Here is a 72,089-nt window from a genome sequence, read left to right as displayed (position 1 = left end):
ATGGATGGTCACTGAAACTCACCCCCCACAGGCTCATCTTCAGCTCAAACTCTTTTTCTCCATCAAAGATCAGACGCATTTTCAGCTGCAGAAAAAATCATTCATCAGACAACAAAAGTACAGACCATTAATAAATAACATCACCACACTGGACAATGGCAAAAACACATATATCACTTTAAACAGTCGAACTCCCTCACCGAGATGCTGTTCGCTTCCACAGAACAAAGCTCAGGATTCGAGTTCTTTGCATAGATAGACATGGTCACATGACTTCCTGTCTGGTGCCAATCAAATCGACATGGAGCCACTTTGTTACCCTGAAGGGACAGAAAACACGTGTGTTTGAGAATCATAGTCTATCATGTGATATTGACTGATGGACGTGAAGCCATTGCTCGGCTCACCGTGTCTTTCCTCCACTGGTGTGATCCTTTATTACAGCCCTCCTGAGACAGGAATGAGTTAAAATCAGACGTCTTCCTCTTACAGCAGCTCCAGTACTTCATCCTGAAACCATGCGTGCTCATTAAATACCGTCTAAAAAGATGAAATAGTCGCTTTCAGCATCAGTTATAAATTCTCCTCACCCCTCGTGGAAGATGGGCACTCCGGGATGATATGAACACGTTTCTGCATCAGTCTTTGGTCCGTTGTATGTCTGATAATCATAATGGCATAATATTAGCACACATATTTCATTTAAAAAAAAGGTTAATATACTGTATACAGTAAGGTTCCATCTGTTAACATTAAGTATATTAGTAAACGTGAACTAACAATGAAAAACACTTCTAAACCATTTATTAATCTTTATTTACAAATATGCTAACAGATCAAATAGATAAAATCTAAAATTGTATCAGTTAATATTATGTAATGTTCCTGAGCTGACATTGAACAGTTGTATTTTTTTATTAACAAAGACAAAATAATACTGTGACAAATGAATAACTTTATGTTATAATGTATTTAATGATGTTTAATAGGCCATATGATGTCTTGATTTTGTTTTTGGGCTCTACAAGAATAGGTTTTCATGCTTTCATATTAAAAAACACTTAATTTTCCCATATTCTCCATTGTTGCAGCTCCTCTCTTCCCAGTCTGTCAGTAACGCTCTGTTTAGTTCCTGTCTCTATGAAGCCCCTCCTTCTGAAAAGCACACTGTTCTCTGATTGGTCGGATGGATCAGAGTGTTGTGATTGGTCAAGCGCTTCGAGTGTGTTTGGAAAATGTCCCGCCCCTTACCATAACCTTGAGTTTCAACACACTACTAACTAACTCAACCAGGCTCCGCCCCTTTATTGGGCATATTAATTATTTAAATGAGGAATATTATGATGTGTTCGTTCCTGGAAGAAACTCAAGACTACAATGGAGGCGTTTCAGGGAGTTCAAAAACAGTGACACTGATATAGAGAATAACTCCAGCTGGAGGAACTCAAACATGCTCAAACAGCAACATTACACACCAAAGAAAGATGAACATGGAAAAATCATAATAGGTCCTCTTTAACTAACAGGAGCTTATATCACCATAACATACAGAAAAAATGTTCTTCTAACCTTCGAGCAGCCTCCATTTTTACACGCCGTCCCAATTTTGACCTCACTCCCTTCCTCTTCTGAAGGTCAAAAAGACACACATGTCAGGTTTTGCATGAGATGGTCAAGTAACTAAATAAAACGAGAATGAATCTAGAACCTCCAGCAAGTTTATAATGATGTAACGTCACCTTTCTCTTGGAGCTGAGCGGCGTCTGCGAGTCTGAGTTTCTCGAGCGTCTGGTTCAGAGACGGGGAGACTTTCCTCTGCAGCTCCACCAGCGGCTCCTCAGCACTGATAATTAACACTTAAAATAATATTAACAAACATTATTTGCATGTTTGTGAAGCAGTGTCAGCGTGGCATGTGATCACAAATATCAGTTTAATATATTCATTATTATTATTTAATAATAATAATTCATATAAAAATATACAATCTAAAATTATTTTAAAGTTAATGCTTCAAGTAATGTTTCAGGAAAAAAATAAGGCAAATAAATTAAGTTATGTGACAATTTCCTTTACAAATTAATTTTTAATCTTTTATACATTAAATAATGTTTAGGTGATGTTTTATTAATATGTAAGAGCCCTTGATAAGGAGGATAGCACATAATTCATTGAGCTCTAGTAGTATGAAAGTGGTATTAACATATACCATGTGTCACTTTTGGGTTAATATTTGATTGATTTATGACCCCTTGTCACTCATGATTGACAGGGAATCGTGTGTCGAAAACAAGGTCTCTGATTTACAGTGCCAGGCTTGGTGAGATTTGCTTCCTGGTTGAGATGTGAATACTCACACCTCACCATGTGCCAATGAAGTTTTTATGATATGGTACTCCCTGGTATGTCTTTTCACACCTACGTCACTACCTACACCATGGATTAAATAAGGTTAGGGGCTGCAGTGTTAGACACAGAAGACATTCTGCATCTTTTCCAGTTACAATGGCTGCTCCGGGAACTCCTAAAACCCCTAGAAAGGTTATGTGTATTTCACCAGCAAGAGGACCTGTAGAAATGAGAGAGGAACTAACTTTTGCACGAAGGAAAAAGCAAAATGTTAGCTTGACAAAGTTTCTTCATGAAGACATAGCTAACGTGAAAAGTGATTTCCCATTGTCTGGTAAACGCGTACTGAGATATGCGTTTGACAAAGTGCTGCGTATTGTGAAACTCTACACTGCTGATGTTGGAGACGAATTTACATGGCATACTCCATGTCTGATTTTTCAAGACAAAGACTGGTTTCTGTTTTTCAACTACGTTTGGAGAGATTTGAACGACTGTGGTGACGATCCGTTATACGTCGCCGAGTGGGATGGATCAACTCCTAACACAAGATTTCGTGTGGTCGGGGATCACAGTAAAAAGCTACCAGACGACTGTGTTTATATTTTTTGCTGCAACGACAAGACAAAGCTCAACATACATGCGTGGCCTATTCGAGAATCTGAGCATCACACGTGCTACGACATGAAATTTCTTTTTCAGTGGAGAGATGTTCGTATGCTTGACAATATATTTACAAGCATAAACAAGATGTTTAGATGGTGTGACATGTATAATCGTTACAGTTCTGTAAAGATGCAATTGTTTCACCCTGAGAAGGGCGTTACCAACCCCGAAGACCGCCTCTTAAGCCCACCCACATATTACAGTCATTAAAAACGCGTTCGGACCGGTACAATCGCTACATTCATTCACCATGTCTCAAGGATCTACACCAGTCTACTGCTACAGCAACACCCCAGAGACTGCCCCAGCGATGCCTGATGACAATGCCACACCACTGGAACCCCACCCCCAAACCTGTGACAACAGTTGGTTGGATAAATTTTGTATGGATCTAGGATATCACAACCTGACCTTCCTTACAACTCCATACGGCAACACCGGTGCAATAGCTGGAGCTGCGGCCTTAGCAGGAATTGATGACACAGACAGTTGTATCCGTTCTGATGGGTTCAAAATCATAAAAGCAACTGTTGTGGTCCTTCTGGAACACGTCATCAACAAAAAACTGAAAGAAATCTGTCTGGGTTGTGAAGTGGATCACCCCAGTCAGATTAGACATTCCTGTTTGTTTGAACCGGACCCCTATTTCTTTGACGCCTACTTTGAGGAGTTGACACGTAATCTGGTGAGACCAGACCTTAAGCACATCGTTGCTCAAGCATTGAGTCGTTGTGGTTTAAGGGTTCACCCCCAGAGGATTCAGGGGTCAGTGGATGCTATTTTACACGAACTGCGTGACGAGGTTTTCATTGTGGAGAAGCTTCGTGAAGTCAGAGAGAAAGTTGTGGACGGCAGCAGTGAACAAATTGTCTATGACGCTGTGGACAGCTGGAAAGGTATTGTCCAAGTTGACTGTTTGTGACAACAGCATGGGGAACACTTGTTTTGTAACTGGACTGGCTAAGTGTCTACTTAAACAACGTATTAGATGCGAGATGACCACCTTGTTGTATAACTACATTAATGAATGTGCCAATGTATCGGTTACTGTAAACAGATGTGGGGTTGATGCCAAACGTTTTACAAACCTTAAGAAACAATTGTCTTTTGTAAGAAATGTGTCAAATGAATGGTCTGATATGATGCGATTATGTGTTAATGCTGGTGATCCAGTTTGTGTAACCATCAGAAAAGTTTTAGACCTGATGACTGAATGTGGTAGCTTTATTAGAATAGCTGATATATTATGTTTGTGTACATATGTATCGGATCTATGTGTGGACATGTTGACAAGAAACAATCAGACTAATGTATGTGAAATTGTTGAAACACTGGTTGATTACATTCTTGAGAAAAATATTGTGATGTGTATAAAATTTCTACACTACATTGATGCTGTATGATACCTTTTGTATCCTTTTAATGTTTAAGAAATAAAACCCGAACCACTTAAACCATCTGTGTTATTCTTATGTGGAGCCTGAAGTGTCAATATGTCAGAAGAAATGAAAAAGATTTATTACACACCTTCTAACCCTGGTTCTTTAGGGGGTAAAAAACGTTTAAAAGAAGGTGTTTTAAAAGAGACGGGGGTTCGTTTAACCGATAAAGAAGTTTCAGAATGGCTCGCTGGTGAGGATGCGTATACACTACACAGAAGTGCACCACTAAAATATAAAAGGAATCGGGTTTTTGTCTATGGTGTTGATATGCAGTTCCAAGCCGATCTAGTAGATATGTCAGCATATGCCAAGGTAAACGACAACAATCACTTTCTGTTGACATGTATCGATTTGTTTAGTAAGCACGCATGGACGCGGGCATTAAAAAACAAGAGTGGTGCAGAGGTCTCTAAAGCTTTTGAATCCATACTGAAAGAGGGTCGTGTGCCACAGAAATTACAAACTGATAAAGGAAAGGAGTTTTTTAACAAACACTTTCAAAACGTGACAAAAAAGTACAATATTAACCATTTTGCAACAGACACAGAATTAAAGGCTTGTGTTATCGAGCGGTTTAATAGAACCTTAAAAGGAAGAATGTGGAGATATTTAACAGCTATAAACTCCAAACGCTACATCGACATACTTCAAGACATTACACAAGGATACAATGTGAGCTATCACAGAAGCATCAAGATGAGACCGATTGATGTGGGAAAAGAAAACGAATCTGTGGTGCTACATAACTTGTATGGAGATACCAAACCTTACAATGTTAACCCCATATTTAAATACAAGATCGGTGACGTGGTTCGAATTTCTAAAGTCAGAGGCCCATTTGCAAAAGGGTATGAGGAAAACTACACACAGGAGTATTTTACTGTATCAGCGCGTATTCCACGAGACCCCCCTGTTTACAGATTGAGTGATTATGATGGGGATGTTATCAACGGTGTTTTTTATGCTGAAGAATTGCAAAAAATATTTGTCAGTAAAAACAAGACATTTAAAGTTGAAAAGATTTTGGATAAGAAGACGAAGGGTCGCAAAACATTAGTACTGGTACAGTGGCTCGGATGGCCTGCAAAATTTGCGTCATGGATCGATCAGAAAGAATTAGTCGACGTACAGGTGCCATAAAAACAAAGGACAAACACAGACTGTCAGCAGTTGTATAAAAACAGACATGGCAGAGGGTGGTTTTTATGTCACACTACCATGCAATGCTTCACGGTCTGTATACCCTGATAATACAATCTCTAATTATAGAACAAGGATGGCTACTCCTATAAATATAAAAGGAGAATGGGAGGTGGGCCTTGTTCAAATCGAATATCCTAGAAGTTGGTACACGTTTAACAGCAAAGATGCCATTTTTGAGATAAACATCGAACCCACTACTGCCGACGACGAAAAAAAACATTAACAACAAACACCGTGGTGTAGATGTGAAGAAGACCGAATTATCGAGACAACGGATACCGATAAAAACAGGTTATTACGATAAGGTCCCAGCCCTTGTTAGTGTGATAAATGATTTACTAGCCCCTCACGGGTCATTCGGTTATGATGTTGTAAAAAACAAAGTATTTCTGAAAGCAAAACCTAACATTTCAATAACCTTCCATGGAAAACTAGCCATTATTTTAGGGTTGAAACCAGGTGTCCCGATAGGAGATTCTATGCGACAAAAAACAAACCCTGGAAAAACTAATTTTGAAAAGGATGTTGTAACATATGCAATGCATCAGGCAGACATACACGGCGGCTTCTATACTCTTTATATATACACAGATATTATCAGATACCAGTCAGTAGGTGATGCCTTCGTACCACTCCTGGAGTGTGTACAAATAACAGGTGATAACAATAACACAGTCAGTGTTCGATACGACAAACCCCACTACGCATCTATCAACAAATCGGTCATCACAGATATTGCTATAGAGGTGAAGGACGATCAGAATCATCACGTCCCATTTTCTTACGGGAAAGTGTGCGTTAAACTACACTTTAGGCCAGTAAAAAATTTTCATTAAAATGGTATATTTCAACAATCACAATGTTGATCCCATGCGTTATGTGGCCTATTACCAGAATCAAGCGGGAAATGGACTTCCAGGGTATGCAGGAGGCGGAGTTATGTATGGCGCTGGTTTGGGCGGACTTTTTAGGGGTCTCTTTAGAATGGCTATACCACTACTAAGACGAGGATTTAACATAGCCAAGCCACATCTTAAATCAGCAGCGAAAAACATACTAAGTGACGTTGTTAGTAATACGTTATCACGATCTTTTAATAACTATCACGATACTCAAGACGGATCCGGGTTAATGGTGATGGCACGCAAAAGCGTACCTAGACCGCCGGGAGTGCGGAGGAGTGGCCAGAAGCAGAAGAAAACAAAACAGCCCCCCAAGAAAACATCAGTTGTAAAACGCAAGCGCAAGGAGACAGCTAAGCGCAGTGCTTCAAAAAGATCAAGGAGTTCTGTTAAAACAATATTTTAGATCATGGCGTTACTACACAACATGTCAGAAGAGTGTTTAAAAACCGAACTGGATCTGTTTACTGTACCACTGACACAAACCGCTATTGAAAAAAACACTTATATAGAAATACCACCATTATCAGCGATATCTGACACATCCCCTCTGGAATTTTTTATTGCGGGGAATGGAGAGGATTACGTGGATCTAAACAACAATGGACTGGACCTTAAAATTAGGATGACTAGAGGTAAAGATGAGTTCTGTCTGATGAGAAGCAATGACAGAGCCTACAAACTGAACATCCAGACAGAACTCATCTTTACCTCTAGTCATCCTAATTTTAAGGTCCAATCCATTGAGTAAAAGTTTATCTTGAAAGAAGATGTCGCTGTGAACTGGTGCAAGTAGTTCGACCACGTTACTAGCATTGGTAAAGGCTGCTCTCTTTGTCAGGCCACTATTTTCTCCGGCGGGGTCCGACACATCCATGTGCCCCGCCTTGTCTTTGTAAAAGAGCCCCGCTGAGAAGAGGGTTTCAAGGGTGTCTTTACCATAATTAGTAAGGCACTCTATCATACAGCGGTATGGATATGTGCTAGAACTCTGTGAAATGAGACGATCTCCAAGCGATACGTCCACTTGTGAAAAAATAGTGGCTCCCGGATAGTTAACAAGCCCTACGGGATCTCCGTCTGCAATATCCGTTCCATCTGCATAAGTGATTTTGAGACGCATAAACAGCAATGTGTTGTTTAGATCCACGTAATCCTCTCCATTCCCCGCAATAAAAAATTCCAGAGGGGATGTGTCAGATATCGCTGATAATGGTGGTATTTCTATATAAGTGTTTTTTTCAATAGCGGTTTGTGTCAGTGGTACAGTAAACAGATCCAGTTCGGTTTTTAAACACTCTTCTGACATGTTGTGTAGTAACGCCATGATCTAAAATATTGTTTTAACAGAACTCCTTGATCTTTTTGAAGCACTGCGCTTAGCTGTCTCCTTGCGCTTGCGTTTTACAACTGATGTTTTCTTGGGGGGCTGTTTTGTTTTCTTCTGCTTCTGGCCACTCCTCCGCACTCCCGGCGGTCTAGGTACGCTTTTGCGTGCCATCACCATTAACCCGGATCCGTCTTGAGTATCGTGATAGTTATTAAAAGATCGTGATAACGTATTACTAACAACGTCACTTAGTATGTTTTTCGCTGCTGATTTAAGATGTGGCTTGGCTATGTTAAATCCTCGTCTTAGTAGTGGTATAGCCATTCTAAAGAGACCCCTAAAAAGTCCGCCCAAACCAGCGCCATACATAACTCCGCCTCCTGCATACCCTGGAAGTCCATTTCCCGCTTGATTCTGGTAATAGGCCACATAACGCATGGGATCAACATTGTGATTGTTGAAATATACCATTTTAATGAAAATTTTTTACTGGCCTAAAGTGTAGTTTAACGCACACTTTCCCGTAAGAAAATGGGACGTGATGATTCTGATCGTCCTTCACCTCTATAGCAATATCTGTGATGACCGATTTGTTGATAGATGCGTAGTGGGGTTTGTCGTATCGAACACTGACTGTGTTATTGTTATCACCTGTTATTTGTACACACTCCAGGAGTGGTACGAAGGCATCACCTACTGACTGGTATCTGATAATATCTGTGTATATATAAAGAGTATAGAAGCCGCCGTGTATGTCTGCCTGATGCATTGCATATGTTACAACATCCTTTTCAAAATTAGTTTTTCCAGGGTTTGTTTTTTGTCGCATAGAATCTCCTATCGGGACACCTGGTTTCAACCCTAAAATAATGGCTAGTTTTCCATGGAAGGTTATTGAAATGTTAGGTTTTGCTTTCAGAAATACTTTGTTTTTTACAACATCATAACCGAATGACCCGTGAGGGGCTAGTAAATCATTTATCACACTAACAAGGGCTGGGACCTTATCGTAATAACCTGTTTTTATCGGTATCCGTTGTCTCGATAATTCGGTCTTCTTCACATCTACACCACGGTGTTTGTTGTTAATGTTTTTTTTCGTCGTCGGCAGTAGTGGGTTCGATGTTTATCTCAAAAATGGCATCTTTGCTGTTAAACGTGTACCAACTTCTAGGATATTCGATTTGAACAAGGCCCACCTCCCATTCTCCTTTTATATTTATAGGAGTAGCCATCCTTGTTCTATAATTAGAGATTGTATTATCAGGGTATACAGACCGTGAAGCATTGCATGGTAGTGTGACATAAAAACCACCCTCTGCCATGTCTGTTTTTATACAACTGCTGACAGTCTGTGTTTGTCCTTTGTTTTTATGGCACCTGTACGTCGACTAATTCTTTCTGATCGATCCATGACGCAAATTTTGCAGGCCATCCGAGCCACTGTACCAGTACTAATGTTTTGCGACCCTTCGTCTTCTTATCCAAAATCTTTTCAACTTTAAATGTCTTGTTTTTACTGACAAATATTTTTTGCAATTCTTCAGCATAAAAAACACCGTTGATAACATCCCCATCATAATCACTCAATCTGTAAACAGGGGGGTCTCGTGGAATACGCGCTGATACAGTAAAATACTCTTGTGTGTAGTTTTCCTCATACCCTTTTGCAAATGGGCCTCTGACTTTAGAAATTCGAACCACGTCACCGATCTTGTATTTAAATATGGGGTTAACATTGTAAGGTTTGGTATCTCCATACAAGTTATGTAGCACCACAGATTCGTTTTCTTTTCCCACATCAATCGGTCTCATCTTGATGCTTCTGTGATAGCTCACATTGTATCCTTGTGTAATGTCTTGAAGTATGTCGATGTAGCGTTTGGAGTTTATAGCTGTTAAATATCTCCACATTCTTCCTTTTAAGGTTCTATTAAACCGCTCGATAACACAAGCCTTTAATTCTGTGTCTTTTGCAAAATGGTTAATATTGTACTTTTTTGTCACGTTTTGAAAGTGTTTGTTAAAAAACTCCTTTCCTTTATCAGTTTGTAATTTCTGTGGCACACGACCCTCTTTCAGTATGGATTCAAAAGCTTTAGAGACCTCTGCACCACTCTTGTTTTTTAATGCCCGCGTCCATGCGTGCTTACTAAACAAATCGATACATGTCAACAGAAAGTGATTGTTGTCGTTTACCTTGGCATATGCTGACATATCTACTAGATCGGCTTGGAACTGCATATCAACACCATAGACAAAAACCCGATTCCTTTTATATTTTAGTGGTGCACTTCTGTGTAGTGTATACGCATCCTCACCAGCGAGCCATTCTGAAACTTCTTTATCGGTTAAACGAACCCCCGTCTCTTTTAAAACACCTTCTTTTAAACGTTTTTTACCCCCTAAAGAACCAGGGTTAGAAGGTGTGTAATAAATCTTTTTCATTTCTTCTGACATATTGACACTTCAGGCTCCACATAAGAATAACACAGATGGTTTAAGTGGTTCGGGTTTTATTTCTTAAACATTAAAAGGATACAAAAGGTATCATACAGCATCAATGTAGTGTAGAAATTTTATACACATCACAATATTTTTCTCAAGAATGTAATCAACCAGTGTTTCAACAATTTCACATACATTAGTCTGATTGTTTCTTGTCAACATGTCCACACATAGATCCGATACATATGTACACAAACATAATATATCAGCTATTCTAATAAAGCTACCACATTCAGTCATCAGGTCTAAAACTTTTCTGATGGTTACACAAACTGGATCACCAGCATTAACACATAATCGCATCATATCAGACCATTCATTTGACACATTTCTTACAAAAGACAATTGTTTCTTAAGGTTTGTAAAACGTTTGGCATCAACCCCACATCTGTTTACAGTAACCGATACATTGGCACATTCATTAATGTAGTTATACAACAAGGTGGTCATCTCGCATCTAATACGTTGTTTAAGTAGACACTTAGCCAGTCCAGTTACAAAACAAGTGTTCCCCATGCTGTTGTCACAAACAGTCAACTTGGACAATACCTTTCCAGCTGTCCACAGCGTCATAGACAATTTGTTCACTGCTGCCGTCCACAACTTTCTCTCTGACTTCACGAAGCTTCTCCACAATGAAAACCTCGTCACGCAGTTCGTGTAAAATAGCATCCACTGACCCCTGAATCCTCTGGGGGTGAACCCTTAAACCACAACGACTCAATGCTTGAGCAACGATGTGCTTAAGGTCTGGTCTCACCAGATTACGTGTCAACTCCTCAAAGTAGGCGTCAAAGAAATAGGGGTCCGGTTCAAACAAACAGGAATGTCTAATCTGACTGGGGTGATCCACTTCACAACCCAGACAGATTTCTTTCAGTTTTTTGTTGATGACGTGTTCCAGAAGGACCACAACAGTTGCTTTTATGATTTTGAACCCATCAGAACGGATACAACTGTCTGTGTCATCAATTCCTGCTAAGGCCGCAGCTCCAGCTATTGCACCGGTGTTGCCGTATGGAGTTGTAAGGAAGGTCAGGTTGTGATATCCTAGATCCATACAAAATTTATCCAACCAACTGTTGTCACAGGTTTGGGGGTGGGGTTCCAGTGGTGTGGCATTGTCATCAGGCATCGCTGGGGCAGTCTCTGGGGTGTTGCTGTAGCAGTAGACTGGTGTAGATCCTTGAGACATGGTGAATGAATGTAGCGATTGTACCGGTCCGAACGCGTTTTTAATGACTGTAATATGTGGGTGGGCTTAAGAGGCGGTCTTCGGGGTTGGTAACGCCCTTCTCAGGGTGAAACAATTGCATCTTTACAGAACTGTAACGATTATACATGTCACACCATCTAAACATCTTGTTTATGCTTGTAAATATATTGTCAAGCATACGAACATCTCTCCACTGAAAAAGAAATTTCATGTCGTAGCACGTGTGATGCTCAGATTCTCGAATAGGCCACGCATGTATGTTGAGCTTTGTCTTGTCGTTGCAGCAAAAAATATAAACACAGTCGTCTGGTAGCTTTTTACTGTGATCCCCGACCACACGAAATCTTGTGTTAGGAGTTGATCCATCCCACTCGGCGGCGTATAACGGATCGTCACCACAGTCGTTCAAATCTCTCCAAACGTAGTTGAAAAACAGAAACCAGTCTTTGTCTTGAAAAATCAGACATGGAGTATGCCATGTAAATTCGTCTCCAACATCAGCAGTGTAGAGTTTCACAATACGCAGCACTTTGTCAAACGCATATCTCAGTACGCGTTTACCAGACAATGGGAAATCACTTTTCACGTTAGCTATGTCTTCATGAAGAAACTTTGTCAAGCTAACATTTTGCTTTTTCCTTCGTGCAAAAGTTAGTTCCTCTCTCATTTCTACAGGTCCTCTTGCTGGTGAAATACACATAACCTTTCTAGGGGTTTTAGGAGTTCCCGGAGCAGCCATTGTAACTGGAAAAGATGCAGAATGTCTTCTGTGTCTAACACTGCAGCCCCTAACCTTATTTAATCCATGGTGTAGGTAGTGACGTAGGTGTGAAAAGACATACCAGGGAGTACCATATCATAAAAACTTCATTGGCACATGGTGAGGTGTGAGTATTCACATCTCAACCAGGAAGCAAATCTCACCAAGCCTGGCACTGTAAATCAGAGACCTTGTTTTCGACACACGATTCCCTGTCAATCATGAGTGACAAGGGGTCATAAATCAATCAAATATTAACCCAAAAGTGACACATGGTATATGTTAATACTACTTATGAAGTCCTGTCCAGTTCTCAATAACACACATATATACATTATTTTCTACAAAGCAAGCCATATATTTATATTAATAACACTGCATATTTCTGACTCCATTGTGTTTCTGTCACAGTTCATAAATTCATTGTTTCCTTCATGTCTCGTGTAACTGTTGTTCTGTGTGTGTGTGTGTGTGTGTGTGTGAGTGGGCGTGGCACTCATTCCGGAGGATCAGCGATCCAGCTGATCTCATTCATCACCCCAGCTGCAGCTCATTCAGTCTCCTATAAATCCTCACCGCATTCTTCTCTCATTGTCAGATCGTTGGTTGATGTCTCCCGTTTGTGATCCCAGTGTTGTCGGCGTTCCTGTTTCCTGTTCCAGTTCCTGTTCTCTGTTCTTCGGATATCGTCTTCACTTGGGTTTCACGGTTACGGCACTTCACCACGGACCTCGCTGACCATCCAGTCCCTGTGTCACCAGCATCTCTCTCATCATCGGACTTTCACCTGTTACATCATCGGACTTTCACTTGTTATATCTTCAATAAACCTGAGTTACTTGCATTCTGCTTCTGTCGTCTTGATTCACCATGACAGAACGATCTGACCATGCTATGGAAGCAGCAAGTAATCCTTCATCTCTGGAAACCTTTGTCAGCACCAGTATACAACGCATGGATCACCAAGAGAAAAACCTCAACGACACAGCTCGGGCAGTTCAAGCGCTGGTGACACAGGTGTCCGAGCTCACCCAGCAACTTCAGACCTTGCGTAATCCCACTGCGCCACCCACACCGCCCGTTCCCCCCACACCACCGGAGAACACTTCCCAGTCGGAGCCGCGCCTTCCTATACCTGAGGCCTATGCAGGTGAGCCAAGCTTTTGCAGAGCGTTTTTGACTCGCTGTTCGATGCATTTTTCCCTGCAGCCGAGAACCTTCGCCAATGAGTCAGCCAAGGTGGCTTTCGTTTTGACTCTCCTGACTGGGAAGGCAGCACTCTGGGGAACGGCGGTGTGGGAGAATCAAGACCCATGCTGCACCTCGTTCCAGACACTCTCCGCCGAAATGAGGAGGGTCTTCGACCGCGCCAGCACCGGGAGAGAGGCGGCTCGCATCCTAGCTGAGCTAAGACAAGGAGAGAGGTCAGTTTCTGACTATTCTATTGAGTTTCGTACATTGGCGGTAGAGTGTCATTGGAACGAGGAGGCGCAGTGGGACATGTTCCTGCATGGGCTGGCTGACCGCATCCAAAGGGAGATCTACGCCCTGGACCTGCCCACGTCTCTAGACAGACTTATAGAACTGGCACTTCGAGTTGACGCTCGTTTATCCCGTGTGGAGCGGAGAAGATTGCCTGGTCGAATGGCGGAAGGAGTAGAGCTTCCACGGTCCAGCGGCGGGGATGCGGTCAGCCCCGTCTACGATCACGAGCCCATGCAGGTTGGGCGGGCTCGGCTTACTCGGGAGGAGAAGGAAAGGCGGAGGTCCCAAGGACTTTGTCTTTACTTTGGAGCAGCTGGTCACTTTGCGTTCGGTTGTCCGGTAAAAGGGCAAGCCCGGCAGTAATTCTGAGGCTACTGTCGGGTGGGATCTCCGCCGAGAAGACCTCACCAACATCTACGCTCCTCCCAGTAAGACTGAGGTGGTCAGCTCACGAGCACGACGGACAAGCACTGGTGGATTCAGGGGCAGAAGGTAATTTTATGGACTGCACGTTTGCACACAGGTTTCAAGTCCCCTTATTACCACTCACCCGCAAGATAGAAGTCCGCGCACTCAATGGTCAAGATCTACCCAACATTTCACACACCACCGGACCCGTCACGCTCATCACATCTGGCAACCACATTGAGACCCTGTCATTCTACATTCTGGACTCCCCTCTTGCACCCATAGTTTTAGGACATCCCTGGCTCATCAAACATAATCCCAAGATAGACTGGCAGCAGCGCACGGTGTTGGAATGGAGTACTAAGTGTCATGAGTCTTGTCTTGTCTCTGCTTGTCCGTCTGTTTCTGTCTCTGTGTTTCAGGAGGAGGCAGGGGATTTATCTAACGTGCCCACGGAGTACCTGGACCTGAAGGAAGTGTTCAGTAAGTCTCGGGCTGCTTCTCTTCCTCCGCATCGTCCCTATGACTGTGCAATAGACTTACTGCCAGGTAAAACTCCGCCTAAGGGCAAGTTATATTCGCTTTCTGTTCCAGAGAGGGGGGCCATGGAGAAATATATTTCTGATTCTCTGGCATCCGGGTTCATCCAGCCTTCCTCATCTCCAGCGGGGGCGGGGTTCTTTTTTGTGGGGAAGAAGGACGGTTCTCTGCGACCTTGTATTGATTACCGAGGGCTGAACAACATCACGGTAAAGAATACTTATCCTTTGCCGTTGATGTCTTCAGCCTTCGAGAGGTTGCAGGGAGCGTCCGTCTTCACTAAATTGGACTTACGTAATGCTTATCATTTGGTCCGCATCAGGAAGGGGGATGAGTGGAAGACTGCTTTTAACACCCCCAGGGGGCACTTTGAATACTTGGTCATGCCCTTCGGGCTGTCCAACTCCCCAGCAGTCTTCCAAGCACTCGTCAACGACGTGCTGCGAGATATGGTCGACCAGTTTCTATATGTCTTCCTGGATGACATATTGATTTTTTCGTCTTCTCTCCAGGAACACGTGCAGCACGTCCGACGAGTGCTCCAGAGGTTGTTAGAGAATGGGCTTTTTGTCAAGGCGGAGAAATGCGATTTTCATGCACAGTCTGTTTCTTTTCTAGGGTACATTGTGTCGGCTGAGGGAATTCGGATGGATCCGGAGAAGGTTAGGGCTGTGGTGGAATGGCCAACTCCAGATTCCCGTAAGGCCCTACAGCGGTTTCTGGGGTTCGCCAATTTCTACCGGCGGTTCATTCGCAATTTCAGCCAACTAGCCTCACCTCTGACTGCCTTGACCTCCCCCAGAACTACGTTCAGGTGGTCAGACGCAGCTAAGGCTGCGTTTGCCAAACTCAAAAGTCGCTTTGTTTCGGCTCCCATCTTGATTACCCCTGATCCATCACGTCAGTTCGTGGTGGAGGTTGATGCGTCAGAGGTGGGGGTAGGTGCAGTGATCTCTCAGCGTTCTCCCTCAGACGATAGAATGCACCCGTGCGCGTTTTTGTCCCATCGTTTGTCTCCTGCCGAATGCAATTATGACATTGGTAACAGAGAATTGTTGGCGGTCAAGTTAGCATTGGAAGAATGGCGTCACTGGTTAGAAGGGTCGGGGGTACCTTTTATCGTCTGGACAGACCATAAGAATTTGGAATACATTAGAACTGCCAAAAGATTGAACTCCAGGCAGGCTCGGTGGGCACTTTTTTTCGGACGTTTTGACTTTACACTCTCGTACCGCCCGGGTTCCAAAAACATCAAACCCGATTCTTTATCGCGTATTTTTGATCGTTCCGAACGCCCGTCTACTCCCGAGTGCATTTTACCCGAGAATCTATTTGTCTCCACACTCGTATGGGAGGTCGAATCGAGGGTCAAGAGAGCCTTAGAAGGGGTAACGCCCCCGGTCGGTTGCCCACCGAACCGCTTATTTGTACCGGAGGGATTACGGTCCGACGTTATTCAGTGGGGGCATTGTTCCAATGTGGCTTGTCATCCAGGAGTTAATCGAACCAAGTTTTTGGTCAAGCAACGATTCTGGTGGCCTCTCATGGCTCGTGATGTTCACAGTTTTGTTTTGGCTTGCTCAGTTTGCGCCACTGGTAAGACTTCCAATCGCTCCCCAGATGGGTTACTCCAACCGCTGCCTGTCCCTTCGAGACCCTGGTCCCATATTTCGCTAGATTTTATCACCGCCCTCCCACCCTCTCGGGGTAACACGGTAGTTTTGACCGTGGTGGACCGGTTCTCGAAGGCGACCCATTTCATCCCCTTGCCCAAATTACCCACAGCCAAGGAGACAGCGTTGGTCGTCGTTAATCACGTCTTTCGCTTACATGGCCTCCCGACAGACGTGGTTTCCGACAGGGGACCCCAATTTGTGTCCAAATTTTGGCGAGAATTTTGTAGATTGTTAGGGGCGACTGTAAGTCTGTCCTCAGGGTTTCATCCCCAGAGCAATGGACAAACTGAGAGAGCCAACCAAGATTTGGAGAGAACGTTGCGATGTTTGGTTTCCAAGAATCCTTCCTCGTGGAGTCAACAATTGTCTATGGTGGAGTACGCACACAATACGTTACCAGTGTCATCTACGGGCCTATCTCCGTTTGAGTGTAGTGTAGGTTACCAGCCACCTATATTTCCTAGTCTGGAATCCGAAGTCGCGGTTCCTTCTGCCCACGCATTTGTCCAGAGGTGTCGTCGCACCTGGACTAGAGCCCGTGAGACTCTACTCCAGGCGGGAGCGCGCACCAAGGCCAAAGCCGATCGCCACCGGTCTAGGCCTCCCGTATACGTCGTCGGTCAAAAAGTGTGGCTTTCTACTAAAAATATTCCGCTCCGCTCCGTTTCTAATAAACTTGCTCCTAAATTTATCGGCCCATTTACTGTCACCAAGATCATTAGTCCGGTGGCAGTCCGCCTCAACCTCCCTCCAGTGTACAGGAGGATTCACCCCGTGTTTCATGTGTCCAAAATTAAACCCGTGTTTTTTTCCCGTATTAATCCGCCAGCCCCGGTTCCCCCACCGCCGCGTCTCATAGACGGGGAACCAACCTATTCGGTAGATCGTATTCTGGACAAGAGGCGGGGGGGACGCGGATTCCAGTACTTGGTGGACTGGGAAGGTTACGGTCTGGAGGCGAGAAGTTGGGTGCCTGCCAGAGACATTCTGGATCACTCCCTTATTGATGATTACAATCGACAGGTAAGGGAGCCTAGGGACGCCAGGAGGCGTTCTTAGGGGAGGGGGTACTGTCACGGTTCATAAATTCATTGTTTCCTTCGTGTCTCGTGTAACTGTTGTTCTGTGTGTGTGTGTGTGTGTGTGTGTGAGTGGGCGTGGCACTCATTCCGGAGGATCAGCGATCCAGCTGATCTCATTCATCACCCCAGCTGCAGCTCATTCAGTCTCCTATAAATCCTCACCGCATTCTTCTCTCATTGTCAGATCGTTGGTTGATGTCTCCCGTTTGTGATCCCAGTGTTGTCGGCGTTCCTGTTTCCTGTTCCAGTTCCTGTTCTCTGTTCTTCGGATATCGTCTTCACTTGGGTTTCACGGTTACGGCACTTCACCACGGACCTCGCTGACCATCCAGTCCCTGTGTCACCAGCATCTCTCTCATCATCGGACTTTCACCTGTTACATCATCGGACTTTCACTTGTTATATCTTCAATAAACCTGAGTTACTTGCATTCTGCTTCTGTCGTCTTGATTCACCATGACAGTTTCTTACAACACACAAGAAACCAGAGCTATGCATGCTCTCGTTTGGTCATTGAAACGTAAGAGTATTAAGGTAAATAATAGATAGCGCGGTACACAAAATAATAAGCAACACTTTCGATTATGAATAAGTAAATCTCTTTGTAACTAGATTAGTGTAACAAACACTCACCCTCTGGATTGATTTCTGGATCAAATCGCAGCCTGCACTCATATCACTGTTTTTATGTTGTTGGTTTTAGAAATACTTGATATATCAAGAGGAATATGATAGAAATTAACATTGCAATCAGTAATTAACTGTGTTCAGAGGCAGGAGGGAAAAAAACAAGAAACCAGTAAAAGAATGTGAAGATTTATTTGGAAACATTAATTGATCATCATATAAAAAATTTATTAATAATAAAAAAATTATTTGACAGAAATAAATGTTCAGTGAAATTATTTGCATAATCTTTGTCTTCCTCTGCTGGTATAATTTACAACATCTCTTCTGTAGTCAAACTCTTGATAAAACTTATAACACTTTTCCCAACACTGTCTGTATTGCACAATAAATCTATTGTCTAAGGCTTGTTTTCACTTTGCTTTAACCGTTTGCCACGTATTTTAAGTGTTTCATGATCTACATTGTAATCAATATCTAACAAATTTGAAACAATTCAAAGCTGCTATTTTCAGCACTCATTTTCATGAGCCATTACTATAAAACAAGAAACTTGTGTGAAGTCACACACACACGTCAGTGTGATCGCTGTGTGTCTCTGTGTCTTCAGTCTCTGTAGCGGCTCTTTATTCACCATCAGCTGATCCTGAGGAAACTGAACTGACGTCTAAACACTGAGAGTCCTACAATAAAACACACAGACAGACACATATGAGTATGAGACATTACTGAGTCACATCACATCTGGAGATCATTTCAGGAAAACACAGCCAGAGATATTAGTATATTCATATTACAGCCAGAGATATTAATGAAAAACTGGAATAGATTAATAACAGCAAATGATACCGCCGCCGCCGACACACACACACACACACACACACACACACACACACCACATTTCCATGCAAACAAATAATCTGTTAGTAATCAGTTTGACGGCTCGGACTGAAAAGCCTTCATGTAAACACCTTAATCAAATGAGCTCGATCTGAATTAAATTTCGATCGGATTGGGTGGTTTATTCCTTTTCTAATCCGATCGAAAGGACATGTAAACACTTGATCAGATTGAAAACCGAATCTGGAAAGTACTGTGTGTGTGCAATGACGTAATGCCGTATGATGCGTACGAGCTGTTGTAGTTGTTGAATGAAGTGTCATGAATGACCAACACAATCTCACGGCCTTCAGTCCTTCTTTCAGACTCTCATCCACAGGCTGTTTCGGGTGCAGGTACGGGTGTTTTTACTGCGGGATAAATATAACCAGCACGGCACAACGGTTCATGTGCTCATTGTCTCCTAATTAGGACCTGACCCGTCATATATAAATATTAAGTCTGCTGTTTAAAACAAAGTAGGAGAATAGTGTGTGCAAACAGCGGGAAATATTCGTGCAGTGTGTGTATGTCAAAAACTCAGTTCCCATTTGAAGCTTGTGACATATAAACACACACATCAACCTGACCATTTTATTTATCGTTAATGTAAACACTACGTTTGGATTCATCAATCAGAATGAATTAATTCCAATTGAAACAAAAGTTGTGCATGTAAACATGTAAGAGATGAAAATATTCATATAGACCTAGGCTATTCATAAATGATATTCACATCACAGAATTAAACTCTTATTAAAAACAGTTTACAGAGACTAAAGTGGAGCTGAATTATTATATTATATTCTCCAGTTGAGAATATATGAGACCTGTCACTGAAATCGGGTCAATTTAAAGGCTAATAAAGATATACTCACAGTATAAAGTCTCCAGTTTATAATGTGGATCATCCATCAGTTTAGAGAGCAACTTCATTCCTGAAAGTCCTATTTTATTCCCAGACAGATTCAGTTCTCTCAGGTGTTCAGGGTTTGATCTCAGAGCTGAAGCCAGAGCAACACAACCTTCATCTGTGAGATCACAATATCTCAACCTGAAGAGAACAAAGACACACACTTCACTCTCTCAGTTCAGATCAGATCAGTTTAGCAGTGAATCCATTATTAGAGAGAAAGTTCAAACTTAAAACACAAATTAATATGTTTGATGGACATCTAAAATGATCAGGATCTAAAGAGATCTAAAATGTCACAAAACATGATCATAAAACATCTAAAGTATCATTCAATCAGGAAAAATAATCTCTTAAATGACACTTGAGGCTAGTTTTGCTGTTACTTAGATCTGTATGTACTATGTATGTGTCACGAACTGCTCCGAGACATGAAAGTTAAGATCCAAACTCAGCTTTATTTAAGGGGTAATCCAAAGAACAGGCAAGGTCAAACACAGGCAGGCAGTCCGTACAAACAAACAAAACAGGCAGGGGTCAGAGGCAAAAGAGTAATCCAGGGAACAGGGCAAGAAATCCAAAACCAAGAGACATGAAAACCAGGAGAATGCTCGGAATTGCAGTGTGACACTAAAACAAAACTTCGCAGTGAGTGAATGAGTGAACATGGAATAAATAGGTTGAAACTAACAAGGTAATGAGATACAGGTGAATGCAATCAGTGATGATGAGTCCGGGCAGTGAGTTCAGGGAAATGTAGTTTGTGAGAGTGACAATAGTCTGGTGTGGAGTGCCCTCTGGTGGCTCTCAAGGGCACTCCAGCTGGTGACCATTACAGTATGGCCGGGCTATTCAATTGGCGGCCCCCGGGCCGGGTCCGGCCCCTGAGGGATTTTGTACCGGCCCATGGAGTGAAGTGTAGTCATAGGCGTGGTCGATATTGTCCCTACCACTTTTGAAACATCTTGCCGCACGAATGTATCAATACAAATAAATAAAAAATCTCCAGTGAACTAGCAGAGCATTAATTTCGTTCGTTGTTAAATAAGAGGCGATCTAGCGCTGAAATGTGTTGTTTTTTAAATCAAGTGATCAAAGTGCTCGTTGCCGCTGCGATCAGTGGCGCGGATACGGTGTTCTCTTGTGGCTTGCGCACAGTGACAGTCTTCACTCGGACACGCGCTTCAATCCGTTGTGGAGACTTTCTATTCGTTACGGTGAAATTACAAAACAAAATGCACACAACCGTGTCCCTGCCTGATATTCAACCACATAATCGGTTTTGATAAAAAAAATAAAATAAAAAATATTCGAATGCGGATTAGAACCCAGATCCTCTGACACGCATGGCAAAAGTTCTGCCACTGGACCATATAATTACACGCTTAACACAGTTGGATCTATGTATTTATTCACGTGAAAATTCTCGCCACTAACAATATATATTAGACCTTATTAAACGACAAATTAAACCCAGTGTACTATTTAAATCGATTGCTGGACATCGTAATGTTATTGTACATACATCAGATTTATGATTTAGCGTAATGTTAGCAATGTCCCACCCATTTTTTAAAACAAAGTTACGCTACTGAATGTAGTTATTACATATGGGAAGTCTCATACAGCGCATGACTATGATTAATTGTACATTTCTTCGTGCAGTATGAGGCAGTATGCACCCCTTTAAGCCATGGTGGCAAAACAGGTAGTATATGTAACTTACATGGCCAATCAAAATCGCCCATTCGCGACGCGCTGTAGTGCCGCGCTCTAAACGCTCTTATTTTCTTTCAAGCCAAGCACAAAGTTTGTCAAACAAAAAAAATGTCTCTCTCTACCTTAAAAAAAAAGAAAAGTTGACTCAGAGAACAGGCAGTTCAACAATGAATGGACAGAGAAATACGCGTTTATTGCCGTTGATGCGAATCCTGTGTGCTTAATCTGCAACGAGTGCCTCGCGGTATGCAAGGAGTATAATTTGAGAAGGCATTTCAAGACAACGCATGCTAACTTTGATGCTACTTTCCCACCGGGCTCTGCTGCTCGGAGGCAAAAGTTAACAGGGCTTATATCTTGTTATGAGAAAAGACGTCACATTTTGTTTCGGGCCTGTACGGATCAAGAGAGAGCAACTGCGGCATCGTTACGAGTGGCATGGATATTGGGCAAAAAGAAAAAGCTGTTCACAGACTCAGAGACAGTCAAGGAGTGTATGCTGGCATCCATTGAGGAGGTGGTAACAGATGAGAAAAAGGATCTGCTTGGACTAATTCCCATGGAGGGGCACACTACCGGTGAGATTCTCTTCACCAAAATTGCTTCATTCTTTGAGGAGAACAACTTGGATTTGGCGCGCACCAACATGTTGGTGATGGATGGTGCGCCCTCGATGGCGGGCAGGGATCAGGTGCTCGCCGGGAGGATGGCAGCTGCGGCTCCGCAGGTGAGATCTCTGCATTGCCTCATCCACCAAAGCCTCCTGTGTGCCAAGCTCAGTGGTGAGTTAAAAGAGACCATGGACTCTGTCATGGCAATTATAAACTTCATCCGTTGTACCTCCAGTTTACAGCACTGCCTTTTCCGCAAGCTGTTGACTGACATGTCTGCTGAATATAAAGATTTGCTCATTCACAATGACATTAGATGGCTTAGCAAAGGTAACGCTTTGAAACGTTTTTGTGAACTAAGAGAGGAGATTCTGGTGTTTCTCCGGTCTTCAAAATTGAAAAAAGCTGGCAAGTTTCTGTCTCTGATGGAAAATGATGAGTTTAATGCCGCTGTTTGCTTTTTGAGCGACGTTTTCCAACATTTGAACCAACTCAACATGGAGTTGCAGGGCAGAGATAAAACAGTCGCAGAACTTGTGGAGAAACTTCATGCTTTTCAAAGAAAGCTCTCACTCTTCTCTGATGATCTTTGTCCTGGCAAGATGCTCCACTTCCCAACATTGAGGAAATCTGGCCTGCACATTACAGAGGTGATGTCAGGCTTTATTGACTCATTGAAAAACAACTTTTCCACTAGGTTTGAGGATTTTAGCATCTCCAGTGAAGTGATGAGATTTGTGAAGGACCCGATCTGTGTGAATGTTGAGGCAGACTTTGCATTGAAAGGGAAGGAACTGGTATCGTCATTGGATGAGGGGTCTTTACAACTGGAACTCATTGACATTCAGTCGTCAGATGACTTGCAACAGTCATTGCTGCAGGCAGGTTTTGAGAAATTCTGGACCCATGAAGTCAGCCGAGAGAAATTTCCACATTCAAGGGGTCTTGCACTTTTTCTTCTGACAAAGTTTGGCTTAACATACACTTTTGAGTCGTCATTCTCACACATGAATGCCATTAAAACTCACAATCGCATATCCCTCACTGACCAGCATCTGCAACACTGCTTGCGCATTGCCCTGACAACATATACACCTGACTTCACTGCTCTGGCCAAGTGAAAAAAATGCCATTTCTCTCATTAGATGGCAAATGTTGGCAAACTATTTTGAACAGTATGATGCAATTAACATGTTATTCACACCATTTTATGCACTTAATGTTTTTCTTGATGTGGTATTATTGTTGAATGCAGTTTGAAATGTTTTGCCTTGATAAAGTGCCATGCACTGTTATGTTGTTATAATTCTATTCTGTACCATAAAATGCACTTTGGTTTTATTTTTGTTGGTGCACTTGGAATTTAAGATGTTTGTTAGTTAAATTAATGAAATTCTAAACAACTGATATGGCTCACCTAAACTGAGTGATGCTATTTGAAATACATTTCCTTGATAAAATACCATGCATTGTTATGTTGTTTTAATTCTATTCTGTACCACACTATGCACTTTGGTTTTATTTTTGTTGGTGGAGATACATTTGATGTTGCCTGTCACTCAATCTTAAATATATGTGATATGGCTGACCTAGACTGATTGTTAGGTGTCTGATTTATGTTCAAAATGGACAAAAGTGAGGACAGTAGTAGTCCATGTGTGGATTTATGGCACAGTCTATTTTATTTTTTTAGAAGGAAAAAAGTGTGAGTTGTATTCAGTTACCCTTTAGCTGCATTTCTGTTTTAGCCAGTGGAGAAGGGGGACAGTTTGATGTTTCTGAGAATTATTTCCCTCTTTACTTTTAACACTGAAATGTATTTCCTCATTGTCAATTGAGGATAATGAGCTGTAAAGTTGTGTTGGTACTGTTATGTGCAATTAAGTGGATGTTTTCTGTTGGTTAATTGCATTTCTTTAATTGTCTGTGTCTCAGATTTTTCAACATTGTATTGCCATTTGTATGTAACAATGCCTTGGGCCTATGTGTCTTAGTGCATCACAATGTGCTCAGAATGTTGTTCTGCATTTACAAAATAGAATATATTGATTCCTTCAGTATGTTGTTGTAATTTCTTTATTTGTTACCATAATTACTCACATTCTCCGGCCCCTTATTTTGCCTCAGTTTCATGAACTGGCCCCAATTCCAAATTAATTGAATAGCCCTGCAGTATGGAGTGTCAATTAGTGTGTGTGTGTGTGTGTGTGTGAGCTCGAGTCTGTTTAAAGTCAAGAGACTGAAATGTTGATTGTGTGTGAAAGTGTGTATTTCAGTGTGACTCTCAGTCCTGCAGTTTCATGTTATTGAGGATCAGCTCATGTGTTCAATCATTTACAGCTCAATAATCTGAACTCACAGCAGCAGAAAGAGGCTGAACACTTCAAATATACTTTACATTGTGATTCATGTGTGAGAGTCAAATATGATCTTACTCTAATTTCTCCAGTTTACAGTGAGGATTCTGTAGTACATCCGACAGCAGATCCACTGAGTTTCCTATTTTATTCCTTGACAGACTCAGTTCTCTCAGGTGTTCAGGGTTTGATCTCAGAGCGGAAGTCAGAGCAGCAAAACCTTCATTTGTGAGATCACAATCACTCAACCTGTAGAGAACAATGACACACACTTCACTCTCTCATTTCAGATCAAATCAGTTTAGCAGTGAATCCATTATTAAAGAGAAAGTTCAAACTTAAAGGATAATTACGGTATTTAGCACTTTGAGTCTCTTTTCTGGTTTGTTTTGGATGAACTAGAGTGGTGGACAGACATTTTGACGATGGGTCCTGTCTCGACTTTTTGACTCGTTTAGAATCGCCTCTGACTGCTTCAGAGTGGCTGTCTATGGACATGCACAAACATGTCCTTAAAACAACCCTTAACGTTCGTTTTCAAAACTGTGCAACTCACCGAGTGGTTAGTGATGTTCGTTGATGTTCCAAAACAAGTAGCGTAGTGAAATACAGTTTCTGTCGTGTTTTATTTGGCATTTTGTAAAAATCCCATTGATTTCTGTTGGAGGACTCATTGCTCGTTGATATTACTGCGCATAAGACTCAAATATCGAGCGGAAGTTTATACGCGGTTGTGAGGTATCTGAAAAAAATTGTTCCACTATAGCAAATAACATGGATTGAAATCATACATTGCGCCGATATATTTGTTTTTAATCATCAACGAACACCACTAACCACTCGGTGAGTTGCACAGTTATGAAAACGAACGTTAAGGGTTGTTTTAAGGACATGTTCGTGCATGCCCGTAGCCAGCCACTCTGAAGTGGTCAAAGGCGATTCTAAACTAGTCAAAAAGTCGAGAAAAGTCATAAAAATGTCTGTGTCCACCACTCTAGTTCATCCAAAACAAACCAGAAAAGAGACTCAAAGTGCTAAATACCGGAATTATCCTTTAAAGCACAAATTAATATGTTTGATGGATCATTAGATTGAGATCCAAAATGTCACAAAACATGATCATAAAACATCTAAAGTATCATTCAATCAGGAAAAATAATCTCTTATTTGCACTATATTAAAATTCAGTCTTGTGCAAAATCTGCTTTAATAAATGACACTATTCACAACATAGGTTAGTTCCCTTTCGAGGGAACTCGCGATGCGTCGATGACGCTTTGGGAACGCCTCCGCGTGATTTTTATTTATTTTATTTTTTTTTTTGCCTCCGCGTGATTACGTCTGAAGCACGTATGTCAACTAGTCCAATGGAAAGAATGAGCGTCACGGGCGGGTGACGTCATGACCAGGAAGAGATAAAAGCACATCCGGTGCAACTCGCGTTAGCTTTTGTGCCTCAGCAAAGCGCTCTGTGTCAAACTGTCTGTGAATATTTACTGTTGTCTGTCTCTCATTATATATATATCAATGGCGAAACAATTAGTCAAAGCTTGTGCTTCTCCTTGCCCTCGTTATCTCACGGGTGGGGATACACATGAGCTTTGTGTAGTTTGTTTGGGAGTGGAGCATGCTATGTCAGCCTTCGAGGGGGCTGACTGTCAGCATTGTGAGCGTCTCCCGCTACGCACGCTCCGCTCCCGCTTGTCCACATTCGAGGATGATGGACAGGCTCGCGAGCCTCAGGGCGCTGGACCCACCTGGGGTTCGCAAATGGATCTCTCAGCGGGGTTGGAGACGGGCCCGACCTTATCTCCTCCTTTACCCGAGGGATCCATTGCTCTCTTGCCGGTGTCGGAAGCCCGCGCTGCGGCTTCTTCCGCCCGGGAAGAGAGCCCGATGCTTCGGTGCTCTAGCTCTGAGGAGGTAGAAGTACTGAGTGTTGGTGAGAGTGACACAAACACAAACACAATTAGGGGAGAGGATTCGCCATCCCTTTCCCCTGCATATGAGGAGCTTGTCGAGGTGATAACTCGTGCTGTTGAAAAATTAAATATTGACTGGCCAGCAGAGAAAAAAGATGCTCATCCTAAAAGCAAATTAGACGAGCGCTTTTTATCATCAAATATATCATCTTCATCACGGGCCCTTCCATTTTTCCTGATCTACATAGTGAGCTATGTAGATCATGGGACAAACCCTATTCATCACGTCTCTTCAGTCCCCAAGTACATACATATTCAGATATAAGGGGGCTGAAGGAATATGGTTATGGGTCGATGCCCCCGGCGGAACAGACGCTCGCGAGCTATCTGTCTCCTGGGTCAGCATCGTCCCTGAAAGCGCCCGTGTTGCCTAATAAACCCCTAAAAATTACATCTAACTTAGTGGGTAAGGCTTATACGGCAGCAGGTCAAGCTGGAGCCTGTCTGCACACGATGGCAGTGCTCCAAGCTTATCAGGCAGACCTGTTGGGGGATATTGATAGGAGTGAGGGAGTTAGTCCCGATGAAATTCGAGAACTTCGTCGGGCCACTGATCTTTCTCTCAGGGCTACGAAGGAGACCGCTCGCGCTATTGGGCGGTCTATGGCAGCCCTCGTAGCTACTGAGAGACACCTTTGGCTAAACTTAGCTGAAATAAAAGAAAAAGATCGGGCTTTTCTGTATGATGCCCCTATTTCTCCCTCTGGTCTTTTCGGTGACTCGGTGAACACAGTTGTTGAGAGGTTTCAAGAAACAAAGAAACAATCAGAGGCTTTTAAAAAATTCCTCCCTCGTCGAGTCCATCCCCCTGGGGATGCTGGGCGTGAGCATCCCCAGCCAAGCTCCTCACACCGTGTGGTACAGAAAATGAGTGTTGCGTCTCGCGCTCCTCCTACTAAATCATGGGGGCCTAGCCAACATTCTCAGCCGAAGTCTTCTAAGTCAAAGCCGGATCTGAGGACCGTTCTTATGGCGAAGAAGGCTTTGGCTCAAAAAAGGTCCTGACGCTTCGGCCGTCAGACCGTTGAGGACAGCCCCAGCCGGGGTGGAGCGGTGTTCACCTCATTATACGGTGCCCGTTCCACTTCGGGGTCCTCAGGGGACCATTTTGCCAACCCCACCACCCTTGGTGCCTCGGGGCGCAACGGTTTCCAGCGAGCTCACGGCTCAGTGTCAACTCGACATTGCGTCAGACTCGCGCCCTCTGAGGGGGGTTCAAAAACAGTCAGTTCGGTTGTTTCCTGCCAGTATGCTTCAGGTCGCCGAGGTGGCTGTTCCTTTAATACCAGAGGCCAGTCTCGAGAGACTGGTACCCTTAGTAGATTTTCTGACAGAGTGGAAGAATCTGACGAATATATCTCCATGGGTCCTGCAGACAATAGAGAAAGGTTACAGAATCCAGTTTGGTTCTCCTCCGCCTCGTTACAACGGGGTGTTACTCACGTTAGTACACCCCGAGCAGGCTCTGGTAATGGAGCAAGAAGTAGAATCTCTTTTAGCGAAAGGAGCTATAGAGCAGGTGTACTCGCCCGACAGAGAATCGGGGTTTTCCAGCCGATACTTCATTGTTCCAAAAAAGGATGGGGGGTTGCGTCCCATTTTAGATCTTCGTCTGTTGAATCGTGCAGTCATGAAACTCAAGTTCAAGATGCTCACACTCAAACAGATCGTGACTCAAATCAGATCCGAGGACTGGTTTGTCACGATAGATTTAAAGGACGCTTACTTCCATGTCTCCATCCTCCCTCAACACAGGAAGTTCCTGAGGTTTTCTTTCGGGGGCAAAGAATACCAATATTGGGTGCTTCCATTCGGCCTAGCTCTATCACCCCGCACGTTCACGAAATGCGTAGATGCAGCTCTGGCTCCGCTCAGGCTGCAGGGCATACGCATTCTGAACTACATCGACAACTGGCTTATTCTGGCGGAATCAGAGCAGTTAGCGGTTCGGCATCGAGATGTCGTCCTCGCTCACATGAAGAAATTGGGGTTGAGACTCAATACCAAGAAGAGTGTGCTGTCTCCATTACAGAGAACCACTTTCCTTGGTGTGGTATGGGATTCAGTCACGATGCGGGCCACGCTATCGCCCGTTCGTGTAGCTGCTATCCTCGTAGCCATGAAAGAGTTGAAGCTAGGCCAGTCACGTACTGTGAGACAGTTCGAGAGACTGTTGGGTCTCATGGCAGCAGCGTCCAATGTGATCCCCTTTGGCCTACTGTACATGAGACCCTTGCAGTGGTGGCTAAGAACCAGAGGGTTCTCCCCGAGGGGAAACCCACTTCGTATGATCAAGATCACACGGCGGTGTCTCCGTGCCTTGGTTATATGGAGGAAACACTGGTTCCTATCCCAGGGTCCGGTGTTGGGAGCTCTTTGCCATCGAGTTGCGATCTCGACAGATGCTTCCCTCACCGGCTGGGGAGCGGTAATGGAAGGCCGCTCAGCTCAGGGTCTGTGGAGGAGTCATCATCTCTCATGGCACATAAATTGCCTGGAGATTATGGCTGTCTTCAATGCGTTGAAACATTTCCTTCCAGACCTGAGGGACCATCATGTGCTTGTCCGCACAGACAACACATCGGTGGTCTCTTACATAAATCGTCAGGGGGGTCTGCGCTCGCGTCCACTCTGCAAACTGGCGCACCAGATCCTCCTGTGGTCTCTGGGCAAATTACGCTCTCTGAGGGCAGTGTATATACCAGGGATTCAGAATATAGGAGCAGACACCCTGTCAAGGCAGGGGCTGAGGCCAGGGGACTGGAGACTCCACCATGAGCCCCCTCCTGGGGCTGGACGCTATGGTGCAGACGTGGCCGAGGCTATGTCTGTACGCGTTTCCCCCTGTTGCTCTGCTCCCAGGAGTTCTGGAGAGAGTCCGCCAGGACAGAATAAGTCTATTGCTAGTAGCACCACGTTGGCCGAGTCGAATCTGGTTTGCGGACCTAATTCATCTCCTCGACGGCCCTCCCTTGGAGATCCCAATCAGGAGAGACCTTCTGTCTCAGGCAGGGGGCACAATATTTCACCCCCGGCCAGAGATTTGGAAACTATGGGTTTGGCCTCTGAGGGGGCCCAACTTATAGAGAGTGGTCTCTCAACTGAGGTTGTTGAGACCATTCTTAGCTCCAGAGCTCCAGCTACGAGGAAATTATATGCACTTAAGTGGAGAGTTTTCACGTCTTGGTGTCACCAGCACCAGCGGGATCCAGTCAACTGTTCAGTTAATACAGTACTTGAGTTTCTCCAGTATCGCTTTTCATCAGGTTCATGTCCTTCTACCTTAAAGGTCTACGTGGCGGCCATTGCGGCTTTCCACGCCCCGGTGGGTAGTACGTCTTTGGGTCGAGACCCCCTGATTATACGTTTCCTTCGTGGCACCTTGAGGCTGAGGCCTGCAACACGTACTAGGGTGCCGGCTTGGGATCTGGCAATAGTTTTGGAAGGCCTTTCAGGGGCTCCCTTCGAGCCCCTAGAGTCGGTTTCAGAGAAGTTTCTGACATTCAAGACCATTTTTCTTCTAGCTATTTCATCCCTAAAAAGAGTCGGAGACCTTCAGGCCCTGTCGGTTTCTCCCACCTGTCTTGAGTTTGCACCTGGGATGGTCAAGGCATTCTTATATCCTAAACAGGGATACGTCCCTAAGGTGCCAACCAATATTCCGAGGCCTATTGTACTGCAGGCCTTCTATCCTCCTCCATTTGCATCTTCGGACCAGGAAAAACTGAATCTCGTGTCCAGTGCGAATATTGGATACTTATGTCCACAGAGCTGCCCAGTGGAGAAGATCAGATCAGTTGTTTGTCTGCTTTGGTTCACCTAAGAAAGGTCTTCAAGCTTCTAAACAGACTATTAGCAAGTGGATAGTCGAGGCTATCTCTCTTGCATATGAGTCCTCTGGCCAGCCGTGCCCTTTGGTGGTTAGAGCTCATTCTACTAGGAGTATGGCGGCCTCTAAAGCCTTATTATCGGGGGTTTCCCTTCAGGAGGTTTGTGATGCGGCGGGATGGTCTTCGCCTCTCACATTTGTGAGGTTTTATAGCCTGGACTTGGAAGCTGCCCCAGGTTCCCAGGTGCTTCTTACTTAGTTTGCCGACAGTTTGTCATCTGGCATTTTATAAGTCTGGCGTATTGGGTATTCTCGTTCCCAAAGCGTCATCGATGCATCGCGAGTTCCCTCGAAAGGGAACGTCTCAGGTTACGTCTGTAACCCTAGTTCCCTGAGAAGGGAATGAGACGATGCGTCGATGACGACGATTTGGCCATCTGAGACAAATTTTGAAAATCCTAAAAGTTTCCTCTGATCGTAGGCCAAAACCTGAAGTGTTTGATCGTTAGATTGTCTTTTTGTTTGGAAAGATGTTTGATGTGTTGCTTTTTCAAATGCACATTAAAAGCGACTCAAACTCGCAGTGCTTTCAGATAGAGCAGCGTTTACTACTGATCAGAGCCGTACGTCACTGACAAGCTGCACATAATAAATAATCACAGCTTTTGCGATTTCATAATAGTGATAAGCAAAATCGACTGATGTTAATTATGATTAATCGTGCAGCTCTATTTGATATGTTCACCGACAGCCGATTAATGACCATTGGGATCAAATTTTACCTCCGACGAGATTCTGGCAGTGTCAAAAGATTTGACTCACAATCCTGCAGTGTGACTTCTCCTACGACAACTGTCACATTGTCTTCGTTTTTCAAGACAAGCCATGACCAAAATAAACATTAGAGATTTCTGTAGCCACCATTTCAATCCCGCGTGTAACGCAGCTCACGTCACCAAACGTGTCATTGATTGATGATGTAAAACATGTTCAATCATTTACAGCTCAATAATCTGAACTCACAGCAGCAGAAAGAGGCTGAACACTTCAAATATACTTTACATTGTGATTCATGAGTGAGAGTCAAATATGATCTTACTCTAATTTCTCCAGTTTACAGTGAGGATTCTGTAGTACATCAGACAGCAGATTCACTGATTTTCCTATTTTATTCCCAGACAGATCCAGTACTCTCAGGTGTTCAGGGTTTGATCTCAGAGCTGAAGTCAGAGCAGCAAAACCTTCCTCTGTGATGCCACACTTACTCAACCTGTAGAGAACAATGACACACACTTCACTATCAGTTCAGATCAGATCAGTTTAGCAGTGAATCCATTATTAAAGAGAAAGTTCAAACTTAAAGCACAAATTAATATGTTTGATGGATCATTAGATTGAGATACAAAATGTCACAAAACATGATCATAAAACATCTAAAGTATCATTCAATCAGGAAAAATAATCTCTTATTTGCACTATATTAAAATTCAGTCTTGTGCAAAATCTGCTTTAATAAATGACACTATTCACTACATACGTTAGTTTTACCATTACTTAGATCTTTACTATGTAGTATGTATGGAGTGTCAATTAGTGTGTGTGTGTGTTTTCATTTTACAAAATTAAAAACAATCCTTTAGAAAGTGTCAATGCAGAAAAATGAACAATTAACAGTAAGAATGAATCCAGCATGTTCTTCATTTCTCAGTTCTGTATGTTGAGCTCGAGTCTGTTTAAAGTCAAGAGACTGAAATGTTGATTGTGTGTGAAAGTGTATTTCAGTGTGACTCTGTCCTGCAGTTTCATGTTATTGAGGATCAGCTCATGTGTTCAATCATTTACAGCTCAATAATCTGAACTCACAGCAGCAGAAAGAGGCTGAACACTTCAAATATACTTTACATTGTGATTCATGTGTGAGAGTCAAATATGATCTTACCTCAGTTTCTCCAGTTTACAGTGAGGATTCTGTAGTACATCAGACAGCAGATTCACTGATTTTCCTATTTTATTCCATGACAGACTCAGTTCTCTCAGGTGTTCAGGGTTTGATCTCAGAGCTGAAGTCAGAGCAGCAAAACCTTCATCTGTGAGATCACAATAACTCAACCTGTAGAGAACAATGACACACACTTCACTCTCTCAGTTCAGATCAGATCAGTTTAGCAGTGAATCCATTATTAAAGAGAAAGTTCAAACTTAAAGCACAAATTAATATGTTTGATGGATCATTAGATTGAGATACAAAATGTCACAAAACATTATCATACAACATCTAAAGTATCATTCAATCAGGAAAAATAATCTCTTAAATTACACTATTCACTACACAGGGTACTGTAAGCCTGACTCAATCAGCCCAAGAGTCAGTTAGAATAAAATCAAATGTTTACAATTTATTATGTCAGGTAAATGTATCATGCCAATTTCATAATCAGTTCAAAGATAATAGATACAAAACATCAAATGCACTAGAATAAAGAGAGGATGCGAACTTTGACATTATAAAATACATGATGCGAAGTGTTTTGCATACACCACATCACAGGCTGGTCTGGGTTACAGAATAACGCTGATCCTCTTGTTGCATTTCTTTATATAGACAGAAACTTATTTCACATGGAAACATTTGCTAACAATGGGAATTTACATTCAGAGTTTGCACCTTTTGAGAGCAGGAGGCCATTTGCCTGGACCACACACCCTCTTCTGTGTGCGAGTTATCTCTAAACTCTTAAATACCTTATTACCTTTTGGTTTACCTCTTTGGGAATGAGACATTCGTACCAGTTGCACTGAGAAATTACAAATGAAATTTCATGTGTAATACTGTATGATAATTATTCACATTAAACCATATAGATTTTTGGGTGAATTTCAGGTGATCTCAGCATGAGAGAGAGGGGGAATGGGGGAATGGCGGGGTCAAGGGAATAAGATGTAGATTAGGATTGCTTAGGTGAGAATTGTGTCTCGAATGGTGGTGCTAGTTTCACAAGAGTAAGTTCAAATGTTAATTTCCAGAAAGGTCCTTTGTCTTCTCGGGTAGTGGTCGCTACTCAAGTAGACTGCCCGCCATTTTCTAATTTCTTAAATCTTACACTAGTTTTGCTATGTTACTTAGATCTGTATGTAATATGTATGGAGTAATAAATTGGTGTTTGTGTGTGTGTGTGTGTGTGTGTTTTCATTTTACAAAATTAAAAACAATACTTTAGAAAGTGACCATTCAGAAAGATGAACATAATGAACAGTAAGAATGAATCCAGCATGTTCTTCATTTCTCAGTTCTGACTGTGTTGAGCTCGAGTCTGTTTAAAGTCAAGAGACTGAAATGTTGATTGTGTGTGAAAGTGTGTATTTCAGTGTGACTCTCAGCCCTGCAGTTTCATGTTATTGAGGATCAGCTCATGTGTTCAATCATTTACAGCTCAATAATCTGAACTCACAGCAGCAGAAAGATAGCCTGGAAAAACCCAGACAAACTTCCGGCAAATTTAGATTTGCTCTGCAAGTAGTCTGGCAAAGAGCCCATTCAAGCCGATTTCTAATCCGTCCAAATCGAAGCACCAATCAGAAACGTTGAGGCGGGCTTTACACGATGACGATCGCTCTGATTGGTTTTAGGTCTATCCAATTGCGCCCAGAGGCATTTGAGCGACGTCTGTTGGTGAAGCGCACCAACTTTTAAATGCATTATTATATTCAAATTGCAAACACATGAGGACAGTCTCCATGAAAGACCCACTGGCAGATGAACGTGCTACTACATTTCTCTCCGAAACGGTAGGAAATTACATTAGATTTAATAGAGGATTTTAACTGTGACAAGAAGATTGACAGGGCAGTTTAAGTGACAGGATGCACGCGACAGATCCGTCCGATAAAGATGACGAAGTAGTATGTCCCAAAGCTTGCCTAATTTTTTGCTACACATTCAAAAGTAAATACCTTTTCTTCACAAAAAGAGTACATACTTTTATGGCGTAGTGTAACTTAGGCGAATTGGGACGCTTTACACGATGACTATCGCTCTGATTGGTTTTAGGTCTATCCAATTGCGCCCAGAGGCATTTGAGCGACGTCCGTTGGTTACGCCCCTGTGGAAATGAGTTATTAATGAAGCTTTGCCAGACCATAACTCAGTTACTACTGAGAATGGTCTGGTTTTAACCAGGCTAGCAGAAAGAGGCTGAACACTTCAATTATACTTTACATTGTGATTCATGTGTGAGAGTCAAATATGATCTTACTCTAATTTCTCCAGTTTACAGTGAGGATTCTGTAGTACATCAGACAGCAGATTCACTGATTTTCCTATTTTATTCAATGACAGATTCAGTTCTCTCAGGTGTTCAGGGTTTGATCTCAGAGCTGAAGTCAGAGCAGCAAAACCTCCATCTGTGACGCCACAATTACTCAACCTGTAGAGAACAATGACACACACTTCACTCTCACAGTTCAGATCAGATCAGTTTAGCAGTGAATCCATTATTAAAGAGAAAGTACAAACTTAAAGCACAATTTAACATTTGATGGATCATTAGATTGAGATCCAAAATGTCACAAAACATGATCATAAAACATCTAAAGTATCAATCAGGAAAAATAATCTCTTATTTGCACTATATTAAAAGTCAGTCTTGTGCAAAATCTGCTTTAACAAATTAGACTATTCACAACATAGTATTTCAGTGTGACTCTCAGTCCTGCAGTTTCATGTTATTGAGGATCAGCTCATGTGTTCAATCATTTACAGCTCAATAATCTGAACTCACAGCAGCAGAAAGAGGCTGAACACTTCAAATATACTTTACATTGTGATTCATGTGAGAGTCAAATATGATCTTACTCTAATTTCTCCAGTTTACAGTGAGGATTCTGTAGTACATCAGACAGCAGATTCACTGATTTTCCTATTTTATTCCCAGACAGATTCAGTTCTCTCAGGTGTTCAGGGTTTGATCTCAGAGCTGAAGTCAGAGCAGCAAAACCTTCATCTGTGACGCCACAATTACTCAACCTGTAGAGAGATGAAAATCAAATAACATAATTTAAACACTATCAAATACCTTTCCAACAATGTATTGTTTCCAATTAAATTTACAATTAAATTGTATCCAATTTAACAATGTAAAATTCTTATCCAAGGTTCATAGTCAAATGTTTATATTTACAACAATATTGTTTTTGCAGCGGTAAGAACTGTAGCCAATCACAGACATGTTTGCTGATCTCTTTTTTGTTCAGTGCCGAGTTCTTCACGCTCACGAATCCTCTCATTAACAAAAATACATGACAAAAATACATTGATTCTTTATTGTCAATCTCACAGTAAAATTGAATTGTGAAGTTTTAGTCAACTTTAAGCTAAACATCAAGTTAATGTTTCATTGTCCATCTAATAGTAAAATATAAATGTATGACTCTGCTGTGTAAACCATACATCAAATGTTTTTAGGAGATTTGAGCTACTTGATAAATGAGCTGTTTCTCCAGTTGTTTGCTTGGTCTTAATGTCTTTTATCAATTATTTTAAATATTTAAATTCCTCCTTTATGTGCAAGAACATTCAACTAGTAAACCTTTTCTGACTTTGTTTGAATGCCTGAAGGAATTTTACATTGTCACAGTTTAGGAAACACATCAAATACTGACCACTGAACTCTAGACAACATCTGCAGCACTGAAGATTTATGAACTGTTATTTTCCTAATGTTTTAACAGTGAACTGATTGTTCTGATTGATACTCACTGAACTGATCTGGATTCTTTAATCACAGGAAGAAGCTTCTGAAGAACCTTTAGTTGTTCAGTTTTATTGTCTCTTCCAACAAAATCATTCATATCAAACTCATCCAGCTCCTCCTCTGATGTCAACAACACAAAGACGACAGCTGACCACTGAGATGAAGAGAGTTTGGCTTTCTTTATTCTCCCAGATGTCAGATACTGTTGTATTTCCTCCACTAGTGAACGATCACCCAGTTCATTCAGACAGTGGAACAGATTGATGGATTTCTCTGGAGAGTCAATGGTCCTGATCTTCTCCTTGATGTACTCAACTGTTTTCTTATTGCTGTCAGATGTTCTTGTCCGTTTCATAAGTCTTTGTAGGAGAATCTGGTTAGACTCCACTGACAGACCCAGAAGAAACCGCAGGAAAAGATCCAGATGTCCATTTTTACTCTGTAGAGCCTCCTTCACAGCTCTCTGATGCAGCTCAGATAATGAAACGTGTTTAGACATGAGCTGAAACCAGCCCTTCATTTTAGACTGCAAACTCTGTTTGGTGATTGGGTCAAACACATTTATGTTGTTGGTTGTACAGGAGAGATGCACATAAAGAGCCGCTAGATGTTCCTGAACACTCAGATGAACAAAGCAGAAGACTTTCCCCTGATACCAGCCAAACTCCTCTCTGAAGATCTGAGTGCACAATCCTGAGTAAACTGATGCTTCTGTCACATCAATGCCACACTCTCTCAGGTCTTCCTCATAGAAGATCACATTGCCTTTCACAAGCTGCTGAAAAGCCAGTTTCCCCAGTTTGAGGATCATGTCTTCATCTGTCACGTTCTTCTCATAGTCCTTCTCATGTTTGATGTTGGTCTGAAGGATCAGGAAGTGTGTGTACATCTGAGTGAGAGTCTTGGGAATCTCTCCTCTCTCTGCTTCGCTCAACATCTTCTCCAGAACAGCGGCTGAGATCCAGCAGAACACTGGGATGTGGCACATGATGTAGAGGCTCCTTGATGACTTCAGGTGTGAGATGATTGTATTGGCCAGACTCTGATCACTGATTCTCTTCCTGAAGTATTCTTCCTTCTGTGGATCATTGAAGCCTCGTACCTCTGTCATTCGATGGACACACTCAGAGGGGACGAGATCCGCTGCTGCTGGTCTGGATGTGATCCAGATGAGAGCAGAGGGAAGCAGATTCCCCACAATGAGGTTCGTCAACAACACGTCCAGTGAGGCTGATTGACTTACATCACACAACCTCACATCGCTCTGAAAATCCAGAGACAGACGACACTCATCCAGACCATCAAAGATGAACAACACTTTATATTTGTCACTGTATATTTCCATTTCTTTAGTTTCAGGGAAAAAGACATGAAGAAGATCTGAAAGACTGAGTGTTTTGTCCTTCATCAGATTGATCTCTCTGAAAGGAAGTGGAAATATGAGCTGGACGTCCTGATTCTCTTTCTCTTCAGCCCAGTCCAGGATGAACTTCTGCACAGAGACTGTTTTTCCAATGCCAGCGACTCCCTTTGTCAGCACAGTTCTGATGGGTTTGTCTTGTCCAGGTAAAGGTCTAAAGATGTCATTGCATTTGATCGGTGTGTCCTCTGTTGCTGCTCTCCTGGATTGTGTCTCAATCTGTCTCACCTCATGTTCATTACTGATCTCTCCACTCTCACTCTCTGTGATGTAGAGCTCTGTGTAAATCTCATTCAGGAGTGTTGGGTTTCCCTGCTGTGCTGTTCCCTCATACAGACACTCAAACTTCTTCATCAGATTTGATCTAAACCTGTTGAGGACTTCATGGCTGTAAAATTAAAATACCACAGTATTAATAAACACAATGTCTTTTTTTAATCATATATTTTGTTGATATGTAATACCTGAGATCAGTCTGTGTATCTCCACTCTTAAAATCTACTGGCAGAATCATAGACGCATCACTCCTCATAGACACACAGCTGGGCTCTGGTTCTGATCTCTTCTGATGAACTGAACTATAACAGAGTTTAAAGTTAAACATATTTGCCATATTCAACATATTACATATCAATTTATCAATAAAACAATCACTCTTTATAATTATTTAATTTACACTGTTATTACAAATATTGTACATTGAAATGAGTTCTTTCACAGATGTCTCTCTGTGTGAGCAACACTATACTGTATGCATTAAAATATTACATTAAAACATTCTTCTTGTACATTGTTGATATCTTTTTTTTTTTATCACTTTATTTTCATTTTCTTAAAGACAACAAACATGTACAATGACACCAAAATAGTATCTATACAGGTAGATATCTAAATATACTTTCTAGGCAGTACCTTGTACATGCTACAATGAGCTAAGTACTTGAATTAGAACACCCCCCTCCCCATATTGCAATGATTGTAGAAGGTTTCTTCAAGTGCTCTACAAATAAAAACCTTTTGTACATGGGCAAAGAGTGAACATATACAATCTTTTATCTTAGTGAGCGACAAAAACAGAAATTAAAATAGGTATAATCAGACAGCTTTTTTAAATTGAAGTATTGTAAAACAAAAATAATAAAAACAAAATAATAATAATACACATAAAGCTTGTTCAGTCCACCTTTAAAAATGTTCTTATTGGTTTCCAAATCTTAATGAAAATGGATAGTTTGTCTTTTAATATAAATCTCAGTTCTTCCAAGTGCAACATATTTCCCAACTCCCTAGCCCACATCTCAAAAGTGGGTACAGAATCTGCTTTCCACAACTGCAAAATAAGTCTTTTTGCAAGCATCATACACAGCGAAATGGCCTGTGTCTGATATTTATTGCAAGAAGCATTCTCTGCTCCTAAAAGTCCAGTGCAAGGCTCAGGCTCTAAATCAAGAGAGTTTGCTTCAGAAAGAAATTTAAATATACATTCCCAAAATGGCTGAATTTTACTACATGACCATAAAGAATGAAACAGTGTGCCTTCTGACATTTTACATTTATTACAGAGTGGAGAAATCGTGGGATAAATTTTATGAAGTTTTGACTTAGAATAATGAAGCCTATGAATTATCTTGAACTGAATCAGATTGTGTCTAGCATTCAAAGAACATGCATGTATGCTTCTCAAGCACTCATCCCACATGTTTTCATGAATGTTTAGACCAATTTCCTCCTCCCAGTCTTGTTTTATTTTCTCTGTGTTATTGTCCACATTTTCTAGCAGTAATTTGTAAAAGTATGACACACTACCACTCATACCAGGGTTAACATTAACAATTCTCTCTAAAGTGGGATTCAATTTGACAATTTCAAAGTTTGGAATGTGCTTTCTTACAAAATCTCTAACTTGCAAGTAACGGAAAAAATGTGCAGAAACAATAGCATAGTTTTGTTTTAGCTGCTCAAAAGAGCTGAATGTGCCTTCCCTATAAAGATCTTGAATTGTTACTATACCCATTCGTTTCCATTGAAAAAACAGCTTATCGTGTAATCCCGGAGGAAAAGCATGATTATTACAAATAGGAGTGTCCAGATATATATCTGGAATTTTCAAATATACTTTAATTTGTTTCCAAACCTTGATTAGATTAGAAATAACTATATTTCCGTTGATACTCTTGACATCAATTTTAATGGGACTATTAAGAAGAGCCGGTAATGAAGTCTTATTACAACAGGCTTCTTCAATTGCTAACCATTCTGGCTTGTCACCTAACTCCGCCAACCCAGATTTCCTCCACCATGCTAAAGTATTTAAATTAGCTGCCCAATAATAATATTTAAAATTGGGAAGCCCAAACCCTCCTTGATCCTTAAGTTTGTTTAGATGTTTCTTGTTGATCCTGGCTGTCTTATTGGCCCAAATGAAGCTGCTTATAATAGATTCTAGCTGTTTAAAATGATAGAGGGGGATAAAGAAAGGAATACATTGAAATACATACAAAAATCTTGGAAGTACAACCATTTTTATAGCATTTATCCTGCCTACCATGGACATGGGGAGAGTCTTCCAAAAAATTAAATTATCTTTAAGCTGATCAATTTTATTTTTCCAATTCAATTTCAATAACATTGCAGGATTTTTAGTGATCATCAGACCCAAATATTTAAAGGAGTTGTTTGCAATTTTAAATTTGGTGCTGGCTAAAAAATTAGTATCTAGATCATCAGAGACTGGCATTAATTCGCTTTTTTCCCAATTTATCGTGAATCCAGAGAAATGGCCAAATTTTTCAATAAGCTCAAGTAATGGTGGAATAGACGTTTCAGGTTTAGAAATGTACAGTAGAACATCGTCCGCATACAGTGAAAGATGTTGGGGTCTGCCCTCAATCATTATAGGCGCTATGTTAAGATGTTGTCTGATCCTTGCTGCCAAAGGTTCCATCGATATGGCAAACAAAAAAGGAGATAGGGGGCATCCCTGTCGTGTGCCACGAGATAACTGAAATGAGTTTGAAATATCTTGGTTAGTAATAACAGAAGCTACTGGATGCGCATAAATAGTTTCAATCCATTTAACAAATTCTGAATCGAATCCAAATTTCTTTAAAACAGCAATCATATATTTCCACTCTAATTGGTCAAATGCTCGTTGAGCGTCTAGTGAAATTACACATGTCTTTAAGTTTTTCTTGTTATAAATTATGCTAAACAGCCGTCTCAAATTGAAATAAATATGCCTATTGGGCATAAAACCAGTCTGGTCTTGATGAATTATCGAACAAATGTACTTCTTCAACCTATTCGCAAGAATTTTGCTTATAATCTTAGATTCAATGGGAATAAGGGAAATCGGTCGATAGGAAGACATCTGCAATTTATCCCGTCCTGGTTTTGGAATTAATACTTGTCTATGCTCGCTCTGTACATTGTTGGTGGAAATTTACAATCTGTTGTTGCATTTTTAATCAATCTTTGGATTAAAGGTACAAGATTATTCCTGAATTTTTTAAAGAATTCAGCACTAAAGCCATCAGGTCCTGCAGATTTATTATTAGGTAACTGAGATATTACTTCATTTATTTCTTCCAGCGTGATCTCTTTGTCTAAAAATTGTTTTGCTTCAGTGCTAAGAATGGGAAGGTCCAAATCAGAAAAAAATTATTCTATTGCTTCCAGGCTCGTATCACATTTTGATTCATAAACTTCTCTATAGAAATCAGCGAAGCAACGATTAATTTCCAAAGGATCAACAATTATCTTCCCATTAGCAGATTTTATTTTATGTATTGCACGAGTTGCCTGAGAATGCTTTAATTGTCGTGCAAGTAGTTTTTGGGCTTTATCACCTATTTCAAACTGCCTTTGTCTGATATACATGAGTTGTCTTGAAATATTCTTAGAAAGAAAAGAGTTATATTCACTTCGCAGTGCAACTATTTTCTTAAGAATAGTCTCGCAACTAGTTGATCTATATTCCATCTCTAAATGTGTTAATTGTGTGTCAATATCATTCAATTTGGCCCTATTCTCTCTATTCTTTGCAGATTGATATGCTATAATATCACCTCTTATAACTGCCTTCATTGCCTCCCATAGGACAGAATCAGATACATCTGCTTTATTGTTGTTTTCTAAAAATAATGTAAACTTGTTCGAAATATATTCACAAAATTTGACATCATTTAATAACATATTATCAAATTTCCAGGCATAATTTCCTTTACTAAATTGTATTTTTAAATTAAGAGAAACAGGGGCATGGTCTGATAATAATCTATTATGATATTGTGTTGAAACTACACTTTGCAACAAACTTGAATCTATTAGGAAAAAGTCAATTCTTGAGTATGTTTTATGGACTGAAGAGTAAAATGAAAAGTCATGATCCGTGGGATGCAAAGCTCTCCAGCTATCTATTAAATTTAACTTTTGCATGTAATTGCTTAATACATCAGCCGATTTACTTGTTATGGTTCGACGGGGATGCGTGTCTAACCTAGCATTTAACACACAATTGTAATCACCTGCTATGATGACTCGTGAATGCGTAAAGTCTGGTATGGTCTTAAAGACTTTTTCAAAAAATGAAGGGTCGTCGAAGTTAGGACCATAAACATTCACTAAAGTGATGGGTAATGAATTTATTTCCCCACACACAACCAAGTACCTGCCATTCACATCCTTAATTGTTTGTTTATGTATAAAGGGGACAGATTTCTTAATGATAATTGCTACTCCTCTAGTTTTAGTAGAAAAATTTGACTGGTAGACCTGAGACATCCATGGAGCCTTAACGCTAAACTTCGCTGTACTTTTAATATGCGTTTCTTGTAGAAAAACTATCTCTGCACCCAATTTCTTAAGATTCGCATAAACCTTTCCTCTCTTAACTGGACTATTAATTCCTCGCACATTCCAACTTAATAATTTCAATGTCCCGCCACCGCAAGTGTTCACCCTATTCCTCATTAAATGAAACAAAACATATTTTGCCTGACCCGCTTAAATAAATAAAAAAGTGCATGAAACCTTCCAGCTTAAATTCAAAAAATGTAACCTTCCCATGAAATAGAACATTATGAACCATGTAAATTAGAGCAAAACCTCCCTCCCAAACCACCCCCCACCCACTACTGCATCCCACGCGAACATTGTGGATGCCCATCCCAGAGAAATTAACATTTGCATCTGTCAACTCACCCTCGATGCCACCTGGCATTCTTCCGTTATTAATATAGCCCTCCACTCATCTTACAAAATACAACAAAAACAATACCTTGTAGACTTTCAAACATGTCAAATGGAATTATATAAACACAAGTCTCTTCTGACTCCGCTGTCCAACGCCGTCATTTCACCAGTTTTCCACCGCGCCCCGTAGATATGTTTCGGCCGACTCGGATGAATCAAAGGTTTTGGTTTCTTTATCCCTCACGGTCACGATGAACTTGAAAGGAAAACGAAAACCGCATCTCACTTCATGCTCCCTGCATTTCTTTCGTATGCTGTCAAACTTCTGCCTCTGTTTCAAAATGTCAGCTGCAAGATCTGGAAAGATATGCATTGCTTTTCCATCATATTGCAGAGGTTTGGATCTTGCCAGGCGCAGAATGCGTTCTTTCACTTGATAATGATGAAGTCGTACAACGAATGCCCGAGAGCGGCCTTCTCTTATGGGTTGTGGCGAGCGGTGTGCCCTGTCAATCTGAATTGGTCGATCAAAGTTCTCCTCTCCCAACACCTGAGCCAGCAGATTTGTCACAAACTCCGTAGGTTTGCCATTTTCAGCGCCTTCCTTTATGCCGACAATTCGGATGTTTTGTCGTCGAGATCGTGACTCTAAGTCACAAGTTTTTTCCTTAAGCTTTTCACATTCGGTCTCCAGGTGTGCACACAGTTTCTCCAGTGATTCGATGCGGGCTTCGTGAACTTTTGCTGCCTCTTCAGTCACTGCTACTCTGGTGGAAATATTTGCAAGTGATACGTTCACCTCGGATAAAGTAGACGAAAGGACATCGAACTTTCTGTCAAAGGTGCTGCTCAATTTCGCTATTGCTTCCATAATGTCAGTGTTCGTCGGCACTGTTGATTCAACGCTAGCTTAATTAGCATTAGCCGGCGACGACTCCTGAACTTTATCTGTACCTCCTGGCTCCTCAACATTCGATTTTTCAGATTTCTTCTGCTTTGTCGGCATTGCTCAGGATGTTCAAAATTAATAAATTGTGAAATTTAAGCGGCTACAAGATATTTTAATAGACAATATTACAGAATTGTGGAGAGCTATAAAAAAACGTGTTCACTCCATTCGGTGCCGGAAGCGCGCCCCCCATTGTTGATATCTTGTAGAATATATTATTGATAATGTTCTGATAATATAAAATGACACTATAATCATATTTTTATAGAAATGTAATACCTGAGATCATATTGTGTATCTTCACTCTTAAAATATACTGGATGAATCATAGATGCGTCACTCCTCATAGACACACAGCTGGGCTCTGGTTCTGATCTCTTCTGATGAACTGAACTATAACATAAAAATAAAAATAATTATTGGGATAATATTTTAATATAAGTTCTTAAAAGGTATTTTAATAATAATAATAAAAAAAAACTTGTTTTCAATAAAATTAAAGTTTTTAACTTAAAAACATATTCTATACTAGATGATTTTATCTGGAGTTTATTCAAAATACCTGCAACCTGGATAAAAATCTTCATCTCTGGATGTTGGAGTTTCATCCATGATGAAGCTAAACAGTTGAAACAGAATCTGATCTTCACCACTGACTCTGAATGGAAATGACAAACAATAATTCAGCTGAACGGAACCTGAGATTCAGGATCATGAGACGCGGCGTTCACTCAAATACACAATGTTAGTCGTATATTAACACATATGCTTAATAAACCACAGACAACACGAAACAATGAAACCATGTTTTGCTCTAAAATGAAAAATATCAAACACATATAAAATAACGAATATGTCCTTTAGGGGGAATAGGCTAATATTGGACTAAATGCGGAAGTCACCTGTAAAACGTCTCGAGACCTGAACACTCACCTTGATCAACGTTTGATCACATTCAGATTCACAAAATCCACCGCCGTTTCTATCAAGTAACAGTTAGTTGCACGTAAAATTCGTGTCTTAGCTTTTGTGAAGGTTTCCATGAAACACTTTGCATTTGATACTCAGTATAGAATAGATTCCGGCTGTTTAAATGGCGTAACATCAACTCTGATCATTTACTTTTTATTTGTTCCGCGCAAAACAATATCTTGTCCGGTTCGTGAACGAATCGTTCTTTTGAACCGATTCTTTTTAGTGAACCGGTCGAACCAGTAGCCTACATCAAATCGAACTGAATCGTTCGTAACAGTACGCGTCTTGAGTCAGCGCTAATCCAAGTTACTGAAGTTACTCTTTCGGACATGCCTGACAGTTCCTCCGACTCGAAAGAAAACAATATCCCGTATATATATATTTAACTCCAGTAACTCCAACAGTTCACTGAACTGAGGCATGCTGTGCTGAGAGAACTGATGAGCACGAGCTCTGATACTGCGCATGCGTGTACTACTGAACATACAGGAAGGCTACAGCATAGACATAATAAATACATTATTATTGTATTTATTATGTCTATGGGCTACAGCGGCTCTCAATCACCAGTACAGAACCGAGAACTGTTTCTTTCGGACACGTTCGACACACTGACTGAGAACCGATGATGAGTTGATGAGCTAAGCATGCGTGCAATTTTTTTCAGAGGGACGAAATGCATGTTTCTTTAGTATTTTGTTGAACATCAGTAAGTGTAACAAAATAAAACATGTTGGAAACATGTTTAGGCCTATCACATAATTACTGTCGTATCACGATATTATTTTAAAGATGGGAAAGACAATGAATGGATTTTAAAACTGTCAAACTAAACATTTATTATTATACTAAAGCATTATTTTCAGGAACAGCTCATTTAATTTCTAAGTAAGTTGATATAAATATTTGAGGTAACTTCTTGCCAAGGTTTTAAGGGTGCAAAGTAAATGTTTACAATGTGTTAATCAAAACATAACGTAGCCTATTAAACATAGGCCTACTGGAGAGGATCATGCATTGACTTTTTTAATTTTGTTGACTGTATAGTAAGCCCAGCTAACACAGTTACGTTGTGAAGACGTAATCGGACCAGACCATATTCGTCGTAGCGACGTGCCACATAACGTTCCAGCAACGTAACTTTGTGATTCCTGTATTCGTCGTGGCGACGTTATGTGGTACGTCACAAGAACGTGATGAGGACGTCTCAATGACCAAACTGGTATGTTGCGAGGACGTAACATCAAAGGACCATATTAGTCGTAGCGACGTGCCACATAACGTTCCAGCAACGTAACTTTGTGATTCCTGTATTCGTCGTGGCGACGTTATGTGGTACGTCACAAGAACGTGATGAGGACGTCTCAATGACCAAACTGGTATGTTGCGAGGACGTAACATCAAAGGACCATATTAGTCGTAGCGACGTGCCACATAACGTTCCAGCAACGTAACTTTGTGATTCCTGTATTCGTCGTAGCAACGACCAAAATACACTGCATAGGCCTACATTTAATCAGTATTTATTCAGTGTGTTACCTGTACTATTGTGTGTGTGGACCGCATGGATCAATGTGTCACATGTGTGCCTCAAGAATCAATCAACTAGAAAACATTTATATAATTTATTAATCAGCAGTTAGTTAATGACATTTTCCAGATAATAAACAATTAACATATACTTTTTACCATATATATATTTTAAAAGTTAACAAAGTTATTGAGAAGTGACAATTTGGCATTAATTTTAATTAATTTGATCTTAAAAAAATGAAAACAAATTTCTACTGAATAAAAAAGTATTATTCGTCGTCAAAAAGTAGGAGTGTTTCATCATCATCATCATCATCATCATGCTGCTGCACACCTGTTCTCTGGTCCTGCTGCTGCAAAATGAAAAGTATATTTCAGTATATACAAGTAATTGCACGTATCTTTTTTCATTTGACTTTTACATTTTTTGAAATTAAGTGTTAGATTCAGCTGGTCAATATAATTTATTACAAATATGATGGTTTAATTATATTAATCATGTAAGATAACTATAAATATACTATAAATCCATAACTAATAATTAAATAAATAAATTCATCTTAATAAATACATCGAAAAATGCAAATTTTAAAACGAACACATGTAATTGTATTTACTAAATGGCTAAAATGCAGGAATCAAATAAATGCAATAGTGAGTTTATTAGGAAAAGTGGATTAAAAAATAGGATATAGGGATTACGTGAGAAAACCAGTTCTCTTCACACTTCATAACAGTAGGTGGCGGCATGCATCTATCAGAAATGATAACATGGTTCGCAACCATGTTCGCAACCCGCCATTAAACCCTGATTAAACCAAATGAAGAAGAACGGACGGTTGTTCGGCAGTTGTTGGTGAATGAAACAAGAAAAAACTGCAGCTGCGCTCTATGTGAGTAACCATGATTCATATCTTTCATTTAAATATTTTATTTGTTACTATTAATGTCAGATGTCAACTACATGTAAATTATGCCGAGGTGAGATCTTCTGTCTATGGGTGAGATGCGCTAATCATGTTAGCTTATAGCACGAGAGCAATGTTTGGCTTTATTAGACTTCATCACTGGAACGTGATATGTTGTGGCAAAGATATGATGTAAGTTACATAGCGTTCTGAGCAGCATTTGCAGACTGTCATGCTGTTGGCCATATTATGCCACTGCAGTAGACGCATATCGCAGTATTAAGGCTAACGATTAATTGATTAATTGATCGTTAATTTAAACGACGATCGATCATGGGAATTTGTGAAAATTGATATCCCTAATAACAACTATTTTACAGAAAACTGCACCAAAGGAGCTTACATTCTGACACCTTGCTGGAGCATGCTTAAGTGTGTCTGCCACAATGTCCTCCACTGTTGCTTGCTGGATTTTAGGATTGGACATCATCACTGCCTCTGTAAAATTAAATACCATAAATATACAGCAGTGGTTTAAAAAGTACTGGCAATACAGGTTTTTTGAGTCACTAACATATTGGACTTACTTTTTATGACCTTCATAATGTTCATGTTTAGTAGTGGTCTCTTCCCTTTCTTCCCTTTCAGACTAAATTCCTTCCAAACACTGTAGGAGGCCAGTGCCCTCATCACCCGCCGGGTGTTTTCCCCAGGGTTTGGACCTCCAACAAGACTTAAATGGTGTGTCTACAAGATGGAATACATTTTCAAAATGGTAATAACTTTTGTTATTTAACTTACTTCTAACATTTTTAACATTTCATGGATAGTTCATTATTGACATACCACTCTATTCCGAAATGTCTCCTCTTTAATTTTTTCCTCAAGAGAGATGAGTTCCTCCATAGTGCCACACACATCGAGGTTCATCTCCTCTACTCGCTGACTAGTCCCATCACCCAGGGCACGAGCATAGAGTTCATACAGGGCTGCTGTTGAGCTCCTCATCGCCTTCATCTCACTCTCTATGCTGATGATTCTCTGAGTGAGTAGGCTCAGGAGGTGATCTGGGAGAATCAATATTGATTCATTCAAATAAAGGTAAAAACAAATTATGGTTGTAAAATTATAATTATAAAATTATTAAAACCTAATTTTCAAATTATGTTTTGCATTTACCATTCTTCTGGGTTTCTCTAGGAGGCGCAGGTCTTAATGATGCATCAAGAATTGATGCTGAATCTTCAGGTCTTGAAGGCGTTAGTGTGGTAGGTTTGTGTGGTTTAAATGCTGGGGGAAATGGCAGCTGAGGTTCCACTGTAAATTAGAAGTTAATTACTAAAAAATAGGAACAAACGCATAGCTATAAAATGTACCGTTATTGGAATCAATCAACTAATGAAATTGTGGTATTCTGGAAAATGCTTTTGATATGAAAATGTGCACAAGTGATAAAGTAAAAGAATTAAAGAAAGAAAGGCCTACCAGTTTTTGTACAGTTCACCCGGCTCTTCTTTTTGGGGTGAGGTACTGAAGTAGCTGTAAAAAAAAAAAAAAAAAAAAACACAAAATGATTTTAGAATTACTTTAATTGTTTACTTGTAAACTTATTTCACATTCTCAGGCTCATACCTTCATCAGAGCTGCTGAGACACACTGGACGTTTTTTCCTCTTGGGAACGTCATCAGAGCTCTCCACAGAAGACTGCACAGCTGCTCTTTTGGACCACTTTTTAGCGGTTTCATAGTCACCTGAAGTACAAATACAGTGAGTATAATTTAGCATTCAGTAACAGTAGTTGCACTAACATTTTGTTTGAATTATCCTTTAAAGGAAAAGGAGATACCTGTTTTTGCAAACACTCTGACCCTGTGCCTTGTCCAATTTGTTTTATCAGGAAGTTGAAGTCTTTTAATTTTTTTGGTCACATTAATTGGTGGCCAGTAACAGTATTGTACCTGCATTAAAATAGTACAATTCAATTATGAAATAAATATTGTAGAAGTAGAAAATAAATTCAAACTAAAATATGAAATGAGATTTAATACCTCGTCTTCTTCAAAAAGCCAGGTCTGTAGAACCAAATCACAAGTCCCCTCCTCTAAAAATTCAACTATTGCATACATTCTGCAAGAAGCAAGAAAATCATTATAAATGGAAAAGGAGCTGATTATATTTACCAATCGCCTCATATCACATCATACGACAGCCTATTACCTTTGATTATAACTTATGGAGCAATGACAGAAAAATCACACTCCTGTCTTCTGTAATCATCTTTATCGCATGATTTGTGAGTTCTGATGTTGAAATCCATTTAATTGTGTTGTTTTTTTGGTTGTACGTGTAGGCTCCAATCAAAAAAGACGTGCACGGGCTGTGGAACAGTGGGTACGGTGTACTGTACACACGGCAAAGCACTCTTTCTTCCTTGTCTGCCACTTGAAGAACCTCACAGCATCGGCCCCCACTGAGGATGTATGCACAGTCTCTGGCCTTTGTAGAGATTTTCTGTACATTTGTTTTGTTTGGAGTTTTTTTCTGTTTGCTCATCTCTTCCAGTCTCTTAGAAACCTGAATCAGTGGGTGTCTGCCAGAACGCACCATCTTCTTCAGTGACTGCAGGTAGTTTTCAAACATGAAGGCACTACAATTTTCCAGACAACCAAAGTTTTCTGCATCACTTGCTATGTGCAGCATGGTATGGGTGTTGTACACGAGGAACTCCTGTCCATAGAGTGTCCTACCTTTTTCCACAAAGTATTGCAGCAGTTCATTGGCATATTTGGAATGTTCCTGCACAAGACTTGGGCATACTAGGATTGCCATGGCCACATTGAAAGAAAGGAAGTGTAAGTACACGTCATCTGGCAGTATTCCCTTTAACACAATCTTTCCTGTGTATAAAAGGAACTGACGAAACTCGGTTGCTTTCCATCTGTCCAGCTCCTCAAGACCCCTAGGCTTTCGCACAAATGCAGATGGTATGCAGTCCCGAAGAGACAGCAGTCTTGCACTAATTTCTTTGTTTTGGCTGGCTGAAACCCTCACAGCTCTGTCTCCTCTGGTCCAGATGAGCAGGAGCCTTTTCATTACACCGAGACAAGCCTGGTGCATGTAATCAATGGGAAAGCACCTCACCATGTCTATGGGGAGGTGAGACACAGGTGTGTTCCCATGGTGATGCTGAAATTGTGATTGATTTCTGAATGCTTCATCTGTCCGGAGTATGAGGTCAGCAGTCTCTTGGTATGTGACTCTGTTTAACCACACACCTTTTTGCTCACATCGGTCACAGCCAAAGTACCCGCAATACTGTTTGATATTTTTCACTAATGCACGAGCTGGAGCATCACACACAAAGCACCTCAGATTGACTTTTATTTTTCTTCCCATGAAGGAAATCCCATCATTCATCAGATGACCCAGGTCCCTTACTGTGTCTTCCAAAAAGCCAAGATCTGTTGGTCGAGTTGCACCACATGTCAGAGCCGTGGGGAAAATGGTAACAGGAAATTGCGTACAGTATTATCCTAGTGATGTATGCCATTTGGATATATGGGAAAGGTATAGCCTACTTAATTCATTAAATATTTTATTAAGTTATCTGGTGACCAGTTGACCACGTCTCTACAACGTTCTCATGGGATAAACTAGCGACGTCTTTTGAGGACGTGCCCACAACGTTTCTAGAACGTTAGCCAAGATTATAAAAAAATAGAACTTTACCACGACGTCCTCACAACGTTTTCCATGGGATAAACTAGCGACGTCTTTTGAGGACGTGCCCACGACGTTTCTGGAACGTTAGTCAAGATACTAAAAAATGGAACTTTACCACGACGTCCTCACAACGTTGTCATAAAGTAACGTCACGCTGACCAAATGACGACTAACTGACGACGTCGTCACAACGTACTGTGTTAGCTGGGAGGTTTCAGCAGTTCTCAGCTCAGCACACACACTGCTACAGCGGTTCTCGAGTCAAGAACTGGTTGTTGCAGCAGTTCTCGAATCACCAGTACAGAACCGAGAACTGTTTCTTTCGGACACGTTCGATAACCGATGAGCTGCAGATATTACGCATGCGTGATAGCACCATCTCTGAACCAAACTTTCTTTCGGCCAACTGATGCTGTGCTCAGTGTGCTGGTACATGTCCAAATCAGCAAGGTTATAGACTTCTAATTAGTTTAGTTGAAGTAGTTTATTATCAGCGGCGATGTTTAAACATTTGTCACTGCGAAGAGGAACGCGTAAAATGCCGCGCGAGGACTTCATGAATCGAGCGAGTTGGTGAATCATTTTCACTCAAAGGAACGAATTCGCTGCAATGAACTTTTCATCGTAACCCGCCTACATTTCTCTCCTCTCCTCTCTTCTCCTGCTCGCTGTTCTAGTTCTCCAGCTTTCAACAAGTTATGTGCGGCGCTTAGTCAAATGTGATATGAGAATAAAATAATCAGATGGATCTGCCGGTTAACGGTTATTACAGCTTTCTTCTTGATTGGCTTTATTATTGGTGAGTTTATTTACCTTTATAAGTATTTTTGATTATGTGCAATGCCTCTCGCGAGACAGGTTGTTTTAGACTGTCCTTTGTGCATAATTTTGCCATAAAAACATGTTGACACAAAGTCGCCAAATATAGGGTTCTTTAGAAATAACAACTCATATGTTTTTTAAATTTTTCGTTGCTTATGGTCAAAATCAAATTAAGTTGTTTGATACCCGTTGGTCTCACCTGTCCAGATCTCCTGTGCTGCATTCCTCAGGTCTTGAATGTCTGGATTTAGGACAGGTGTGACTACTGAGACCCATAGATCTTTATTTAAGTGCAGGTGTTTAAACACCTTTTACAGATAAACACAGTCTTGAAGAAATGTTCAAGGGTCCCACAACCATGAAATATCAGAGAATTTAAACATTTAATGTATGCATTAACATGCATAGGTTATCACACGCGTGAACTCGACAATCGACTACTGTGGACTTCGACCGAAACAGGAAGAAAATACAGGTATGTGCGCTGGCTGAATAAACATAATTTTTATTCATATCTTTCACATCTACTGCAGTCAGATTCACCCGTGTTCACTCTGAAGGATTCACTCACATGACCTGTGCACTTGTAATGACACATCAAGGATGTTAAGAGGCTAAAAGCAGGTTTAAAACTTGCCCCATTGAAGTCAACAGGGTGCAAATTTTAAAAAGAGGATAACACGGTGTAGGCAACACCGATTTTTGTCGTTGTTCTCTGTATTGACAGCACTCCAAATGTACAAAAAAATGAGCTCAATGTTAAAATTGACCGGAGTTCTCCTTTATCATTAGTTGCACTGTGAACTAACATGAACAAACAATGAACAGCTGTATTTTTATTAACTAACGTTAACAAAGATGAACTAATACGGTAACAAATGAATTGTTCATGGTTAGTTTATGTTAGTTAATACATTAATTAATGTTTAATAAATGAACCTTATTGTAAAGTGTTACTACAAAAGAATAATGATGTGCACGGATTTATATGCATTTTTTAATAAATACTGCAGAATTCCATAAAGAGACAAGAATTGTCAATTTTGATTTCACGGTGACTTTAAATGTCTTGTAGAATACACCTACTGGTCCAGCATGGAGGACGCAGTGGGGCTTCCCGGGATTCCAGTGCATCCCATTGGATATGATGATGCAGTTCTCCTGCTGCAGTGAGTCGGACACTGCTAAAAACAACTTGATGGCATACAAATAATTTTTTATTATTATTTAAAATACTCTTTTTCATTTAACAGTACAATAGTACTAAGCTGATCACATGCTTGTTTTATTGATAGAATAATATGATATTTAAATATGATTTAATATTTATAACACACGTTTACTTTATTCATTTACTTAATTTTTAATACAAGAGTACAATAGTATCATTCTAATAGTAATATATTTCTTTATCAATTTGTTTCATTTTACTTAATTTAAATAATATATATTTTTAAATAATTGTAATAATAATATTTAAGAATAATAATTATTATTATTATTTGATAGTGTGGTAGATTTTTCTTCTTACGCACCCGACTCCTACAGTAATTACCTGGGGCGTCTCCAATCGAAACCCAAGCGTCTACAGTCGACACTTAATAATACATTTATCTGGGGCGTCTCCAGTCGAAACCCAATAATCTTTATACTCTAGCTCTGCGTTTACAGTCGACACTTAATAATCTTTATACTCTAGCTCTGCGTCTACAGTCGACACTTAATAATCTTTATACTCTAGCTCTGCGTCTACAGTCGACACTTAATAATCTTTATACTCTAGCTCTGCGTCTACAGTCAACACTTAATAATCTTTATACTCTAGCTCTGCGTCTACAGTCGACACTTAATCTTTATACTCTAGCTCTGCGTCTACAGTCGACACTTAATCTTTATACTCTAGCTCTGCGTCTACAGTCGACACTTAATCTTTATACTCTAGCTCTGCGTCTACAGTCGACACTTAATAATCTTTATACTCTAGCTCTGCGTCTACAGTCGACACTTAATAAACTTTATACTCTAGCCCTGCGTCTACAGTCGACACTTAATAATCTTTATACTCTAGCTCTGCGTCTACAGTCGACACTTAATCTTTATACTCTAGCTCTGCGTCTACAGTCAACACTTAATAATCTTTATACTCTAGCTCTGCGTCTACAGTCGACACTTAATCTTTATACTCTAGCCCTGCGTCTACAGTCGACACTTAATAATCTTTATACTCTAGCTCTGCGTCTACAGTCGACACTTAATCTTTATACTCTAGCCCTGCGTCTACAGTCGACACTTAATAATCTTTATACTCTAGCTCTGCGTCTACAGTCGACACTTAATCTTTATACTCTAGCCCTGCGTCTACAGTCGACACTTAATAATCTTTATACTCTAGCTCTGCGTCTACAGTCGACACTTAATCTTTATACTCTAGCCCTGCGTCTACAGTCGACACTTAATAATCTTTATACTCTAGCTCTGCGTCTACAGTCGACACTTAATAATCTTTATACTCTAGCTCTGCGTCTACAGTCGACACTTAATAAACTTTATACTCTAGCCCTGCGTCTACAGTCGACACTTAATCTTTATACTCTAGCTCTGCGTCTACAGTCAACACTTAATAATCTTTATACTCTAGCTCTGCGTCTACAGTCGACACTTAATCTTTATACTCTAGCTCTGCGTCTACAGTCGACACTTAATAATCTTTATACTCTAGCACTGCGTCTACAGTCGACACTTAATAATCTTTATACTCTAGCTCTGCGTCTACAGTCAACAACTGGCTTTGAGTCGGATAACACTATCAAAGTGTCTAGTAAGCTTCCCTAACACACTTGCTGCGCAGCATTAACTAGACAGACTCCAGACAATGCCTTTGAATATGCTTTAATCACGGCCGGAGGATCTCAGAGAGAATCCCACCAGCAAAAATGAATACAACAGTTTTTATAGAATAGGAGCATGGCCTAAAATGACATGATACTTTACATAATTTCCCTACAATTTGATTGGTTCTTCATAGACAAACCCTTCTGTTACTGGGTAGAAGCAACTTACATCTCAAATCATTAAAGGTTAGAAGTTCAGTTGATGACTCAATATGTCATGAGATTATTCTAGACTGTTATATTTTTGATATTGTCTAGTCAGCATCTCAGAATTTTCCACTGGTTTCGACACAAACTCTTGTGTGTAACGAGTACATTTTGTTTGAGTGGTCGAATGTTAGAATTATGATTAGTTTGATATACAGTTTACTATTTTATTTATTAAAAATCCATCACAATAGTCATAATAAATGGGGGAAACAGTTTAAAGCTGATCACATTCTTGTTTCACTGATTTAATAATATAATATTTTAATATAATAATTAAAATATAAAATACTTATTTTTATTTTACCCTACAATAGTTTTATTGCCTTAGTAGTGTATTTCTTTTATTGATTTGTTTCATTTTTATAACCTAAATAACAATAAAACTAAATTAATCTTATTTTTGAATAATAATAATATTTAATCATATAATAATAATTAATATTATTTAATAGTCAAATTGAATAGGGAATCAGTTTTTCTTTCTTTTTTATCCTAAGTTGATCACATTTGTTTCATTGATTTAAATTTACAATATCATTTACAGTTTGTTTCTTTACCTCACCTGAAACGAGTAATTATATGATGTCACTTCCTGTAGGCATATGGGCGGGCCTCTTCCTCCGGATAACTGGAAGGGTTCACTTAACATCTCGTATCGACTTGGACCGGGATTCATGGACGGATTTCAGCAGAAGTACGAGACTCTCCTTCCTGTAAATCCACAATGAAACTCTAATATGAACCAGGTTTTATCCAGTGTTCAGATTTCTGTGCTGAAAATGTATTACAATAGTGCATATTTAATTACATAATGCCCATTTCCATATTTAAGCATAACATTTCAGAAATGTGCAATACAAGTCTTAATGTACTGTGATTAATGGACAGCGCTGATATATATTAGTTCAAATCATTTCACCTGTGGTGTCTTGCTTTAAGATTTAATTTATTATGAAAATAATGTAGGGAATGACTTGTTTGCATCGTAAAAAGTTTTTTAATTAAAGAAGTAAACTGTGATTATGTTCAGTCAGTCAGACAGTTACTATTCTGAACCAAAGTCAAAACCTCAACCATTAAATCCCCGACTTTTAACCGCACAACCTCTGATCCTGCTGTTCTGAAGTGAGACTTAAACTTTACACAATCTTAATCAGCTTACACACACATATTCACACACCCCTGGTAATCGTTAACTGATTTGAATGCATGATGTCAGCAGTACAGAGAGGTTTGTGCGCTCGGCGATCTCATGAAGGGGCAGAGGCCACACGTTTGCTTCTCACAACACACACACACAGAAAGATTCACACACACTTCTGTGGCTCTGTTGTTTTTCAGTAGTGAATTCTGGAGGTCCGCCAGTTTACACAATGGCCTTGTGTTTGGCGAGCCCATTTCACACACTCACACACACACACACACACACACACACACACACACACACACACACACACACACACACACACACACACACACACACACACACACACACACACACAGAGAGAGAGAGAGAGAGTCAGCAGGCTATAAATAGCATAATGAAGCATGCATTTCTATTTATGCATTTTGTGGATGCTTTTATCCAAAGTGACTTACACTGCGTTTAAGGGCCTTAAAGTTTTAGATCACCGAAAAAATTTAAATTGACATTAATTACTCACCCTCATGTCATTTCAAACCCACAAGTCTTTCGTTCATCTTCAGACCACAAATGAAGATCTTTTTGATGAAGTCTGAGAGCTTTCTGTCCCTCCATTGACAGCTACCATTCTGACGCTTCAAAAAAGTTCATAAAGAGATCGTAAAACTAATCCACAGGAATTGACGGTTTACTCCAAATTGTCTGAAGCAACTTAGTAACTTTATATGATGAACAGATTGAATTTAGTATTTTATTCATATAAACATTCATCAACTCACACATCAGTTGTGGTAAACAGAAGCTCAAGCATGTTCGCTTGACGGCGAGAACCAATGAGATTCAATCTCATGTTACGCATCACGTTTGAGCTTCTGCAAGAACCATATAAAACATTTCATGAAATTACTTAAATACAGAAAACAATTCCAGTTTTCTTTCACATTTTCTAGCGCTAGAATGGTTTAAAATCGTTTGCTAGTCAACATTCCTATCCCGCACGTAAATGCTGCTCACAATCATTGAACGTGTCACGGATTGATCGTTTTTAACGAGTCTTGACTGCTGTAGAGTCTGACATTAAAGTCAGCTGAGATCTTACAGTGTGACATGGCTGACAGTGAGGATCAAGTCTGATCCGAGAATCGCGTGTGTTTTGAACCGTGGTTCCTGGTCTTTACAATCCCTATACTTGACATTGCACATCCTGCAGTGTGACTATCTGTGATATCGATGCTAAAACGATATATCATGCAGCTCTAGACGTTATCGTTAGTTGACGTCCTTGGTGTGAACAGGCCTTTACCTGGGAAAGAGTACAGGAACACATTCAGTCTCATGTAAACTACTGAAGCTTTCTTAACTGCTTATTTACCATTTTTATTGAATAAAGCATTGTTTTTTTGTCTTTGTGATATTTTAGTAAAGTACGTATGAACATCCACACCAACAATCAGGTGACCCGTATCTACAACGTGATTGGCTGGATCCGAGGAGCCGTGGAGCCAGGTGACATTACATTTCTAGTTTATTTTGGGGGTCATTTTTCAGAGTTGAGCTACTCTGTTTGAGAGTTTGCGTAGCTTTATTTTATACTCTCTCGTTGAGTTTGGTTGTGTGTGTTCAGACAGGTACGTGATTCTGGGCGGCCATCGTGACGCTTGGGTTTTCGGAGGGATTGATCCCGTGTCAGGAGCTGCTGTGGTGCACGAGAACGTCAGAGCGGCTGGAAAACTCATGAAAAGAGGTGTGTGTCATCTCACCGTCTAGTTTAATGCCCGTTTAAACAGGACACTTATTGTGTTCTCAGTTTCTTTGGTGATGACCATGTGTTTGTGTGTCTGTGTGTGTCAGGTTGGAGGCCGAGGAGAACGCTGATCTTTGCCAGTTGGGATGCAGAAGAGTTTGGTCTGCTGGGATCCACAGAATGGGCAGAGGTACGAGCAAATGAATGAAAGAAGGAACAAATGAGTGACTAAATACATGAATCAGTGTATTTTGATTGATTGAATGCATGGAAAAATGTAACTAATGATGAAATAAATGAATGAATGATTGATTTGATTGATTGATTTAATGAGAAAATGCCTGAATGAATCATTGAATATATGAAAAAATTGCAAAAATGAATGAACAAAAAAAATGCATTAATTAACTAAAAATGCATGAATAACAATTGAATGAATGAACTACAGAATCAATGAACACATGAATGAATGCTTGATTAAATGAACAAATGACAGATAAGGTGAATGAACCACTGAATGAATGTACAAATGAATAAATGAATGAAGAGTTGAATAAAAAAAATAAAAATAAAAAATACAATGAATCATTGAATGAATGAATGAAACGACTGCATGTATCTCAGTTTGCTGAAAGCTGCATGTTCTTCTGTGTTTGCAGGATAAAGCCAGAGTCCTGCAGGAGAGAGCCGTGGCCTACATCAACGCAGACTCTGCTATCGAGGGTTAGTGACACACACACACACACACACACACACACACATTGCATTTACTGCTTTTACAGTCTGTCGATCAGAAATACACTCATAATGGAGTGGGTGTGTGTGTGTGTGTGTGTGTGTTTGTGTGTGTGTGTGTGTGTGTGTGTGTGTGTGTGTGTGTGTACGCAGGTATGTACACACTGAGGGTCGACTGCACCCCCTCCCTACACACTCTTGTTTATGACATCACAAAGAAGGTGAGATTCAGTTTAGAAAAGTTCAATAATATCTATCTTTCTGTCTGTCTGTTTTACTGTTTATCTATCAATTGTTCTATCGTTCTGTTTCACTATCAACATAGTAAAACAACTACATAAGTGCAAGTGATGTTAATAAATGTGATAAAGTGTAAATTAGTGATGTTTCTGAAGGTTTTGAGTCCAGAGGAAGGAGAGGAGGGCATGAGTCTGTACGAGAGCTGGCACAAACGAGACAACTCCACAGACAGAGATGCACCATGGTACTGATGTGCAGCTTCAGGAACATGATGATCATAATCATCTATAAGACCATCTGATTGATTATAGATTCATGACATGCATCTCAAATGTGTGTGTTCTCCCTGCAGGATCAGTAAATTGGGCTCTGGTAGTGATTTTGAAGCGTATTTCATCAGATTAGGGATTGCGTCTGGAAGGGCGAGATACACCAAAAACCGAGTGAGTGTGTTTGTGTGCAACACTGTATTTATTTAAGTCCTGTCAGTGTTTACATCTACGCAAAATAGATTTTAAATTTGCAGCATTGCCATTTAAATAGTTTTGTACCACCATTTCCCCCAGAAAAGCGAGCGCTACAGCAGTTACCCAGTTTACTACAGCGTGTACGAGACCTATGAGATCGTGGAGCGCTTCTACGACCCGAGTTTCCGCCGGCTGGAGGCGGTGGCCCGTGTTCGAGGTGGACTGATCTTCAGTTTGGCTGATTCTCTGATCTTACCTCTGGACTGTACAGAATACGCCTCGTCTCTCAGCAAATACGCTAACAGCATTCACCAGCTAGCACTGAAGCATCCCGCCGCCATGCAGCAGTTCGGCATCTCATTCGGTACGCAAACTATCCATCATTTAATATGCAAGATTAGTATGTTCAAATCATGCACTCTAGCCGCGTTTCCACCGAAATTACCCGGAACAATTTGTCCCAGGAACGTTTTTTCCCCGGACCTGTTGTTGTCTGCGTTTCCACCACGGTCTAAAGTACCGTGAAGATTAGGCAAATTAGCTTAATAAAGCCTGAACCTCGTCGTCGGCCCATCTGTCATATTTTTTAAACTACATTGTGGATGTGAATACCAAACATGTTGATGTGAGTTACTGCATGGAAAATGGTGGTTGAAATAAAATGGTGTATGGAGTCAACCAATCAAAATGTGGCATGAACTCAACCAAAACGCATGTTCAGTGCCCAAGTCCCACCCCCTAAAGTTCCTGAACTTTGTAAAAGTACTACCTCGCCAGCAGGGACTTTCTGAGGGGGAAATATTTAACCTGAACTTTAAATAGACCCTGGTTCCTGCAGTCGAAACACACCAATTACCACCCAAAGTCTCTAGTTCCTGCGGTGGAAACACGGCTTCTGAAAAATAAAGGCTCTTTATTGCCATTAAGTTCCATGAAGCACCTTTAACATCCATGTAATCTTTCCATTACACAAAAGATTCTTTATAGTGGAAAACATTTCTTTAGATGATTAAAATGTTATTCAAACTATCATGCCTTTTTCCCCATGTTCATCTTTCTTTAGTGTGTAATGTTGCTGTTGCTGTAATGAAAAAGTCCCTCCAGCAGGAGTTATTCTCTATATCAGTGTCACTGTTTCTGAACTCCCTGAAACGCCTCCATTGTAGTCTTGAGTTCCCTTTCGTTGTCACTCCGAGTTACGTCGGATGACGACGAATGGGGTTTCGCTTAGAAATCCTATCATCTTCGAGTATTAAAACACGAGCCAATGGCAAGGAAATGCCATGGGTCTGCGGAATTTGCATAGCGTAACTCCGCCCCACCCTGGGGGTATAAAGGAAGTCGCGAGCAACATGCAGATATGTTTTCGCTTCGGAGCCAAGTTCAGTACTTCACTCCACAAGCCTTTTGAGTGTCATCTCAAATCTCTTCGAGACGAGCGGCTCTTCAGTGTGTTGGTGTGACGGCGCTTCCAGCGAGATCGCATTTCCTGCTGCTGGTTTGTGCAGTAATCTGCCGACAGTGAGTGTGTTTCTCCCTGGGTGCTTCAGCACTCTGCTGAGCTTTTCCACTCTCTAAAAAGAGCTGCACGCGGCACGTCTTTTTCAAGACGGTTCGCCCGTGTATTTTCTGGATGTGTGTGCGTCAGTCATCTGCCTAACGGTCGCGAGCGCTGTTTTGCGTGTTGGGCTTTATCACGCTTGGCAGCGCTCGTTGATGAGTCATGTTTTCATTGCGGGGACATGACCATCGCGATGTTTATAGATCAAGACTCAATGATCTCCATGTGAGTAGAGTCCCCTCTGCCACACCCCAATTTATCTCTTCCTCGAGAAGGGATACTTTGGCTGGTGGCCAGGGTGATCTGAGGGTTTGGTGTGGCACAACAACCGACGATTCAATTCCTCGGGCCACACCCCCCTCCACATCGCAGACCATGCACTCACAGCATCACAAGGCGGGCTTGATTCCTCTGGAAATGAAGTTTCGACTGCGTTGCCTCCCACGGGAGTGCCATCGTTGCCGGGACCGATCCAGAGCTGTCAGCCATGCTTTCCCGGGCAGCTGAAAGCATCGGCTGGAGTGGCCCCGCCCTCCCCCCGAGCGCTGTAAGCTTCTCCCGGACGTGCATCAGGACGCCTGCGCTGCGCGAGACTCCACGTGACTTTCGCGGCCCGCGGGTGTCCTCCGCCTTCGCTGCTTTCGATCGCACGGCGATCATGGTCTGTATGTTCCCTGTCACTACAGTGGCACGGTCATGCAGTGCTGTGTGTCGCCTGCGCCTTCGATGCAGTGCTGTCCCGGGAGTTCTGTCGAACCGGCCGCAGTGGAACGCTAGTCCTTCCCTGGCCAACCCTGGCAGAACGCGGAAATTCTAACCACGCCCCTACGCTGGGACGCTATGCCTCCCATGCCCGGCCTGGTTGTTCCGCCACGCACACTACTGACCTCGCTCTCGGGCGACATCGGTACCTGCGTGATCCTGGGTCAGGTGATGTCCACTATGTGGTCCAGACATGGGCTTAGCCAGGTTGATGTGGCAGGGTCTGAGAATTCATTTTCTCAGCTCCCCCATGTCCCAGGCTGAGCTCTTTGGCGGTGTGGCTTCGACCACCTGAAGCAGACTCGGGTCCGGCACCGATGGTCATCCATCCGTGCGGCCTCCTCAGTCTGCTTCCCGCCAAGCCCCCCTCCATGCGGCTGCTCCCCTCTGGCCTGCAAACGGACCTGAGCAGGAGGAAGCCGCAGGAGGGCGGCGCTGCCCGTCTCCGCCCCTTAGACTGCCACACCAGCCTAAGCAGCACCTTGAGGCGGGCAGCCTGGTCGGCGGGGTGGTTGAGGACTGCGCCCAACAGTCTTCGATCAATCCACAAGCAGACTGAGGCTTCTGCACTGACGGTCATCCGTCGGTGTGGTCTGCTTAGTCTGCTTCCCACCGACGCCGCCTCCTTGCGGGGCCTTCACTGGCCTGAGCACAAGGGGGTCGCTGGAGGCTGGCACCGCCTGTCTCTGCCCCTTAGCCGGCTAACACCTGGCTGAGCAGCACAAACCTGAGACAGGCAGCTTGGAGTTAGGGCTCAGTTCTTCAGGAGCTGGTAGCAGGACCACTCCTTCCCCCGCTTGAGGGCTGGGTGAAGATCTCTACAAAAGAACTAATGCTCTTTCTCTGAGCCCCAAGAGGCTGTGGATGACAGCACGCGCCGCCCACGGGCCACGCTCCTCTCATCCACCTCTGTCGCCAGACCCCTGCCAGAGCACGCCCCCGTGGGACGCTGGTCCTCCCCTGGCCTCCTCTGGCAGGACGCGGTTTATGGCCGTGCCCCCGCACCGGGCCGCTATGCCACCCACGCCTGGGCCGGTCATTCCGCCTCGCTGCACCCCCGACAGTACGTCTGTGGTTCGAATAACCCCGCTGGCGCAGTTTCTGGAGGCCTGGCTAGAGCTTTCCGGACTGTCCCGCCGGGTCGGAGAACCATCAGGCTCGGCTACGTGATTCAGTTCGCGTGGTCTCCTCCCCGCCTCAGGGGAATCCGCTCACTATGGCCGGTGGCAATCCCCTGTCATGAGAGCGGAGGTCGCTACCCTACTGGCGAAGGGTGCGATCGAGACTGTCCCTCCAGCCGAAATGAAGTCTGGGTTTACAGCCCCTACTTTATTGTACCGAAGAATCCGGTGGGTTACGACCAATCCTGGACCTGCGCGTCTTGAACCGCTCCCTTCAAAAAAGAGGACGCCGTTCAAGATGCTCACGGCCAAACGCATTTTCGAATGCGTGCGGCCGCAGGATTGGTTTGCAGCGATCGACCTGAAGGACGCCTACTCCCATGTCTCCATTTTTCCTCGACACAGACCGTTTCTACGGTTTGCTTTCGAGGGACAGGCATACAGTACGCGGTTCTCCCTTTCGGGTTAGCCCTGTCTCCTCGCGTCTTCACGAAGGTTGTCGAGGCAGCCCTTGTTCCCCTACGCGAACACGGGGTTCGCATCCTGAACTATCTCGACGACTGGCTGATCCTAGCTCACTCTCGAGACCAGGTTTGCGAACACAGGGACCTTGTGCTCCGGCACCTAGCTCGTCTGGGCCTTCGGGTCAACTGGGAGAAGAGCAAACTCTGCCCCGTGCAGAGGATCTCTTTTCTCGGTATGGAGATCGACTCGGTCGCCATGTGCGCGCAGCTTACAAGCGAGCGCGCGTAGTCACTGCTGACTTGTCTTCGCCAATTCAAGGGCAAGAATGCGGTTCCACTGAAACTATTTCAGAGGCTCCTGGGGCATATGGCATCCGCAGCCGCAGTAACGCCGCTCGGATTGCTTCATATGAGACCGCTTCAGCTTTGGCTTCACGATCGAGTCCCGAGGTGGGCATGGCAACACGGCACGCTCCGAGTCCCAGTGACTCCGACCTGCCGTCAGACCTTCACCCCGTGGTCGAACCTCAATTTTCTACGGGCTAGAGTGCCCTTAGAACGAGCTTCCAGGCATGTTGTTGTCTCCACAGATGCCTCCACCACGGGCTGGGGTGCCATGTGCAATGGACATGCTGCTGCAGGTTCCTGGTCAGGTCCTCAGCGCCTTTTGCATGTCAATTGCCTCGAGTTGCTGGCCGTACGCCTTGCCCTGCACCGCTTCCGAGCGTTGCTCAAGGGTCAACACGTACTAGTCCGATCAGACAATACCGCCACAGTAGCGTACATCAACCATCAAGGTGGTCTACGCTCCCGCCGTATGTCGCAACTCGCCCGCCACCTCCTTATATGGAGTCAGAAGCATCTGAGGTCGCTTCGAGCCATTTATATCCCGGGACACCTGAACCAGGCGGCCGACGAGCTGTCTCGAGTTCGGCCTCTCGCTGGAGAATGGCGACTCCATCCCCAGTCGGTCCAGCTGATTTGGGATCAGTTCGGAGACGCACAGGTAGATCTGTTTGCCTCCCACGACTCGTCCCACTGCGACCTGTTTTATTCCCTGTCCGAGGGCACGCTCGGCACGGATGCACTGGCGCACAGCTGGCCGCGGGGCCTACGCAAGTATGCGTTTCCCCCAGTGAGCCTCCTTGCGCAGACTTTGCGCAAGATCAGGGAGGACGAGGAGCAGGTAATATTGGTTGCCCCGTATTGGCACAACCGCACCTGGTTCCCAGAACTAGTTCTCCTCGCGACAGCACCTCCCTGGCCAATTCCTCTGAGGAAGGACCTGCTTTCTCAGGGACGGGGCACCCTTTGGCACCCTCGTCCCGATCTTTGGAACCTCCACGTGTGGCTCCTGGACGGGAGGAGGTAGGTTTGAGTACCCTACCACCAGCGGTGGTGGCTACCATCACTTCCGCTAGAGCATCGTCCACGAGACATGCCTATGCGTTGAAGTGGAACCTCTTCGTCAACTGGTGTTCTTCTAAACAGCAAGAACCCACGAAATGCCCGATCAGTGTTGTGCTTTCCTTCCTGCAAGAAGGGTTGGAGCGAAGGCTGTCTCCCTCCACCCTGAAAGTGTATGTTGCCGCTATTGCCGCACATCACGATGCAGTTGAAGGTAAGTCTCTGGGGAAGCACGACCTGATCATCAGGTTCCTGAGAGGAGCGAGGAGACTAAATCCTCCTCGCTCTCCTCTCGTTCCCTCTTGGGACCTCTCAGTGGTTCTAACTGCCCTGCAGAGTGCTCCCTTTGAGCCTCTGCAATCAGTGGAGCTTAAGTTCCTGTCTATGAAGACAGCGCTCCTGGTTGCATTGGCCTCCATCAAGAGGGTAGGGGACCTGCAGGCATTCTCGGTTGACGAAGCGTGCCTGGAATTCGGGCCGGCTATCTCTCACGTGATCCTGAGACCCCGGCCTGGATATGTGCCCAAGGTTCCCACCACACCCTTTCGAGACCAGGTGGTGAACCTGCAAGCGCTGCCCTTGGAGGAGGCAGACCCAGCCTTGGCACTGCTCTGTCCAGTACGCGCCCTCCGTGCTTACGTAGACAGAACGCAGTGTTTCAGGACCTCAGACCAGCTCTTTGTCTGTCATGGTGGGAAGCTGAAGGGAAAGGCTCTCTCGAAGCAAAGGTTGTCTCACTGGATAGTGGACGCCATTGCTTTGGCTTACCAGCAGCAAGGTCGACCGTGCCCCCTTGGTGTGACGGCCCACTCCACCCGGAGTGTGGCATCCTCTTGGGTTCTAGCGCATGGCGCCTCGCTAACAGACATCTGCAGAGCTGCAGGCTGGGCGACACCTAATACTTTCGCGAGATTCTACAATCTCCGAGTTGAGCCAGTTTCTTCTCATGTACTCGCTTCAACTAGCCGGTGCTAGATTCTGCTCAGGTGTCTTCGCTTGCTCGCCATTCCTCTCCACGGACGGGATACGTGCGATATTTCCTCAGGTGAGCCTCATAAGCCCTGAGTCTCCTCCAGCACTGTTGACGTCAACGCCAGAGTTATGCCACCGGCAGCTTTCGCGCTTGGCTAGGTGCCTCCATGTGCATGGTTCCCCCTCCGGGCGACCCCCACATGTGTATTCCACTGTAAGCCTCTTGAGCATGTGTCTTTCCCTTGGCAAGCCACCTTGCCACCCCTGGGGTTGAAATATTCCACCTGCGGCTGGACACCCCAGTGACTCCGTATGCAGCCCTTCGGGGTCATATGTGTTTTCCAAGTCCCCCCCTTCGGGTTGGGCATGATTGCATATTTCCACTGAGATATGCTTCCCAGTGTACCTTGGTATTCCTGTGTTAAGTAGGAGTCCTTCGTCCGTGCCAGTCTCACGACAGGGAGCTCAGACTTACGCAGGGCACTGGAAGACAGTCGAGAGGTGGCGTGATTATACGGGAACCCCATTCGTCGTCATCCGACGTAACTCGGAGTGACAACGAAAGGGAACGTCTCGGTTACGTATGTAACCCTCGTTCCCTGAGTAGGGAACGGAGACGTTACGTCTCCCTGCCACTTCCGCTGTACCGCTGGAACGCCTGAGTTCAGTCTCGGCTCCTCAGCGAAGACATATCTGCATGTTGCTCGCGACTTCCTTTATACCCCCAGGGTGGGGCGGAGTTACGCTATGCAAATTCCGCAGACCCATGGCATTTCCTTGCCATTGGCTCGTGTTTTAATACTCGAAGATGATAGGATTTCTAAGCGAAACCCCATTCGTCGTCATCCGACGTAACGTCTCCGTTCCCTACTCAGGGAACGAGGGTTACATACGTAACCGAGACGTTTCTTCTGGGAATGAGCATATCACAATATTCTTCATTTAAATAATTAGTACGCAGAATAAAGGGGCGGGGCCTGATTGAGTTAGTTAGTAGTGTTGAAATTGGCGGTTATGGTAAGGGGCGGGACATTTCGAAAAGTGCTTGACCAATCTCAACACACTGATCCAGCTGACCAATCAGAGCACAGTGTGCTTTTCAGAAGGAGGGGCTTCATAGAGACAGGAACTAAACAGAGCGTTACTGACAGACTGGGAAGAGAGGAGCTGCAACAATGGAGAATATGGGGAAATAATGTGTTTTTGAACATTCAAGTATGAAACCCTGTTCTAGTAGAAGTTAAGTTAAAGCTTAACTCCAAGTCCTCCAGAGTCGCGGCCAAAGCCGATTCGAAAAACTGTTCGCCAGCAGCAGCAGCCATTCTTTGTTTTCAAGTAGCAGGGAATTCACACGGAACCGTCACAACTCTGTCGTCATTATGTTAAGCCCGCCCCGCCTACTCTATACACGATGTGATTGGCCTGACCTAATTTAGGTTTTTCCAGCTCGAAAGTCAACGGACAGTTGCTAGACTACCCTGGCTGCAAAATACATTTTGCTGCCGCTAGGGTGCGTCTAGATTTCTAGGCTACTGTTCTAGTAGAGCCAGAAACCAAACCATGACTTTGAAAAAGGACATAATAGGTCCACTTTAAGAAGTGATCACTGAAAATTTCTTTGAAGAACCAAAACTGGTTCTTCTGTGCCATTGCTGCAAAAACACCCTTTTATAACCTTTATTTTTTAAGAGTGTAGCACGTTAAAAAAAGTGTGCCATAGATATGAGTAAAAGAATTTGGATGCATCCCATCTCTCCACGTGCAGTTATTTCCATGTCAAATGCAAAGCTCTTGATTTATCTTTCTTCCTGACAGTCAACCTCTTTCTTTATCATGTGTTTCTAGACTCTCTCTTCTCAGCGGTCGAGAACTTCACGGTCGCAGCGCGAGACTTTCATCAGCGTCTTGATCAGCTCGACACTTCTAAGTATGAATGACAAAACAACAGCACAGTCTTCAGCACTAAAACGCTAGATTTGAGTTTACGCACAGGTTAGGTGTTGTGTCACAGTGCTGTTATAGAGTCTCATGGCCTGTTATATGATGACGTGTTCCTGTGTCACATCTCATGACACATTACAACTGTTACCTTATCTTTATCTGTCTCTCAGTGCCCTGGATGTGCGGATGGTTAATGATCAGCTGATGTATTTAGAGAGAGCTTTCATTGATCCGTTGGGTTTGCCTGGAAGACCATTTTACAGGTAAAGCACAATCTATCATTACACTGTGAAGTTCATAACTCAAGTTTAACACTTAGGATTAGTGGTTTAAGTCTAAAAACAGAAACAATCACACGTTTTCTAGTATTAGAGCTCTAAAGAATGGCTTTTTCTTGGTATAGTTCGCTCCTACCCACAATGCACTGTCAAATGCCAAATTTAGCATAACCTGTACTTCCATTAAGAAGGTAATAACCACTCAACAGTGTTTTGTGGATCAGTTTAAGTATTACCTGTGTCTGATTAGATGTTTTTTGGTACATGCACAAACAACATGTTTGTCTTTTTCTCTTTTGTTTCTTCCAGGCATGTAATTTTCGCACCCAGCAGTCACAATAAATACGCAGGCGAGTCTTTCCCAAGGATTTATGACGCTTTGTTCGACATCGAGAACACGGTGAACCCGCAGAAGGCCTGGGACGAGGTCGAACGCCAAATCAGCATCTCTGCCTTCACCGTCAACGCAGCCGCCGGGACGCTAAAGCCGGTCGTCGGAGAGACAGACTTCCTTTAAATCTGCTTTTCAAAACATGCTATTGATGCACGACTACAACATGTCGGCAAAACAGTTAGTTAACATGTCAATGTTTGATCAAACGCAGCGACTATAAGGACATGACATGCAGATCTGTCTCTCGCGAGCGAGCGGATAGATCGTCAATATTAAGCAGATTTCTTTCCTCCAAAGAGATTTGCAGGGATGGCATTAATTTATTTAATTTAGTACACAATCTTATTCAGTTAGGGTTGACTGTAATGTTACTGTCAGCAACCCTGATCTAGAACCAATAGGCAATCACTACCGACATATTTTACAGGTTTTACAGTGTTATTTTTGATGAAGTGTACTGTACAATGTCATAGTTGAACATTTCTATTGACTTACATTGTCAATTGTAAAAGCAATGTTTTTTGTTGCTTGTAAATCTTACATAAATTGTGACATTTGAGAGATTTATTTGTAAAACTATTCTTGCATACACATGTAAAATTACAAAAATTGCAAATAGAACTTGTTTCTGAACTTGAATTCATTGTGAAATCAGACCCGATACGGTAAGGTTCAACGCGCCAAAATCAATCACGAGTCACAGCCAATCAGAAGAGCTTGGGGGCGGAGTCTCTGAAAGAGAAATGGACAAATAATTCATAAATATTACACTACTTTAACATTATTGAAAATACATACAGAATGAAAGAATCTTTGTCATAGAATAGACTTGTTTGATCACACAGAGTTGACCGTTTCAAAGTTCTTGTTTGTTTCATTTTCAGGATCTGAGGTGAATTATTACATTTATGCATTTGTCAGACGCTTTTATCCAAAGCGACTCGCGTTGCATTTCAAGGGACACATTTACATTCTTATCAGTTCTTCTGATTATCCATTCTGTTATCCATTGTCGCTGTCAGTGTGTCTATAAAGGTCACCCAAACTGATATTCACACACTCATTAGACGCTTTTAACATTAAGAAAAACACATCAACAATACCAGATATTTATTGTCATACTTTGTAAATGTTGTTGTTGTTGTTGTTGAAGCCACAACTTTGCCGAAATAGAAACCGTAGATAGATAGATAGATAGATAGATAGATAGATAGATCCCTTTTAGAGAATGGACATTAAAATACACTATTCAAACTTAAGCAAGATTTTAGAACAAAAGTTTTTTAGGATCATAACAAATTCAAACTTTTCAATACAAGTGTAAAAAGAACAAGTTTATCAAATTATCTGAACAAATAGTTTTAATAGTTAACAAAAAAATTAAAAAACTTTGTTACTTTAAATAAAATAAAACTAATAAAATTAACTATAAACATTACAAACATTTTTTTTACTTATTGTATTTCAGCCGTTTTAACTTGAAGTATTAAAATATCAAACTAAAACTGAAATAAAAAGTAAACTAATAAAAAAAAATCAACAACTAACAAACATCCAGCAAAATTAACTGAAATGTAAATTCAAAATATAAATAATAAAAGCTAGTTTAAAATATGAATAAATCAATAATGTTATCTCAATGACACTAAAGGTCCCGTATTATGCCCCTTTTCACAAGATGTAAAATAAGTCTCTGATGTCCCCAGAGTGTGTATGTGAAGTTTCAGCTCAAAATACCCAACAGATAATTTTTTACAGCATGTTTAAATTGTCAATTTTTGGGGCTCAGAAAAATGCGCTGTTTTAGTGTGTGCCCTTTAAATGCAAATAAGCTGCTGCTGGACGGCACAGGGGGCGGAGCTTCATGAGCTTGTGCTCAGTCTCTCAGGACAATTTCATCTCACGGAATGATGATAATATCAGAAACTCTCAGTAACGGTGTTCATTTCGAGTCGGACAATAATGCCTACAGAGTCAGAGTGCTGTATAGAGATGGAACAGGTATAGTTTAGTAGTTTAATTACGGTTATTATAACGTATTTGTCATCTGCTTGTATGTATCCATTATTTATTAATAGCCTACAAGTCTGCTGTTTCGGACCAGGTCCGAATGATGATCAAACATGTACTGATGAGTTTAATAAAGTTTATTGTACATCACACAAAAGATGAAGCGTCAGTTTTACTTCAGAAAATCACTGTAAGAGCTGAGTAAACACAGTAAGTTATAAGAAGTGCGCAAGTACATAAACGAATTTCGGTAGAGTTGAGGGAGCATTCCTGTGGGCGGAGGTTAGTCAAAATACTGTTCTAGTGACATCATTAAAGAAGGACGTAGAGGGGTGTAGTCCAAACGGGCCGTTCACTGTAGGCGACTTCTGTTAAATAAAATATCTCGCTTGGCATTGAACTTTGAGCTTTTTAATTTTACAGATATTATTTATACTCTAACAACAACATTACACACTAACTAAAGTTTGAAACATGGGATCACGAAGAACGGGACTTTTAAGGACAGATAATGGATGGTCACTGAAACTCACCCCCCACAGGCTCATCTTCAGCTCAAACTCTTTTTCTCCATCAAAGATCAGACGCATTTTCAGCTGCCGAAAAAATCATTCATCAGACAACAAAAGTACAGACCATTAATAAATAACATCACCACACTGGACAATGGCAAAAACACATATATTGCACAGTATATCACTTTAAACAGTCGAACTCCCTCACCGAGATGCTGTTCGCTTCCACAGAACAAAACTCAGGATTTGAGTTCTTTGCATAGATAGACATGGTCACATGACTTCCTGTGATTTATATTGACAGTCGTGATTTCCTAGTGTGTACGTTTGAAGTGTATTCTAAAGAATTTTCCCCAAAAGAACCATTGTCCTGTAACCCGACCTCCTGCTAGATCGATAAGGGGTTTACGACCAAAAGGAATTTTTAGACAGCTGCTAAGCTTACTCCATTTCTTTTGATGATTCTAACCATGTAGTTCTATATATTCTATACCACTTGAGAAATATGTATGTAATTTTCTCATTTAATGACTTTCCTGCTATACGATATACTCCTGCATGTTTCCCAGTTCACATTCGCTTAGTTTATGATTTTCTAGTTGAAGGAGTGAACTCTTAAGCATTCATATTCATGCATAGGAATGTAACTTTTCCACCTCCTTTACCTGCCGTTCTTGGTATCTCGTTAACCGCCTCGGTCTGACTGAGCTAAATATATACAGGAGATTACAGTAAAATGTATTATTCTGTGTGTACCATCCTTCTGGAGTAGAATTGACGAATTCTGACATCGTCATAAACTATGCAGATGAACCGTCCCGACAGGACAAAGAAACTTCTTCCCGCTCGAAAATCTCTGAAAGTATCAGCTTTATTGAGGTTTTAAAGCGTTAAGATTGTTTGCCCTGCTTAGGGTGATTTGATTTCTTGTTGTCTCTCAAAAGTTACTTTGTCTGTGATTTTACCATACTGTGATCATTCTGTGATCTCTCTCTATTCCTCCCACTCTCTCATTCTCTTTCATTGGTTACTGCCATTATTCTAATGTATATATTCCGTGTTTAACTGTAGCCACAGGGGGGGGGGGGGGGGGGGGGGGCACAATCTGAGACGTTGCAATTGTTTTCTGACGGGTGATATGGATCATGTTAGGAGGGGTCAGGGGGTTTCTCCCCCTGAAAATTTTTAAATTCTGGCTGCTAAACATACCATTTCAATGCAGTTTGGGAGGGACAGAAATACCTTAACGGAGCTAGCAGCAACCCTCCTCTATCTGAGGACTAAGTTAAAGTATCTATTTTGTAAGTTTATGTAAAAGACAGGTTGATGAAAGAACTGTAAGCTCAAATTCAAAAGCTTTTGAAGTCTACTTCATTAAAGCATGTTTACACACACACTTACTGTACACTTAGGCCTACTACACATGATTTTAAAAACAGTACCATTGCAGTTTTTATGTTATGATTTTAAATTGG

The 72,089-nt window shown here is 41.9% G+C and overlaps 4 protein-coding genes across 4 annotated transcripts in view; 1 reads left to right on the top strand and 3 right to left on the bottom strand.

The window, feature by feature from the left end:
• The window catches only part of LOC311296904 (cysteine and histidine-rich domain-containing protein 1-like), a gene marked incomplete at its 5' end in the record, with an annotated part of 3,811 nt that extends 1,444 nt beyond the window's left edge, over window positions 1-2,367 (bottom strand). The window contains 7 exons of the mRNA XM_084418888.1: window positions 23-85; window positions 201-320; window positions 408-510; window positions 591-661; window positions 1,570-1,628; window positions 1,740-1,843; window positions 2,360-2,367. Coding sequence (XP_084275014.1) covers window positions 23-85; window positions 201-320; window positions 408-510; window positions 591-661; window positions 1,570-1,628; window positions 1,740-1,843; window positions 2,360-2,367 — 528 coding nt within the window. The remainder of the gene's footprint in view (window positions 1-22; window positions 86-200; window positions 321-407; window positions 511-590; window positions 662-1,569; window positions 1,629-1,739; window positions 1,844-2,359) is intronic.
• A 16,134-nt stretch (window positions 2,368-18,501) lies between these two features.
• Window positions 18,502-44,408, bottom strand: LOC311296718 (NACHT, LRR and PYD domains-containing protein 3-like; the record flags this gene model as incomplete). Its single annotated transcript, XM_084418594.1, has 11 exons — window positions 18,502-18,877; window positions 19,952-20,127; window positions 24,752-24,922; window positions 31,584-31,754; window positions 32,424-32,594; window positions 34,738-34,908; window positions 35,337-35,507; window positions 36,240-38,042; window positions 38,119-38,232; window positions 44,076-44,189; window positions 44,359-44,408. Coding segments are annotated over 11 exons (3,114 nt in total). The 3' UTR covers window positions 18,502-18,875.
• Window positions 44,409-46,337: 1,929 nt separating this feature from the next.
• LOC311296752 (uncharacterized protein) lies at window positions 46,338-49,560 on the bottom strand. Its single transcript, XM_084418639.1, has 10 exons — window positions 49,431-49,560; window positions 49,262-49,340; window positions 49,060-49,171; window positions 48,845-48,964; window positions 48,698-48,751; window positions 48,392-48,529; window positions 48,059-48,279; window positions 47,800-47,959; window positions 47,616-47,710; window positions 46,338-46,657 (listed from the first exon to the last, which is right to left on the bottom strand). Exons 2-10 carry the CDS (start codon window positions 49,337-49,339, stop codon window positions 46,574-46,576), a joined length of 1,062 nt encoding a protein of 353 aa, XP_084274765.1. The 5' UTR covers window position 49,340; window positions 49,431-49,560; the 3' UTR covers window positions 46,338-46,573.
• A 3,277-nt stretch (window positions 49,561-52,837) lies between these two features.
• Window positions 52,838-68,702, top strand: LOC311296741 (putative N-acetylated-alpha-linked acidic dipeptidase). The gene is made up of 13 exons (XM_084418625.1): window positions 52,838-52,927; window positions 55,458-55,553; window positions 57,424-57,509; window positions 57,628-57,747; window positions 57,855-57,937; window positions 58,407-58,470; window positions 58,636-58,703; window positions 58,878-58,966; window positions 59,075-59,165; window positions 59,289-59,553; window positions 67,322-67,403; window positions 67,588-67,680; window positions 68,005-68,702. Exons 1-13 carry the CDS (start codon window positions 52,854-52,856, stop codon window positions 68,210-68,212), a joined length of 1,419 nt encoding a protein of 472 aa, XP_084274751.1. The 5' UTR covers window positions 52,838-52,853; the 3' UTR covers window positions 68,213-68,702.
• The last annotated feature ends 3,387 nt before the right edge of the window (window positions 68,703-72,089 follow it).

Source organism: Rutilus rutilus, assembly GCF_951802725.1.
Source record: "Rutilus rutilus genome assembly, chromosome: 9".
In the NCBI taxonomy this organism is placed as follows: domain Eukaryota; kingdom Metazoa; phylum Chordata; class Actinopteri; order Cypriniformes; family Leuciscidae; genus Rutilus; species Rutilus rutilus.
This window is presented reverse-complemented; position numbering and strand designations above follow the sequence as displayed.

What these genes read in the sequence shown, in the direction of transcription:
- LOC311296741 (XM_084418625.1), top strand. Translation starts at nt 52,854, where the DNA reads ATGGAGGACGCAGTGGGGCTTCCCGGGATTCCAGTGCATCCCATTGGA. An exon ending in GATCCACAGAATGGGCAGAG is followed by an intron (nt 57,938 to 58,406) that starts GTACGAGCAAAT and finishes CTGTGTTTGCAG; the next exon opens with GATAAAGCCAGAGTCCTGCA. An exon ending in ACAGACAGAGATGCACCATG is followed by an intron (nt 58,967 to 59,074) that starts GTACTGATGTGC and finishes TTCTCCCTGCAG; the next exon opens with GATCAGTAAATTGGGCTCTG.
- LOC311296752 (XM_084418639.1), bottom strand. Translation starts at nt 49,339, where the DNA reads ATGTATGCAATAGTTGAATTTTTAGAGGAGGGGACTTGTGATTTGGTT. An exon ending in TAGAGAAACCCAGAAGAATG is followed by an intron (nt 48,280 to 48,391) that starts GTAAATGCAAAA and finishes TGATTCTCCCAG; the next exon opens with ATCACCTCCTGAGCCTACTC. An exon ending in AGACATTTCGGAATAGAGTG is followed by an intron (nt 47,960 to 48,058) that starts GTATGTCAATAA and finishes TCCATCTTGTAG; the next exon opens with ACACACCATTTAAGTCTTGT.